Genomic DNA, 72,089 nt, shown 5'->3' on the forward strand with positions numbered 1-72,089 from the left:
GATCCATAGTAAATTCCCCGTCCTACATGTAAGTAAATACAAATAAAAAATATAGATGCTCCATTTGCGTGTAAGGTTCGGATAATTCAACCATTATTTACGTCTCGGCAGATGTGTACTACACTACTGAATGCTATTTCAATATTTGATGTATAATGTATAGCTAAAAATAGTCCAGTTACGATTTGAATTACCAAACATAACCCTAATAGGGATCCAAAATTTCATCAAAATGAAATATTTGTTGGGGCAGGTAAGTCAATTAAAGAGTTATTAATAATTTTAATTAAAGGATGTCTTAATCGTAAGGGTTTATTCATTAGTAATTATCTTATTTTACGAATAGGTCCCTGATTAATATTGGTGATTTTAACAACTGCTAGTAGTGCTAAAATTAAATAAATTATTATTATTATTGTAATAATGAATGTTGGTCTATTATATAATTTTTCTAAAGATATTGTTATTTCTTGATAATTGATTGAAGTATCAATATTTATAGTTTCAGTGTTTTTGAAAAAGACTATAAATATAGATATATCTAGAATAATTAATATTAATATGATAAATACTCACATTATTAATGTAATAATTATAGTGATTGATTTAGGCTGAAATATTTCGTTTGATGCAATTCTTGTAATGTAAATAAATAATACTAGAATACCACCAAGAAATGTTAAAAATAAAATATATGATAATCAATATCTTTCTATTATTGTTCCTGTTATTAATCCAACTAGGAAGGTTTGAAGGATAATAAAAAGCATTATTGATATTGGGTGTCTTAATTTAATAAAATTAATATTTATTAAGTTTGATAATGATATAATTATTATTTTGATCATTTCAGGGGTTAGTTTATTTAAAATACCGGTTTTGGGGACCGATGATGGAAGCTTTTCCACCTCTGAAGTTTTAAAAGTGGGGGCTGGACTTATTTCCGGTTTACAAGACCGGCGTTTTTTTTAAACTATTAAAACTAATGTTTATATTCTCTATTTTTACTTCTTTATTGATTTATTTTGCTGGTGTTTATGTTTTTTCTTCTAAACGTAAACATTTATTAATGGTTCTTTTGAGATTAGAATATATTGTTCTTTCTTTATTTATGTTAGTTATTGTTTTTCTTATTGAGTTTGATTATGATTATTTTTTTCCTGTTATTTTTTTAGTTTTTTCTGTTTGTGAGGGTGCTTTAGGTCTTTCTATTTTAGTTTCAATAATTCGTTCTCATGGTAATGATTTTTTTAATTCTTTTGGTTTATCTTTATGTTAAAGTATTTATTTATAACTATTTTTTTGATCCCTCTTTGTTTATTAAATAATTGTTGATGGTTGGTTCGTTCTTTAATGTTTCTGTCGGGTTTTTTTTTATAATTTGTGTTTATTCATATGCTGATTTGAATATAATTAGATATTATTTTGGTATTGAATATTTTTCTTTTAGTTTAATTTTACTTAGTTTTTCGATTTGTTCTTTAATAATCACTGCTAGAGGTTCAGTTTATTTAAGTTCATATCATTCTAATTTTTTTGTTTTTATGGTTTTGATTTTAATAATTATGCTTTATTGTTCATTTGCTAGATTAAGTCTTCTTTCTTTTTATATTTTTTTTTTGAGGCTAGATTAGTTCCTACTTTACTTTTAATTTTGGGTTGGGGTTATCAACCTGAGCGTTTGCAGGCTGGTGTTTATTTAATTTTTTATACTTTGGTTGCTAGATTACCTTTATTATTAGTTTTATTTAAGGTTTATGATTTTTCTAATACTTTATATTTTCCTTTATTGGTTGATTTTGGTTCTTATTATTTTATGTTTTATGTATTTATAATTTTGGCTTTTTTAGTTAAGATACCTATGTTTTTGGTTCATTTATGACTTCCTAAGGCTCATGTAGAGGCCCCTATTTCAGGTAGAATAATTCTTGCTGGTGTTTTATTAAAGTTAGGTGGTTATGGTATTTTTCGTGTTATAAAGGTTATTTCTTATTTGGGTTTAAAGTTTAATTATTTTTGATTGTCTTTAGGTTTATCTGGGAGTGTTATTGTAAGATTTATTTGTTTTCGTCAGGTTGATTAAAGTCTTTAATTGCATATTCTTCTGTTGCTCATATAAGAATGGTTATTGGTGGATTGATGACTATGAATTGATGAGGTTGTGTAGGTTCTCTTTCTCTAATGGTTGGTCATGGTTTATGTTCTTCTGGTTTATTTTGTTTGTCTAATATTATGTATTATCTATAGGAGCCGTATTTGCAATTATAGGAGGTGTCATTCAATGATATCCACTATTTACAGGATTAACTATAAATAATACATGATTAAAAATCCAATTTACAATTATATTCATTGGAGTAAATTTAACATTCTTTCCTCAACACTTCCTAGGATTAGCAGGAATACCTCGATGATACTCTGACTACCCAGACGCATATACATCATGAAACGTAGTATCAAGAATTGGGTCTACAATTTCTATTGTAGGAATCATTATATTCATTGTAATTATATGAGAAAGAATGATTACAAACCGAGCAATTATATTTAGAGCTAACATAAGAAGATCAACAGAATGACTACAAAATAACCCTCCTGCAGAACATAGTTACTCAGAATTACCATTAATCTCTAGATTCTAATATGGCAGATTAGTGCAGTAGATTTAAGCTCTACAAATAAAGGTTTGACCTTTTATTAGAAAATATTTATTAATGGCAACATGATCAAATTTATCTCTTCAAGATGGAGCTTCACCATTAATGGAGCAATTATCATTCTTTCATGATCATACTATGGTCGTATTATTATTAATTACAGTAATTGTAGGTTATGCCCTAAGTTATATATTATTTATTGCCTATACTAACCGTAATATACTTCATGGACATTTAATTGAAACAATCTGAACAGCTTTACCAGCAATTACATTAATTTTTATTGCCCTTCCATCATTACGACTATTATATTTACTTGATGATTCAGTAGATGCAATAATTACAATTAAAACCATTGGACGACAATGATATTGAAGATATGAATATTCAGACTTCATAGACGTAGAATTTGACACTTATATAACACCAGAACAAGACCTAGAAAATGATGGATTCCGACTACTAGATGTAGATAACCGAACAATCCTACCAATAAATACAGAAGTACGAGTATTAACAAGAGCATCAGATGTTCTACACTCATGAGCAGTTCCTGCATTAGGGGTTAAAATTGATGCAACGCCAGGTCGGTTAAATCAAGGAACATTCACAATAAATCGACCTGGATTATTCTTTGGACAATGCTCAGAAATCTGTGGAGCAAACCACAGATTTATACCAATTGTAATTGAAAGAACTTCAGTAAATTTATTTATTAAGTGATTATCTAAGATAATTTAAGGAGTTAGTTAAAATAAATAACATTAGAGTGTCAATCTAAAGTAACTAAAAAAAATTAGTACACCTTGAAATTCATCAGATGACTGAAAGTAAGTAATGGTCTCTTAAACCAAATAATAGTAAATTAACGACTACTTCTGATGGGGAAATTATATCCAAATCCCTCAAATATCCCCTCTTATATGATTCTCACTATTCATTATATTTTCAGCTACATTAATCTTGTTTAATCAAATAAACTTCTTCTCATTTAAACCTAACCTTATTAAAAGAGCAGAAAAGGGAACAATTGAAATAAAAAACTTAAATTGAAAATGATAACAAATCTATTCTCAACATTTGACCCATCAACTAACATCTTTAATTTATCATTAAATTGAACTAGAACATTTCTAGGACTATTATTAATCCCATCACTATTTTGACTTACACCATCACGAATTAACATTATCTGAAATAAACTAAATTTAACCTTACATAATGAATTTAAAACACTTCTTGGACCAAAATCATTTAATGGAACAACATTCATTTTCATCTCAATTTTTATTATAATATTATTTAACAATTTCATAGGATTATTCCCTTATATTTTTACTAGAACAAGACATTTAGCATTAACATTTGCAATTGCCCTACCTATATGGCTAAGATTTATATTATTTGGATGAATTAACCATACTAATCATATATTTACACACCTTGTACCACAAGGTACACCGCCTGCATTAATATCATTTATAGTACTAATTGAAACAATTAGTAATGTTATTCGACCAGGTACATTAGCAGTACGGTTGGCAGCAAATATAATTGCAGGACACTTATTATTAACCTTATTAGGAAACACAGGACCATCTATAGCAATAAACTTAATCTCATTACTAATTATTGGACAAATACTTCTATTAATTCTAGAATCAGCAGTAGCAATAATTCAAGCCTATGTTTTCTCAATTCTAAGAACTCTATATAGACCTTGACCATTAACAGGAGCAATTGGAGCAATAGTCCTAGTATCAGGACTAGCAAAATGATTCCACATATTTAATATTAACTTATTCATAATTGGATTTGGAATTACCCTACTAACTATAATTCAATGATGACGAGATGTAGTACGAGAAGGAACATATCAAGGATTACATACAGGATTTGTATCAATTGGATTACGATGAGGAATAATTTTATTTATTGCATCAGAGGTATTATTTTTCGTTTCTTTTTTTTGAGCATTCTTTAGAAGAAGATTAGCACCAACAATTGAACTAGGAATACTATGACCTCCAATAGGAATTCAACCCTTTAACCCTATACAAATTCCATTACTTAATACAGCTATTCTTTTAGCATCAGGAGTAACAGTAACATGAGCACATCATAGTTTAATGGAATCTAATCATACTCAAGCACTACAAGGATTATTCTTCACAGTGTTATTAGGACTATACTTTACAATACTTCAAGCATATGAATATTGAGAAGCACCTTTTACCATTGCAGATGCAGTTTATGGATCAACATTCTTTGTTGCAACAGGATTCCATGGTTTACACGTAATTATTGGAACAATCTTTTTATCAACATGTCTACTTCGACACTCAATAAATCAATTTTCACCAAGACATCACTTTGGATTTGAAGCAGCAGCATGATACTGACACTTCGTAGACGTAGTATGATTATTCTTATATATCTCTATTTATTGATGAGGTAGATAATTGTTTCTCTAGTATAAATAGTACATTTGACTTCCAATCAGAAAGCTTGATATAAATCAAGAAAAACAATTCTAATTCTATCAACAAGAGTTATCATTAGATTTATTATTCCAATAATTGTTATAATCCTGGCAACAACACTATCAAAAAAATTAATTAATGATCGAGAAAAAAGATCACCATTTGAATGTGGGCTTGATCCAAAAAGATCAGCACGAATACCATTCTCAATACGATTCTTCCTAATCGCAGTAATCTTTTTAATTTTTGATGTAGAAATTGCACTAATTCTACCAATTGTAATTATTTTTAAAACTTCAGACATTATAATCTGAACAGTATCAACAATATTTTTATTCTAGTTCTATTAGGAGGACTATACCATGAATGAAACCCAGGAGCATTACAATGAGCAGAATAAAGGGTTGTAGTTAAATATAACATTTGGGTTGCATTCAAAAAGTATTGATATTATCAATCAACCTTAAATAGAATAAGAAGCGAAATATTGCAGTCAGTTTCGACCTGGAAGATTGGTATGTACTACCCTTATTCTTATTAATTGAAGCCAAAAAGAGGCGTATTACTGTTAATAATATAATTGAACTATAATAGTTCCAATTAAGGAAATGTAAAGCCAATATGAAAGCTGCTAACTTTTTATATTAGCGGTTAAACTCCGTTAACATTTCTAAAATTTATATAGTTTAAATAAAATATTACATTTTCACTGTAAAAATAATATATCTATATTTATAAATACTTAAAAGTAAAAATACTTCCTTAACATCTTCAGTGTCATGCTCTAATTATAAGCTATTTAAGTAAACGAAAAACAATATTACCGAAATAAATATTCAAAAAATAAAAGTTAAAAGATAAATCTTGAAATTAGAATCATATCAACCTTGAATATAACCAATTAAATAAATAAATAATCTATATAAACCTTGACCACCAAGTAATTCACCTCAACCATAATCAAATGACTTAGATGAATAATAACCTATTTTTAAAGGAATATATCTAATAAACTTAGTTGAAAGAAAAGGTATAAATCATATAGAACCAGCAAATCTAACAAAAGAAAGTATACTTAAAGAAAATAAATTATGAGAAAAATCAAAATTAGAAATAAGATAACCTAAATAAGCACCTAAAATAACAACTGTAATAGTTAAAAACTTTAAATAATAAGGTAAAGCAATCACATGAGGAATAGGAAAAATTAATCAAGATAAAAGACTACCACCAAAAACAGCAACAAACAATAGACCAATTATTCCAAATGAAATATAATAACCCTTATCATCAAAAGAAAATCTAGAATAAAAATTATTATCACCAGATATTGAATAATAAAACAAACGAAAAGAATAAGAAGCAGTTAAACCAGTAGAAAAAAAATAAAGAAAAAAAATTAAACAATTAATTCATCTTAAACAAACCATCTCAAGAATTAAATCCTTTGAATAAAATCCCGCTAAAAAAGGTATTCCACACAAAGATAAACTAGAAACATTAAAACAAACTGAAGTTAAAGGTATGAAATTAACAATTGATCCTATAAAACGAATATCCTGAGAATCCTTCAAATTATGAATTATTGAACCTGCACATATAAATAATAATGCCTTAAATAAAGCATGAGCCAATAAATGAAAAAATGCAAGCTTTGGATAACCTATAGCCAAAATTCCTATTATTAAACCAAGTTGTCTTAAAGTAGAAAGAGCAATAATCTTCTTTAAATCAAACTCAAAATTAGCGCCCAATCCCGCCATAAATATAGTTATACAACCAATTAAAAGTAAAAATCAACCACAATTATAAGTATCCAATATTGGTCTAAAACGAATTAATAAATAAACACCAGCAGTAACAAGAGTAGAAGAATGAACTAAAGCAGAAACAGGAGTAGGAGCTGCTATAGCAGCAGGAAGTCATGAAGAGAAAGGAATCTGAGCTCTCTTAGTTATAGCTGCTAAAACAATTAATATAGTAATGAGCTTTATTTCAAAAGAATTAGAAATAAAATCATAATAATAAATATAATTTCAACCACCAAAATTTAACATTCATGCAATAGAAATTAAAATAGCAACATCACCAATACGATTAGAAAGTGCAGTTAATATACCAGCACTATAAGATTTTACATTTTGATAATAAATAACTAAACAATAAGAAACTAAACCTAAACCATCTCAACCTAATAAAATTCTAATTAAATTAGGACTAATAATTAAAAACCTATAGAAAGAATAAATATTAAAACAATAATAATAAAACGATTTATATTCTTTTCACCAGATATATAATCCTCTCTATACTAAATAACCAAAGAAGAAATATATATAACAAAAGATATAAAAATAAGAGATATTCAATCCAAAATTAAAGTTATAACAACTATAGAACCATTTAAATTGAAAAGCTCTCACTCAACAAAAACTCTATAATCAATTATTAAATAATAAATACCTAAAATAAAAATTATAGTTCTCGAAATAAACAAAGAAAAAAAACTCAAAGAACAAATAGAAAATAAATTCACGGCCTAAGATGAAAAACTTCATATCATTGATTCCACAAAACAATATTTTTAATTAAAATACTTAAGCAAACTAAACAAAGAAATATTCACCCTTTAAACAGAGAATATTTAATGGCAATCAATGTAAAAGTAAAAGATGATATTCACGAAAATAACCAAGAGAACAAGTATAAACACCAGAATAATAATTCCCATGCTGAGAATAAGAATATATATACAAAGTATAAACAGCTCTAAAAAAAGATAAAAAAATCAAAGCAAAGAATCTAAAAGAAGATCAAGATATAATTCTATTTAATAATCTAATTTCACCTACCAAATTTAAAGAAGGAGGAGCAGCCATATTTGATGATCTTAAAAGAAATCATCATAAAGCCATTCTTGGCATCAAATTAATTATACCCTTGTTAATTAATAATCTTCGTCTACCTAAACGTTCATAAATAATATTAGATAAACAAAATAAACCAGAAGAACATAAACCATGACCAACCATTAGAGAAAGAGAACCTACACAACCTCATCAATTCATAGTCATCAATTCACCAATAACCATTCTTATATGAGCAACAGTAGAATATGCAATTAAAGACTTTAAATCAACCTGACGAAAACAAATAAATCTTACAGTAACACCCCCAGATAAACCTAAAGACAATCAAAAATAATTAAACTTTAAACCCAAATAAGAAATAACCTTTATAACACGAAAAATACCATAACCACCTAACTTTAATAAAACACCAGCAAGAATTATTCTACCTGAAATAGGGGCCTCTACATGAGCCTTAGGAAGTCATAAATGAACCAAAAACATAGGTATCTTAACTAAAAAAGCCAAAATTATAAATACATAAAACATAAAATAATAAGAACCAAAATCAACCAATAAAGGAAAATATAAAGTATTAGAAAAATCATAAACCTTAAATAAAACTAATAATAAAGGTAATCTAGCAACCAAAGTATAAAAAATTAAATAAACACCAGCCTGCAAACGCTCAGGTTGATAACCCCAACCCAAAATTAAAAGTAAAGTAGGAACTAATCTAGCCTCAAAAAAAATATAAAAAGAAAGAAGACTTAATCTAGCAAATGAACAATAAAGCTTAATTATTAAAATCAAAACCATAAAAACAAAAAATTAGAATGATATGAACTTAAATAAACTGAACCTCTAGCAGTGATTATTAAAGAACAAATCCAAAAACTAAGTAAAATTAAACTAAAAGAAAAATAATCAATACCAAAATAATATCTAATTATATTCAAATCAGCATATGAATAAACACAAATTATAAAAACAAAACCCGACAGAAACATTAAAGAATGAACCAACCATCAACAATTATTTAATAAACAAAGAGGGATCAAAAAATTAGTTATAAATAAATACTTTAACATAAAGATAAACCAAAAGAATTAAAAAAATCATTACCATGAGAATGAATTATTGAAACTAAAATAGAAAGACCTAAAGCACCCTCACAAACAGAAAAAACTAAAAAAATAACAGGAAAAAATAATCATAATCAAACTCAATAAGAAAAACAATAACTAACATAAATAAAGAAAGAACAATATATTCTAATCTCAAAAGAACCATTAATAAATGTTTACATTTAGAAGAAAAAACATAAACACCAGCAAAATAAATCAATAAAGAAGTAAAAATAGAGAATATAAACATTAGTTTTAATAGTTTAAAAAAAACGCCGGTCTTGTAAACCGGAAATAAGTCCAGCCCCCACTTTTAAAACTTCAGAGGTGGAAAAGCTTCCATCATCGGTCCCCAAAACCGGCATTTTAAATAAACTAACCCCTGAAATGATCAAAATAATAATTATATTATTATCAAATGTAATAAATATTAATTTTATTAAATTAAGACACCCAATATCAATAATGCTTTTTATTATCCTTCAAACCTTCCTAGTTGGATTAATAACAGGAACAATAATAGAAAGATATTGATTATCATATATTTTATTTTTAACATTTCTTGGTGGTATACTAGTATTATTTATTTACATTACAAGAATTGCATCAAACGAAATATTTCAGCCTAAATCAATCACTATAATTATTACATTAATAATGTGAGTATTTATCATATTAATATTAATTATTCTAGATATATCTATATTTATAGACTTTTTCAAAAACACCGAAACTATAAATATTGATAATTCAATCAATTATCAAGAAATAACAATATCTTTAGAAAAATTATATAATAGACCAACATTCATTATTACAATAATAATAATAATTTATTTATTTTTAGCACTACTAGCAGCTGTTAAAATCACCAATATTAATCAGGGACCTATTCGTAAAATAAGATAATTACTAATGAATAAACCCTTACGATTAAGACATCCTTTAATTAAAATTATTAATAACTCTTTAATTGACTTACCTGCCCCAACAAATATTTCATTTTGATGAAATTTTGGATCCCTATTAGGGTTATGTTTGGTAATTCAAATCGTAACTGGACTATTTTTAGCTATACATTATACATCAAACATTGAAATAGCATTCAGTAGTGTAGTACACATCTGCCGAGACGTAAATAATGGTTGAATTATCCGAACCTTACACGCAAATGGAGCATCTATATTTTTTATTTGTATTTACTTACATGTAGGACGGGGAATTTACTATGGATCTTATATATATATATATATACATACCTGAATAATTGGTAGAGTGATTTTATTTTTAGTTATAGCAACTGCATTTATAGGATATGTCTTACTCTGAGGCCAAATATCTTTTTGAGGTACAACAGTAATTACTAATTTATTATCAGCAATCCCATACTTAGGAACAGATTTAGTCCAATGAGTATGAGGAGGATTCGCTGTTGATAATGCAACATTAAATCGATTCTTCACATTCCATTTTGTATTACCATTTATTATTGCTGCTATAGCAGCAATTCATTTATTTTTTCTTCACCAAACAGGATCTAATAATCCTCTTGGACTAAATGGAGATATTGAAAAAATTCCATTCCATCCATACTTTACCTTTAAGGATTCTATTACATTTGTAATAATAACATCATTATTAATTATACTATGTTTAATTAATCCTTACCTATTAGGAGATCCAGATAACTTTGTACCTGCCAACCCATTAGTAACACCAGTTCACATTCAACCAGAATGATATTTCCTATTTGCATATGCAATTCTACGATCTATCCCTAATAAGTTAGGAGGTGTTATTGCATTATTTTTATCAATTAGAATCTTAATAATTTTACCATTTTATAATAAAACACCATTCCGAGGCATTCAATTTTACCCTATTAATCAAATTTTATTCTGAATTATAGTAGTTGTTGTATGCTTACTAACGTGAATTGGTAAACGACCTGTTGAAGAACCTTATATTATAACAGGTCAAATCTTAACAATTATTTACTTCACATATTTCTTAATTAATGTCCATGTCGCAAACGCATGAGATAAATTAATTAAGGAATAAAGTTAATTAGCTTAGGAAAAGCATATGTTTTGAAAACATAAAATTAGAAGTTTAACTCTTCTATTAACTTTTCTCAAAAATTTCACTAAACAAATGAGATAAATAAAATCTTTAAACCAACAAAGAAAATAAAAAAATTCAAAGATAAAGGTAAAAAACTTTTTCAAGCTAAGTACATTAATTTATCATAACGGAACCGTGGTAATGTTCCACGAACCCAAATAAAACCAAAAGATATAATAGCAAGCTTAATAAAAAATATAAAAGAATAAAAATCACCGCCCAAAAAAATTAAAGCCAGTAACATTCTTATGAAGACAATTCTAGTATATTCAGCTAAAAAATTAAAGTAAAACCATCCGCACCATACTCAATATTAAATTCTGAAACTAACTCAGATTCCCCTTCAGCAAAATCAAAAGGAGTACGATTAGTTTCAGCTAAGCAAGAAGCAAAACAAGCTAAAGCTAAAGGAAAAGAAATAATAATAAATCAACAATAAAGCTGATAGTTTATAAAATCAAACATATTAAAACTACCAATTAAAATAATTGAAGACAATAAAATTAAAGCTAAACTAACTTCATAAGAAATTGTTTGAGCAACAGAACGAAGAGAACCTAATAATGAATGATTTGAATTAGAAGATCAACCAGCAATTATAACAGTATAAACACCTAATCTAGTACAACATAAAAAAAATAAAAATCCATAAGAAAAAGAACACATATAAGTTAAATAAGGAAAAATTACTCAAACGGCTAAAGAAATCATTAAATTAAAAACAGGGGAAAAATAATAAAGTAGGTAATTAGATATAATAGGAATTGGCTGCTCCTTACAAATTAACTTAATAGCATCTCTAAATGGCTGAGGAATTCCAACAAAACCTACCTTATTTGGACCCTTTCGAATCTGAATATAACCTAAAACCTTACGCTCTAATAAAGTTAAAAAGGCAACACTAATTAAAACACAAATAACCAATAAAAGAAAATTCAAAATAAATATAAATAAATCATAAAGTATCAATACTATTTGTAGATAAAATCTACATAAATGAATTCTAAATTCAACACATTAATCTGTCAAAATAGTAAATAAATTAATATTAATCAATATAACAAAAAATATTTTAACCATATGGTCCTTTCGTACTAATATGGATTAACAATCTTAGGATAGAAACCGACCTGGCTCACGCTGGTCTGAACTCAGATCATGTAAGAATTTAAAGGTCGAACAGACCTAATCATTGGGCTCCTGCACCCAAAATTTTTCTTAATCCAACATCGAGGTCGCAATCTGCTTTGTCGATATGAGCTCTCAAAAACAATTACGCTGTTATCCCTAAGGTAACTTAATCTTATGATCATAAATTATGGATCAAAATAACAAACATAAATAAATGATATAATAATGAAGAGTTTATCTATTCTTCATGTCACCCCAACAAAACATCATCATTAAATATAGAAAGACAAACAAAAAACTATATAAAAGTAAAATGTCAAGCTCTATAGGGACTTCTCGTCCTAAAGAAGAATTTAAGCCTTTTGACTCAAAAGTTAAATTCAAAAATTTATTAAGAGACAGTTGATTTCTCGTCAAGCCATTCATTCCAGCCACTAATTAAGAGACTAATGATTATGCTACCTTTGCACGGTCAAATTACCGCGGCTCTTTAAAAATACGCTCAGTGAGCAGGCCAGACCTCAAAATATAAACAAGAGGACATGTTTTTGATAAACAGGCGGAAATCAATTTTGCCTAGTTCCTTATAATAAGTTCACAAGGTAAAAATTTCATACAAATAAATATACTAATTCTATCATTATTACAAAAATTTTAAAATTAAATTAATAATCTTAATAAAAAACCTAAAATATTTATAAAATCAAAATAAAAAATAATGAACTAAAACGTAATCTTAAAGATAGCTGGTTTAAAGCTTACTATTATATTTCTATAAAATAAATTATAGGTTATTAACTACAAAGCTTATCCCTTAAAGAATAAATAAGTTAATATTTTTACTTAAAAAATTAAATAAAAACAAATAACTTTAAAAAATTAAATTTTTTCTTAAGAAACTAGATAACTTGGGAAACGATTAACATCTCATTTCTATAAATAATTTAATAATAATTATGATACATTAACTATAAATTATTTATAAATCAACCCAAATCGAGACAAGTAAAATAAATACTAAAATTTTGATAAACCCTGATACAAAAGGTACAATAAATAAAATCTACTTAAAAAAATTTAAAATAATATTTCATAAAACACTTACATTACCAATAAACTATAATTTAAAAAATCAATTCTATAAAATATACTGAGACAAAAATACAATAAAATTATTTATATTAAATAATTAAATTTACAAAAAATAAATATAATAAAATAAATAATCAAGATATCCTGATTTGCACAGAAAAATTTTCAGTGTAAATGAAACACTTTACTAATAAGTTATATCTTGAAACTCTTCCTAGATACACTTTCCAGTACATCTACTATGTTACGACTTATCTCATCTAAATTGAAGCTACTTTAAAATAAAATAGAATAATCAATAATGAGAGCGACGGGCGATGTGTACACATCTCAGAGCCAATATCAGTTAAATTAAATAAATTAAATTACTATCAAATCCACCTTCATTAACAGTATTTCACTATCAAATCCGTTATAAACAAAAATCTATTGTAACCCACCTCCTCTTAACTATAAGCTGCACCTTGACCTGAAATATTTTATAATTATAAATCTTGAGAATTATAACTCTAAAAAGATTCTCTGATAACGGAGATATACAAACAAATAAATTAAGTAGAGTAAATCGTGTATTATCAATCATGGGGTAGGTTCCTCTGAATGGAATGAGATACCGCCAAATTCTTTGGGTTTAAAGACCTTAACTAATAGTACCCTGGTAAATATAATTAACATTTAAAATAATAGGGTATCTAATCCTAGTTTATTATTTAAATTTCACAGATTCATAAAAAGGGCCACAAATAAATTTTAACATTTCACCTTACAAATTTATATTTCAACCCTAATAATATAAACAACTGTTTTAACCAATAATATTCACTTGTATCAATCGTATAACCGCAGCTGCTGGCACGAATTATGCCGATACTAAATCAATTGCTAAATCCAAAATCACTTGATAATTAAATCAAATTACTGCAAAAAGAACATTTAGTCTAACAAAACTTACATATAATACAAAGAAAAAGTGAATAAACAAGCAAGAATAAAACTTTTAAAAATTAAAAATAAGAAAATTTTAAATCTATTAATTCAGGAAAAAATAAAAGATTCAAATATTTAAAGAAAAAAAAAGAAAAAAACCACAAACATTAACAAAAAAAAAGAAACGCCCCTATGTATGACCACAACAACTTCTCTATTATATATAATTAAAGATTATATGGAACATGTATAGCAATAAATGTATTATATTCTTTCTTATTTAATCTTTCTTTTCACTAATAAATAAAGAAAGATTAAATAATATAATAAATATATTTTATACAATTATGTAATTTAATATAATATGTTATTAATATGAATTCTTTTTTTTATATTACGTTAACTTTCATATATATTAGTTAAATAATCTAATTATATATAATTAACATAATTATATTATTATAATTAATATAATTATTTATATTAATTATAATATTGTATATTTAAATTAATAATTTTATTTATTATATCCAATTATAATAATATTAAATATTAAATTACATATTATTATATATATTATATTATAATAACCTATTTTAAGCTAAAAACATAAGTAGCTATAATCCTAGGTAAATAATTGCATTAAAATAATCAATTGATAATGGTAAGATGAACTTATAATACTTTAATTTCAATTAAATGTAATATATTAATATAAATTATTTATTATATATATATATATATAAAAAATAAAATGAGCAGGATAAATTAATCCTAATTAAACAAAATAATACATAAAAGAATTTCAAAAAAAAACTTTCGATTTATATATTAAATAAATGAAGTGCCTGATTAAAGGGTTACCTTGATAGGGTAAATAAAGTAAATAAAATTACCTTCATTAAAATTACATAAGATAGAATTAAACTACCTCCTTTAGTATCAAAAACTAACGTGCATCATACACCTTAATGTAAAAAGGTAAGCTAAACAAGCTAATGGGTTCATACCCCATTTATAGAGGTATCAATCCTCTCCTTTTTAATGACCAACAACTCTACAAAACTTCTCTTCCTATCAACATAATGATAGGAATGATCCTGTCCATTTCATCAAATTCCTGATTTGGGGTTTGAATAGGACTTGAGATCAACTTACTTTCATTTATTCCGCTCCTAACAAGAAATAAAAATATAATAATAAATGAATCATCAATTAAATATTTTATTGTCCAAGCAATAGCATCGACAATATTATTATTTTCAATTTTGCTGATTCAAATAAAATATCCCATGGGATGGGAAACAGAATTTATCCCATCAATAATAATTAGATCTAGACTATTATTAAAGATTGGAGCTGCACCTTTCCATTTCTGATTTCCAGAAGTTATAGGAGCATCAAGATGAAATAATTGTTTAACATTAATAACATGACAAAAAATCGCCCCAATAATGGTCTTATCTTATTGTATTCAATTAAGAACTTTTATTTGAACAATTATTATCTTAAGAATTATTATTGGAGCAATAGGAGGTTTAAATCAAACATCCTTACGACAACTTTTAGCATATTCATCAATCAGACATCTAGATTGAATAATTAGATCATTAACAGTCAGAGAAAACATCTGAGAACTATACTTCATTATTTACTCACTATTAAGATTAATTATAGTTTTATTATTTAAGCAAATAAATTTATTTTTCATAAATCAAATTTATTCAGCCAGAAATATAAAAACCGAAATTAAATTCATAATATTCTTATCTTTATTATCTTTAGGTGGACTACCACCATTCCTTGGATTCTTACCAAAATGAATTGTAATACAATCATTAATAGAAAACAATATAACAACTATTATAACTATTATAGTTGTATTAACTACAATTACACTCTACTACTATATACGTATTAGATTCTCAGCTCTAATTATATCATACACAGAAAATTCGTGATCTATAAAGATAAAGTCCCAAAAATCAAGAATCATTCTTCCTATAACAGTAATAATTTCAACAATAGGATTGATTTCAACATCAACCTTAATTTCATTATACTAAGGACTTAAGTTAATCAAACTAATAACCTTCAAAGTTATAATTAAAAGAATAATCTTTTAGGCCTTAGTAAAATTTTACACCTCTAGAATTGCAGTCTAGAATCATAATTGAATATAAGACCTAAATATGATAAGAGAGAAAACATCTCATAAGTAGATTTACAGTCTACCACCTAAAATTCAGCCATCTTACCGCAAAAATGATTATTCTCAACAAACCATAAGGACATTGGTACTTTATACTTCATATTTGGAGCATGAGCAGGAATAGTAGGAACATCAATAAGAATACTTATTCGTGCTGAACTTGGCCAACCCGGATCTCTAATTGGGGATGACCAGATTTATAATGTTATTATTACAGCTCACGCATTCGTAATAATTTTCTTTATAGTAATACCTATTATAATTGGTGGATTTGGTAATTGACTTGTTCCACTAATAATTGGTGCACCAGATATAGCATTTCCACGAATAAATAATATAAGTTTTTGATTACTACCACCTTCACTAACCCTTCTTCTTACATCTTCTATAGTAGATAATGGTGCTGGTACAGGATGAACAGTTTACCCTCCTCTAGCAGGAGCTATTGCACACGGGGGTGCATCTGTAGATCTAGCTATTTTTTCACTGCACTTAGCAGGTGTATCATCTATTCTTGGTGCAGTGAATTTCATTACAACAGCAATTAATATACGATCAGAAAGTATAACTTTAGATCAAACACCTTTAATTGTATGATCTGTAGCTATTACAGCATTACTTCTCCTTCTTTCACTTCCAGTTTTAGCAGGAGCTATTACTATATTATTAACAGATCGAAATTTAAATACATCATTCTTTGACCCTGCAGGAGGGGGTGACCCAATTCTATATCAACATCTATTTTGATTCTTTGGACACCCAGAAGTTTATATTTTAATTCTACCGGGGTTCGGAATTATTTCACATATTGTATGTCAAGAAAGAGGAAAAATTGAATCATTTGGAACATTAGGTATAATTTATGCTATACTATCAATTGGACTAATAGGATTTATTGTATGAGCACATCATATATTTACAGTAGGAATGGATGTTGACACACAAGCATATTTTACATCAGCAACAATAATTATTGCTGTACCTACAGGAATTAAGGTATTTAGATGATTAGCTACATTATATGGAACTAAATTCAAGTTCAATCCACCATTATTATGAGCTCTAGGATTTATTTTCCTATTTACAATTGGTGGATTAACAGGATTAGTATTAGCAAATTCATCACTTGTTATTGTATTACATGATACATATTATGTAGTAGCCCACTTTCATTATGTATTATCTATAGGAGCAGTATTTGCAATTATAGGAGGTGTCATTCAATGATATCCACTATTTACAGGATTAACTATAAATAATACATGATTAAAAATCCAATTTACAATTATATTCATTGGAGTAAATTTAACATTCTTTCCCCAACACTTCCTAGGATTAGCAGGAATACCTCGACGATACTCTGACTACCCAGACGCATATACATCATGAAACGTAGTATCAAGAATTGGGTCTACAATTTCTATTGTAGGAATCATTATATTCATTGTAATTATATGAGAAAGAATGATTACAAACCGAGCAATTATATTTAGAGCTAACATAAGAAGATCAACAGAATGACTACAAAATAACCCTCCTGCAGAACATAGTTACTCAGAATTACCATTAATCTCTAGATTCTAATATGGCAGATTAGTGCAGTAGATTTAAGCTCTACAAATAAAGGTTTGACCTTTTATTAGAAAATATTTATTAATGGCAACATGATCAAATTTATCTCTTCAAGATGGAGCTTCACCATTAATGGAGCAATTATCATTCTTTCATGATCATACTATGGTCGTATTATTATTAATTACAGTAATTGTAGGTTATGCCCTAAGTTATATATTATATATTGCCTATACTAACCGTAATATACTTCATGGACATTTAATTGAAACAATCTGAACAGCTTTACCAGCAATTACATTAATTTTTATTGCCCTTCCATCATTACGACTATTATATTTACTTGATGATTCAGTAGATGCAATAATTACAATTAAAACCATTGGACCACAATGATATTGAATATATGAATATTCAGACTTCATAGACGTAGAATTTGACACTTATATAACACCAGAACATGCCCTAGAAAATGATGGATTCCGACTACTAGATGTAGATAACCGAACAATCCTACCAATAAATACAGAAGTACGAGTATTAACAAGAGCATCAGATGTTCTACACTCATGAGCAGTTCCTGCATTAGGGGTTAAAATTGATGCAACGCCAGGTCGGTTAAATCAAGGAACATTCACAATAAATCGACCTGGATTATTCTTTGGACAATGCTCAGAAATCTGTGGAGCAAACCACAGATTTATACCAATTGTAATTGAAAGAACTTCAGTAAATTTATTTATTAAGTGATTATCTAAGATAATTTAAGGAGTTAGTTAAAATAAATAACATTAGAGTGTCAATCTAAAGTAACTAAAAAAAATTAGTACACCTTGAAATTCATCAGATGACTGAAAGTAAGTAATGGTCACTTAAACCAAATAATAGTAAATTAATGACTACTTCTGATGGGGAAATTATATCCAAATCCCTCAAATATCCCCTCTTATATGATTCTCACTATTCATTATATTTTCAGCTACATTAATCTTGTTTAATCAAATAAACTTCTTCTCATTTAAACCTAACCTTATTAAAAGAGCAGAAAAAGGAACAATTGAAATAAAAAACTTAAATTGAAAATGATAACAAATCTATTCTCAACATTTGATCCATCAACTAACATCTTTAATTTATCATTAAATTGAACTAGAACATTTCTAGGACTATTATTAATCCCATCACTATTTTGACTTACACCATCACGAATTAACATTATCTGAAATAAACTAAATTTAACCTTACATAATGAATTTAAAACACTTCTTGGACCAAAATCATTTAATGGAACAACATTCATTTTCATCTCAATTTTTATTATAATATTATTTAACAATTTCATAGGATTATTCCCTTATATTTTTACTAGAACAAGACATTTAGCATTAACATTTGCAATTGCCCTACCTATATGGCTAAGATTTATATTATTTGGATGAATTAACCATACTAATCATATATTTACACACCTTGTACCACAAGGTACACCGCCTGCATTAATATCATTTATAGTACTAATTGAAACAATTAGTAATGTTATTCGACCAGGTACATTAGCAGTACGGTTGGCAGCAAATATAATTGCAGGACACTTATTATTAACCTTATTAGGAAACACAGGACCATCTATAGCAATAAACTTAATCTCATTACTAATTATTGGACAAATACTTCTATTAATTCTAGAATCAGCAGTAGCAATAATTCAAGCCTATGTTTTCTCAATTCTAAGAACTCTATATTCTAGAGAAGTATATTAAACCTATGTTAACAACTCACTCAAACCACCCATTCCACTTAGTAGACTATAGACCTTGACCATTAACAGGAGCAATTGGAGCAATAGTCCTAGTATCAGGACTAGCAAAATGATTCCACCTATTTAATATTAACTTATTCATAATTGGATTTGGAATTACCCTACTAACTATAATTCAATGATGACGAGATGTAGTACGAGAAGGAACATATCAAGGATTACATACAGGATTTGTATCAATTGGATTACGATGAGGAATAATTTTATTTATTGCATCAGAGGTATTATTTTTCGTTTCTTTTTTTTGAGCATTCTTTAGAAGAAGATTAGCACCAACAATTGAACTAGGAATACTATGACCTCCAATAGGAATTCAACCCTTTAACCCTACACAAATTCCATTACTTAATACAGCTATTCTTTTAGCATCAGGAGTAACAGTAACATGAGCACATCATAGTTTAATGGAATCTAATCATACTCAAGCACTACAAGGATTATTCTTCACAGTGTTATTAGGACTATACTTTACAATACTTCAAGCATATGAATATTGAGAAGCACCTTTTACCATTGCAGATGCAGTTTATGGATCAACATTCTTTGTTGCAACAGGATTCCATGGTTTACACGTAATTATTGGAACAATCTTTTTATCAACATGTCTACTTCGACACTCAATAAATCAATTTTCACCAAGACATCACTTTGGATTTGAAGCAGCAGCATGATACTGACACTTCGTAGATGTAGTATGATTATTCTTATATATCTCTATTTATTGATGAGGTAGATAATTGTTTTTCTAGTATAAATAGTACATTTGACTTCCAATCAGAAAGCTTGATATAAATCAAGAAAAACAATTCTAATTCTATCAACAAGAGTTTTCATTAGATTTATTATTCCAATAATTGTTATAATCCTGGCAACAACACTATCAAAAAAATTAATTAATGATCGAGAAAAAAGATCACCATTTGAATGTGGGTTTGATCCAAAAAGATCAGCACGAATACCATTCTCAATACGATTCTTCCTAATCGCAGTAATCTTTTTAATTTTTGATGTAGAAATTGCACTAATTCTACCAATTGTAATTATTTTTAAAACTTCAGACATTATAATCTGAACAGTATCAACAATATTTTTTATTCTAGTTCTATTAGGAGGACTATACCATGAATGAAACCAAGGAGCATTACAATGAGCAGAATAAAGGGTTGTAGTTAAATATAACATTTGGGTTGCATTCAAAAAGTATTGATATTATCAATCAACCTTAAATAGAATAAGAAGCGAAATATTGCAGTCAGTTTCGACCTGGAAGATTGGTATGTACTACCCTTATTCTTATTAATTGAAGCCAAAAAGAGGCGTATTACTGTTAATAATATAATTGAACTATAATAGTTCCAATTAAGGAAATGTAAAGCCAATATGAAAGCTGCTAACTTTTTATATTAGCGGTTAAACTCCGTTAACATTTCTAGAATTTATATAGTTTAAATAAAACATTACATTTTCACTGTAAAAATAATATATCTATATTTATAAATACTTAAAAGTAAAAATACTTCCTTAACATCTTCAGTGTCACGCTCTAATTATAAGCTATTTAAGTAAACGAAAAACAATATTACCAAAATAAATATTCAAAAAATAAAAGTTAAAAGATAAATCTTGAAATTAGAATCATATCAACCTTGAATATAACCAATTAAATAAATAAATAATCTATATAAACCTTGACCACCAAGTAATTCACCTCAACCATAATCAAATGACTTAGATGAATATTAACCTATTTTTAAAGGAATATATCTAATAAACTTAGTTGAAAGGAAAGGTATAAATCATATAGAACCAGCAAATCTAACAAAAGAAAGTATACTTAAAGAAAATAAATTATGAGAAAAATCAAAATTAGAAATAAGATAACCTAAATAAGCACCTAAAATAACAACTGTAATAGTTAAAAACTTTAAATAATAAGGTAAAGCAATCACATGAGGAATAGGAAAAATTAATCAAGATAAAAGACTACCACCAAAAACAGCAACAAACAATAGACCAATTATTCCAAATGAAATATAATAACCCTTATCATCAAAAGAAAATCTAGAATAAAAATTATTATCACCAGATATTGAATAATAAAACAAACGAAAAGAATAAGAAGCAGTTAAACCGGTAGAAAAAAAATAAAGAAAAAAAATTAAACAATTAAATCATCTTAAACAAACCATCTCAAGAATTAAATCCTTTGAATAAAATCCCGCTAAAAAAGGTATTCCACACAAAGATAAACTAGAAACATTAAAACAAACTGAAGTTAAAGGTATGAGATTAACAATTGATCCTATAAAACGAATATCCTGAGAATCCTTCAAATTATGAATTATTGAACCTGCACATATAAATAATAATGCCTTAAATAAAGCATGAGCCAATAAATGAAAAAATGCAAGCTTTGGATAACCTATAGCCAAAATTCTTATTATTAAACCAAGTTGTCTTAAAGTAGAAAGAGCAATAATCTTCTTTAAAACAAACTCAAAATTAGCGCCCAATCCAGCCATAAATATAGTTATACAACCAATTAAAAGTAAAAATCAACCACAATTATAAGTATCCAATATTGGTCTAAAACGAATTAATAAATAAACACCAGCAGTAACAAGAGTAGAAGAATGAACTAAAGCAGAAACAGGAGTAGGAGCTGCTATAGCAGCAGGAAGTCATGAAGAGAAAGGAATCTGATCTCTCTTAGTTATAGCTGCTAAAACAATTAATATAGTAATGAGCTTTATTTCAAAAGAATTAGAAATAAAATCATAATAATAAATATAATTTCAACCACCAAAATTTAACATTCATGCAATAGAAATTAATATAGCAACATCACCAATACGATTAGAAAGTGCAGTTAATATACCAGCACTATAAGATTTTACATTTTGATAATAAATAACTAAACAATAAGAAACTAAACCTAAACCATCTCAACCTAATAAAATTCTAATTAAATTAGGACTAATAATTAAAAAACCTATAGAAAGAATAAATATTAATACAATAGTAATAAAACGATTTATATTCTTTTCACCAGATATATAATCCTCTCTATAATAAATAACCAAAGAAGAAATATATATAACAAAAGATATAAAAATAAGAGATATTCAATCCAAAATTAAAGTTATAACAACTATAGAACCATTTAAATTGAAAAGCTCTCACTCAACAAAAACTCTATAATCAATTATTAAATAATAAATACCTAAAATAAAAATTATAGTTCTCGACATAAACAAAGAAAAAAAACTCAAAGAACAAATAGAAAATAAATTCACGGCCTAAGATGAAAAACTTCATATCATTGATTCCACAAAACAATATTTTTAATTAAAATACTTAAGCAAACTAAACAAAGAAATATTCACCCTTTAAACAGAGAATATTTAAAGGCAATCAATGTAAAAGTAAAAGATGATATTCACGAAAATAACCAAGAGAACAAGTATAAACACCAGAATAATAATTCCCATGCTGAGAATAAGAATATATATACAAAGTATAAACAGCTCTAAAAAAAGATAAAAAAATCAAAGCAAAGAATCTAAAAGAAGATCAAGATATAATTCTATTTAATAATCTAATTTCACCTACCAAATTTAAAGAAGGAGGAGCAGCCATATTTGATGATCTTAAAAGAAATCATCATAAAGCCATTCTTGGCATCAAATTAATTATACCCTTGTTAATTAATAATCTTCGTCTACCTAAACGTTCATAAATAATATTAGATAAACAAAATAAACCAGAAGAACATAAACCATGACCAACCATTAGAGAAAGGGAACCTACACAACCTCATCAATTCATAGTCATCAATCCACCAATAACCATTCTTATATGAGCAACAGAAGAATATGCAATTAAAGACTTTAAATCAACCTGACGAAAACAAATAAATCTTACAATAACACCCCCAGATAAACCTAATGACAATCAAAAATAATTAAACTTTAAACCCAAATAAGAAATAACCTTTATAACACGAAAAATACCATAACCACCTAACTTTAATAAAACACCAGCAAGAATTATTCTACCTGAAATAGGGGCCTCTACATGAGCCTTAGGAAGTCATAAATGAACCAAAAACATAGGTATCTTAACTAAAACAGCCAAAATTATAAATACATAAAACATAAAATAATAAGAACCAAAATCAACCAATAAAGGAAAATATAAAGTATTAGAAAAATCATAAACCTTAAATAAAACTAATAATAAAGGTAATCTAGCAAACAAAGTATAAAAAATTAAATAAACACCAGCCTGCAAACGCTCAGGTTGATAACCCCAACCCAAAATTAAAAGTAAAGTAGGAACTAATCTAGCCTCAAAAAAAATATAAAAAGAAAGAAGACTTAATGTAGCAAATGAACAATAAAGCATAATTATTAAAATCAAAACCATAAAAACAAAAAAATTAGAATGATATGAACTTAAATAAACTGAACCTCTAGCAGTGATTATTAAAGAACAAATCCAAAAACTAAGTAAAATTAAACTAAAAGAAAAATAATCAATACCAAAATAATATCTAATTATATTCAAATCAGCATATGAATAAACACAAATTATAAAAACAAAACCCGACAGAAACATTAAAGAATGAACCAACCATCAACAATTATTTAATAAACAAAGAGGGATCAAAAAAATAGTTATAAATAAATACTTTAACATAAAGATAAACCAAAAGAATTAAAAAAATCATTACCATGAGAACGAATTATTGAAACTAAAATAGAAAGACCTAAAGCACCCTCACAAACAGAAAAAACTAAAAAAATAACAGGAAAAAAATAATCATAATCAAACTCAATAAGAAAAACAATAACTAACATAAATAAAGAAAGAACAATATTTTCTAATCTCAAAAGAACCATTAATAAATGTTTACGTTTAGAAGAAAAAACATAAACACCAGCAAAATAAATCAATAAAGAAGTAAAAATAGAGAATATAAACATTACTTTTAATAGTTTAAAAAAAACGCCGGTCTTGTAAACCGGAAATAAGTCCAGCCCCCACTTTTAAAACTTCAGAGGTGGAAAAGCTTCCATCATCGGTATCCAAAACCGGTATTTTAAATAAACTAACCCCTGAAATGATCAAAATAATAATTATATCATTATCAAATGTAATAAATATTAATTTTATTAAATTAAGACACCCAATATCAATAATGCTTTTTATTATCCTTCAAACCTTCCTAGTTGGATTAATAACAGGAACAATAATAGAAAGATATTGATTATCATATATTTTATTTTTAACATTTCTTGGTGGTATACTAGTATTATTTATTTACATTACAAGAATTGCATCAAACGAAATATTTCAGCCTAAATTAATCACTATAATTATTACATTAATAATGTGAGTATTTATCATATTAATATTAATTATTCTAGATATATCTATATTTATAGACTTTTTCAAAAACACCGAAACTATAAATATTGATAATTCAATCAATTATCAAGAAATAACAATATCTTTAGAAAAATTATATAATAGACCAACATTCATTATTACAATAATAATAATAATTTATTTATTTTTAGCACTACTAGCAGTTGTTAAAATCACCAATATTAATCAGGGACCTATTCGTAAAATAAGATAATTACTAATGAATAAACCCTTACGATTAAGACATCCTTTAATTAAAATTATTAATAACTCTTTAATTGACTTACCTGCCCCAACAAATATTTCATTTTGATGAAATTTTGGATACCTATTAGGGTTATGTTTGGTAATTCAAATCGTAACTGGACTATTTTTAGCTATACATTATACATCAAATATTGAAATAGCATTCAGTAGTGTAGTACACATCTGCCGAGACGTAAATAATGGTTGAATTATTCGAACCTTACACGCAAATGGAGCATCTATATTTTTTATTTGTATTTACTTACATGTAGGACGGGGAATTTACTATGGATCTTATATATATATATATACATACCTGAATAATTGGTACAGTGATTGATTCTTCACATTCCATTTTGTATTACCATTTATTATTGCTGCTATAGCAGCAATTCATTTATTTTTTCTTCACCAAACAGGATCTAATAATCCTCTTGGACTAAATGGAGATATTGAAAAAATTCCATTCCATCCATACTTTACCTTTAAGGATTCTATTACATTTGTAATAATAACATCATTATTAATTATACTATGTTTAATTAATCCTTACCTATTAGGAGATCCAGATAACTTTGTACCTGCCAACCCATTAGTAACACCAGTTCACATTCAACCAGAATGATATTTCCTATTTGCATATGCAATTCTACGATCTATCCCTAATAAGTTAGGAGGTGTTATTGCATTATTTTTATCAATTAGAATTTTAATAATTTTACCATTTTATAATAAAACACCATTCCGAGGCATTCAATATTACCCTATTAATCAAATTTTATTCTGAATTATAGTAGTTGTTGTATGCTTACTAACGTGAATTGGTAAACGACCTGTTGAAGAACCTTATATTATAACAGGTCAAATCTTAACAATTATTTACTTCACATATTTCTTAATTAATGTCCATGTCGCAAACGCATGAGATAAATTAATTAAGGAATAAAGTTAATTAGCTTAGGAAAAGCATATGTTTTGAAAACATAAAATTAGAAGTTTAACTCTTCTATTAACTTTTCTCAAAAAATTTCACTAAACAAATGAGATAAATAAAATCTTTAAACCAACAAAGAAAATAAAAAAATTCAAAGATAAAGGTAAAAAACTTTTTCAAGCTAAGTACATTAATTTATCATAACGGAACCGTGGTAATGTTCCACGAACCCAAATAAAACCAAAAGATATAATAGCAAGCTTAATAAAAAATATAAAAGAATAAAAATCACCGCCCAAAAAAATTAAAGCCAATAACATTCTTATGAAGACAATTCTAGTATATTCAGCTAAAAAAATTAAAGTAAAACCACCCGCACCATACTCAATATTAAATCCTGAAACTAACTCAGATTCCCCTTCAGCAAAATCAAAAGGAGTACGATTAGTTTCAGCTAAGCAAGAAGCAAAACAAGCTAAAGCTAAAGGAAAAGAAATAATAATAAATCAACAATAAAGCTGATAGTTTATAAAATCAAACATATTAAAACTACCAATTAAAATAATTAAAGACAATAAAATTAAAGCTAAACTAACTTCATAAGAAATTGTTTGAGCCACAGAACGAAGAGAACCTAATAATGAATAATTTGAATTAGAAGATCAACCAGCAATTATAACAGTATAAACACCTAATCTAGTACAACATAAAAAAAATAAAAATCCATAAGAAAAAGAACACAGTTAAATAAGGAAAAATTACTCAAACGGCTAAAGAAATCATTAAATTAAAAACAGGGGAAAAATAATAAAGTAGGTAATTAGATATAATAGGAATTGGCTGCTCCTTACAAATTAACTTAATAGCATCTCTAAATGGCTGAGGAATTCCAACAAAACCTACCTTATTTGGACCCTTTCGAATCTGAATATAACCTAAAACCTTACGCTCTAATAAAGTTAAAAAGGCAACACTAATGAAAACACAAATAACCAATAAAAGAAAATTCAAAATAAATATAAATAAATCATAAAGTATCAATACTATTTGTAGAAAAAATCTACATAAATGAATTCTAAATTCAACACATTAATCTGTCAAAATAGTAAATAAATTAATATTAATCAATATAACAAAAAATATTTTAACCATATGGTCCTTTCGTACTAATATGGATTAACAATCTTAGGATAGAAACCGACCTGGCTCACGCCGGTCTGAACTCAGATCATGTAAGAATTTAAAGGTCGAACAGACCTAATCATTGGGCTCCTGCACCCAAAATTTTTCTTAATCCAACATCGAGGTCGCAATCTGCTTTGTCGATATGAGCTCTCAAAAACAATTACGCTGTTATCCCTAAGGTAACTTAATCTTATGATCATAAATTATGGATCAAAATAACAAACATAAATAAATGATATAATAATGAGGAGTTTATCTATTCTTCATGTCACCCCAACAAAACATCATCATTAAATATAGAAAGACAAACAAAAAACTATATAAAAGTAAAATGTCAAGCTCTATAGGGTCTTCTCGTCCTAAAGAAAAATTTATTAAGAGACAGTTGATTTCTCGTCAAGCCATTCATTCCAGCCACTAATTAAGAGACTAATGATTATGCTACCTTTGCACGGTCAAAATACCGCGGCTCTTTAAAAATACGCTCAGTGAGCAGGCCAGACCTCAAAATATAAACAAGAGGACATGTTTTTGATAAACAGGTGGAAATCAATTTTGCCTAGTTCCTTATAATAAGTTCACAAGGTAAAAATTTCATACAAATAAATATACTAATTCTATCATTATTACAAAAATTTTAAAATTAAATTAATAATCATAATAAAAAACCTAAAATATTTATAAAATCAAAATAAAAAATAATGAACTAAAACGTAATCTTAAAGATAGCTGGTTTAAAGCTTACTATTATATTTTTATAAAATAAATTATAGGTTATTAACTTCAAAGCTTATCCCTTAAAAAATAAATAAGTTAATATTTTTACTTAAAATTAAATAAAAACAAATAACTTTAACAAATTAAATTTTTTCTTAAGAAACTAGATTTCTTGGGAAACGATTAACATCTCATTTCTATAAATAATTTAATAATAATTATGATACATTAACTATAAATTATTTATAAATCAACCCAAATCGAGACAAGTAAAATAAATACTAAAATTTTGATAAACCCTGATACAAAAGGTACAATAAATAAAATCTACTTAAAAAAATTTAAAATAATATTTCATAAAAAACTTACATTACCAATAAACTATAATTTAAAAAATCAATTCTACAAAATATACTAAGACAAAAATACAATAAAATTATTTATATTAAATAATTAAATAAACAAAAAATAAATATAATAAAATAAATAATCAAGATATCCTGATTTGCAGAGAAAAATTTTCAGTGTAAATGAAACACTTTACTAATAAGTTATATCTTGAAACTCTTCCTAGATACACTTTCCAGTACATCTACTATGTTACGACTTATCTCATCTAAATTGAAGCTACTTTAAAATAAAATAGAATAATCAATAATGAGAGCGACGGGCGATGTGTACACATCTCAGAGCCAATATCAGTTAAATTAAATAAATTAAATTACTATCAAATCCACCTTCATTAACAGTATTTCACTATCAAATTCGTTATAAACAAAAATCTATTGTAACCCACCTCCTCTTAACTATAAGCTGCACCTTGACCTGAAATATTTTATAATTATAAATCTTGAGAATTATAACTCTAAAAAGATTCTCTGATAACGGAGATATACAAACAAATAAATTAAGTAGAGTAAATCGTGTATTATCAATCATGGGGTAGGTTCCTCTGAATGGAATGAGATACCGCCAAATTCTTTGGGTTTAAAGACCTTAACTAATAGTACCCTGGTAAATATAATTAACATTTAAAATAATAGGGTATCTAATCCTAGTTTATTATTTAAATTTCACAGATTCATAAAAAGGGCCACAAATAAATTTTAACATTTCACCTTACAAATTTATATTTCAACCCTAATAATATAAACAACTGTTTTAACCAATAATATTCACTTGTATCAATCGTATAACTGCGGCTGCTGGCACGAATTAATAATTTTATTTATTATATCCAATTATAATAATATTAAATATTAAATTACATATTATTATATATATTATATTATAATAACCTATTTTTAGCTAAAAACATAAGTAGCTATAATCCTAGGTAAATAATTGCATTAAAATAATCAATTGATAATGGTAAGATGAACTTATAATACTTTAATTTCAATTAAATGTAATATATTAATATAAATTATTTATTATATATATATATAAAAAAAATTAAATGAGCAGGATAAATTAATCCTAATTAAACAAAATAATACATAAAAGAATTTCAAAAAAAAACTTTCGATTTATATATTAAATAAATGAAGTGCCTGATTAAAGGGTTACCTTGATAGGGTAAATAAAGTAAATAAAATTACCTTCATTAAAATTACATAAGATAGAATTAAACTACCTCCTTTAGTATCAAAAACTAACGTGCATCATACACCTTAATGTAAAAAGGTAAGCTAAACAAGCTAATGGGTTCATACCCCATTTATAGAGGTATCAATCCATTCCTTTTTAATGACCAACAACTCTACAAAACTTCTCTTCCTATCAACATTAATGATAGGAACGATCCTGTCCATTTCATCAAATTCCTGATTTGGAGTTTGAATAGGACTTGAGATCAACTTACTTTCATTTATTCCACTCCTAACAAGAAATAAAAATATAATAATAAATGAATCATCAATTAAATATTTTATTGTCCAAGCAATAGCATCGACAATATTATTATTTTCAATTGTGCTGATTCAAATAAAATATCCCATGGGATGGGAAACAGAATTTATCCCATCAATAATAATTAGATCTAGACTATTATTAAAGATTGGAGCTGCACCTTTCCATTTCTGATTTCCAGAAGTTATAGGAGCATCAAGATGAATTAATTGTTTAACATTAATAACATGACAAAAAATCGCCCCAATAATGGTCTTATCTTATTGTATTCAATTAAGAACTTTTATTTGAACAATTATTATCTTAAGAATTATTATTATTTAAGCAAATAAATTTATTTTTCATAAATCAAATTTATTCAGCCAGAAATATAAAAACCGAAATTAAATTCATAATATTCTTATCTTTATTATCTTTAGGTGGACTACCACCATTCCTTGGATTCTTACCAAAATGAATTGTAATACAATCATTAATAGAAAACAATACAACAACTATTATAACTATTATAGTTGTATTAACTACAATTACACTCTACTACTATATACGTATTAGATTCTCAGCTCTAATTATATCATACATAGAAAATTCGTGATCTATAAAGATAAAGTCCCAAAAATCAAGAATCATTCTTCCTATAACAGTAATAATTTCAACAATAGGATTGATTTCAACATCAACCTTAATTTCATTATACTAAGGACTTAAGTTAATCAAACTAATAACCTTCAAAGTTATAATTAAAAGAATAATCTTTTAGGCCTTAGTAAAATTTTACACCTCTAGAATTGCAGTCTAGAATCATAATTGAATATAAGACCTAAATATGATAAGAGAGAAAACATCTCATAAGTAGATTTACAGTCTACCACCTAAAATTCAGCCATCTTACCGCAAAAATGATTGTTCTCAACAAACCATAAGGACATTGGTACTTTATACTTCATATTTGGAGCATGAGCAGGAATAGTAGGAACATCAATAAGAATACTTATTCGTGCTGAACTTGGCCAACCCGGATCTCTAATTGGGGATGACCAGATTTATAATGTTATTATTACAGCTCACGCATTCGTAATAATTTTCTTTATAGTAATACCTATTATAATTGGTGGATTTGGTAATTGACTTGTTCCACTAATAATTGGTGCACCAGATATAGCATTTCCACGAATAAATAATATAAGTTTTTGATTACTACCACCTTCACTAACCCTTCTTCTTACATCTTCTATAGTAGATAATGGTGCTGGTACAGGATGAACAGTTTACCCTCCTCTAGCAGGAGCTATTGCACACGGGGGTGCATCTGTAGATCTAGCTATTTTTTCACTGCACTTAGCAGGTGTATCATCTATTCTTGGTGCAGTGAATTTCATTACAACAGCAATTAATATACGATCAGAAAGTATAACTTTAGATCAAACACCTTTATTTGTATGATCTGTAGCTATTACAGCATTACTTCTCCTTCTTTCACTTCCAGTTTTAGCAGGAGCTATTACTAAATTATTAACAGATCGAAATTTAAATACATCATTCTTTGACCCTCTAGCTATTTTTTCACTGCACTTAGCAGGTGTATCATCTATTCTTGGTGCAGTGAATTTCATTACAACAGCATTTAATATACGATCAGAAAGTATAACTTTAGATCAAACACCTTTATTTGTATGATCTGTAGCTATTACAGCATTACTTCTCCTTCTTTCACTTCCAGTTTTAGCAGGAGCTATTACTATATTATTAACAGATCGAAATTTAAATACATCATTCTTTGACCCTGCAGGAGGGGGTGACCCAATTCTATATCAACATCTATTTTGATTCTTTGGACACCCAGAAGTTTATATTTTAATTCTACCGGGGTTCGGAATTATTTCACATATTGTATGTCAAGAAAGAGGAAAAATTGAATCATTTGGAACATTAGGTATAATTTATGCTATACTATCAATTGGACTAATAGGATTTATTGTATGAGCACATCATATATTTACAGTAGGAATGGATGTTGACACACGAGCATATTTTACATCAGCAACAATAATTATTGCTGTACCTACAGGAATTAAGGTATTTAGATGATTAGCTACATTATATGGAACTAAATTCAAGTTCAATCCACCATTATTATGAGCTCTAGGATTTATTTTCCTATTTACAATTGGTGGATTAACAGGATTAGTATTAGCAAATTCATCACTTGATATTGTATTACATGATACATATTATGTAGTAGCCCACTTTCATTATGTATTATCTATAGGAGCAGTATTTGCAATTATAGGAGGTGTCATTCAATGATATTCACTATTTACAGGATTAACTATAAATAATACATGATTAAAAATCCAATTTACAATTATATTCATTGGAGTAAATTTAACATTCTTTCCTCAACACTTCCTAGGATTAGCAGGAATACCTCGACGATACTCTGACTACCCAGACGCATACACATCATGAAACGTAGTATCAAGAATTGGGTCTACAATTTCTATTGTAGGAATCATTATATTCATTGTAATTATATGAGAAAGAATGATTACAAACCGAGCAATTATATTTAGAGCTAACATAAGAAGATCAACAGAATGACTACAAAATAACCCTCCTGCAGAACATAGTTACTCAGAATTACCATTAATCTCTAGATTCTAATATGGCAGATTAGTGCAGTAGATTTAAGCTCTACAAATAAAGGTTTGACCTTTTATTAGAAAATATTTATTAATGGCAACATGATCAAATTTATCTCTTCAAGATGGAGCTTCACCATTAATGGAGCAATTATCATTCTTTCATGATCATACTATGGTCGTATTATTATTATTTACAGTAATTGTAGGTTATGCCCTAAGTTATATATTATTTATTGCCTATACTAACCGTAATATACTTCATGGACATTTAATTGAAACAATCTGAACAGCTTTACCAGCAATTACATTAATTTTTATTGCCCTTCCATCATTACGACTATTATATTTACTTGATGATTCAGTAGATGCAATAATTACAATTAAAACCATTGGACGACAATGATATTGAAGATATGAATATTCAGACTTCATAGACGTAGAATTTGACACTTATATAACACCAGAACAAGACCTAGAAAATGATGGATTCCGACTACTAGATGTAGATAACCGAACAATCCTACCAATAAATACAGAAGTACGAGTATTAACAAGAGCATCAGATGTTCTACACTCATGAGCAGTTCCTGCATTAGGGGTTAAAATTGATGCAACGCCAGGTCGGTTAAATCAAGGAACATTCACAATAAATCGACCTGGATTATTCTTTGGACAATGCTCAGAAATCTGTGGAGCAAACCACAGATTTATACCAATTGTAATTGAAAGAACTTCAGTAAATTTATTTATTAAGTGATTATCTAAGATAATTTAAGGAGTTAGTTAAAATAAATAACATTAGAGTGTCAATCTAAAGTAACTAAAAAAAATTAGTACACCTTGAAATTCATCAGATGACTGAAAGTAAGTAATGGTCTCTTAAACCAAATAATAGTAAATTAACGACTACTTCTGATGGGGAAATTATATCCAAATCCCTCAAATATCCCCTCTTATATGATTCTCACTATTCATTATATTTTCAGCTACATTAATCTTGTTTAATCAAATAAACTTCTTCTCATTTAAACCTAACCTTATTAAAAGAGCAGAAAAAGGAACAATTGAAATAAAAAACTTAAATTGAAAATGATAACAAATCTATTCTCAACATTTGACCCATCAACTAACATCTTTAATTTATCATTAAATTGAACTAGAACATTTCTAGGACTATTATTAATCCCATCACTATTTTGACTTACACCATCACGAATTAACATTATCTGAAATAAACTAAATTTAACCTTACATAATGAATTTAAAACACTTCTTGGACCAAAATCATTTAATGGAACAACATTCATTTTCATCTCAATTTTTATTATAATATTATTTAACAATTTCATAGGATTATTCCCTTATATTTTTACTAGAACAAGACATTTAGCATTAACATTTGCAATTGCCCTACCTATATGGCTAAGATTTATATTATTTGGATGAATTAACCATACTAATCATATATTTACACACCTTGTACCACAAGGTACACCGCCTGCATTAATATCATTTATAGTACTAATTGAAACAATTAGTAATGTTATTCGACCAGGTACATTAGCAGTACGGTTGGCAGCAAATATAATTGCAGGACACTTATTATTAACCTTATTAGGAAACACAGGACCATCTATAGCAATAAACTTAATCTCATTACTAATTATTGGACAAATACTTCTATTAATTCTAGAATCAGCAGTAGCAATAATTCAAGCCTATGTTTTCTCAATTCTAAGAACTCTATATTCTAGAGAAGTATATTAAACCTATGTTAACAACTCACTCAAACCACCCATTCCACTTAGTAGACTATAGACCTTGACCATTAACAGGAGCAATTGGAGCAATAGTCCTAGTATCAGGACTAGCAAAATGATTCCACATATTTAATATTAACTTATTCATAATTGGATTTGGAATTACCCTACTAACTATAATTCAATGATGACGAGATGTAGTACGAGAAGGAACATATCAAGGATTACATACAGGATTTGTATCAATTGGATTACGATGAGGAATAATTTTATTTATTGCATCAGAGGTATTATTTTTCGTTTCTTTTTTTTGAGCATTATTTAGAAGAAGATTAGCACCAACAATTGAACTAGGAATACTATGACCTCCAATAGGAATTCAACCCTTTAACCCTATACAAATTCCATTACTTAATACAGCTATTCTTTTAGCATCAGGAGTAACAGTAACATGAGCACATCATAGTTTAATGGAATCTAATCATACTCAAGCACTACAAGGATTATTCTTCACAGTGTTATTAGGACTATACTTTACAATACTTCAAGCATATGAATATTGAGAAGCACCTTTTACCATTGCAGATGCAGTTTATGGATCAACATTCTTTGTTGCAACAGGATTCCATGGTTTACACGTAATTATTGGAACAATCTTTTTATCAACATGTCTACTTCGACACTCAATAAATCAATTTTCACCAAGACATCACTTTGGATTTGAAGCAGCAGCATGATACTGACACTTCGTAGACGTAGTATGATTATTCTTATATATCTCTATTTATTGATGAGGTAGATAATTGTTTTTCTAGTATAAATAGTACATTTGACTTCCAATCAGAAAGCTTGATATAAATCAAGAAAAACAATTCTAATTCTATCAACAAGAGTTTTCATTAGATTTATTATTCCAATAATTGTTATAATCCTGGCAACAACACTATCAAAAAAATTAATTAATGATCGAGAAAAAAGATCACCATTTGAATGTGGGTTTGATCCAAAAAGATCAGCACGAATACCATTCTCAATACGATTCTTCCTAATCGCAGTAATCTTTTTAATTTTTGATGTAGAAATTGCACTAATTCTACCAATTGTAATTATTTTTAAAACTTCAGACATTATAATCTGAACAGTATCAACAATATTTTTTATTCTAGTTCTATTAGGAGGACTATACCATGAATGAAACCAAGGAGCATTACAATGAGCAGAATAAAGGGTTGTAGTTAAATATAACATTTGGGTTGCATTCAAAAAGTATTGATATTATCAATCAACCTTAAATAGAATAAGAAGCGAAATATTGCAGTCAGTTTCGACCTGGAAGATTGGTATGTACTACCCTTATTCTTATTAATTGAAGCCAAAAAGAGGCGTATTACTGTTAATAATATAATTGAACTATAATAGTTCCAATTAAGGAAATGTAAAGCCAATATGAAAGCTGCTAACTTTTTATATTAGCGGTTAAACTCCGTTAACATTTCTAAAATTTATATAGTTTAAATAAAACATTACATTTTCACTGTAAAAATAATATATCTATATTTATAAATACTTAAAAGTAAAAATACTTCCTTAACATCTTCAGTGTCACGCTCTAATTATAAGCTATTTAAGTAAATGAAAAACAATATTACCAAAATAAATATTCAAAAAATAAAAGTTAAAAGATAAATCTTGAAATTAGAATCATATCAACCTTGAATATAACCAATTAGATAAATAAATAATCTATATAAACCTTGACCACCAAGTAATTCACCTCAACCATAATCAAATGACTTAGATGAATAATAACCTATTTTTAAAGGAATATATCTAATAAACTTAGTTGAAAGAAAAGGTATAAATCATATAGAACCAGCAAATCTAACAAAAGAAAGTATACTTAAAGAAAATAAATTATGAGAAAAATCAAAATTAGAAATAAGATAACCTAAATAAGCACCTAAAATAACAACTGTAATAGTTAAAAACTTTAAATAATAAGGTAAAGCAATCACATGAGGAATAGGAAAAATTAATCAAGATAAAAGACTACCACCAAAAACAGCAACAAACAATAGACCAATTATTCCAAATGAAATATAATTACCCTTATCATCAAAAGAAAATCTAGAATAAAAATTATTATCACCAGATATTGAATAATAAAACAAACGAAAAGAATAAGAAGCAGTTAAACCAGTAGAAAAAAAATAAAGAAAAAAAATTAAACAATTAATTCATCTTAAACAAACCATCTCAAGAATTAAATCCTTTGAATAAAATCCCGCTAAAAAAGGTATTCCACACAAAGATAAACTAGAAACATTAAAACAAACTGAAGTTAAAGGTATGAAATTAACAATTGATCCTATAAAACGAATATCCTGAGAATCCTTCAAATTATGAATTATTGAACCTGCACATATAAATAATAATGCCTTAAATAAAGCATGAGCCAATAAATGAAAAAATGCAAGCTTTGGATAACCTATAGCCAAAATTCTTATTATTAAACCAAGTTGTCTTAAAGTAGAAAGAGCAATAATCTTCTTTAAAACAAACTCAAAATTAGCGCCCAATCCAGCCATAAATATAGTTATACAACCAATTAAAAGTAAAAATCAACCACAATTATAAGTATCCAATATTGGTCTAAAACGAATTAATAAATAAACACCAGCAGTAACAAGAGTAGAAGAATGAACTAAAGCAGAAACAGGAGTAGGAGCTGCTATAGCAGCAGGAAGTCATGAAGAGAAAGGAATCTGAGCTCTCTTAGTTATAGCTGCTAAAACAATTAATATAGTAATGAGCTTTATTTCAAAAGAATTAGAAATAAAATCATAATAATAAATATAATTTCAACCACCAAAATTTAACATTCATGCAATAGAAATTAAAATAGCAACATCACCAATACGATTAGAAAGTGCAGTTAATATACCAGCACTATAAGATTTTACATTTTGATAATAAATAACTAAACAATAAGAAACTAAACCTAAACCATCTCAACCTAATAAAATTCTAATTAAATTAGGACTAATAATTAAAAAACCTATAGAAAGAATAAATATTAAAACAATAATAATAAAACGATTTATATTCTTTTCACCAGATATATAATCCTCTCTATAATAAATAACCAAAGAAGAAATATATATAACAAAAGATATAAAAATAAGAGATATTCAATCCAAAATTAAAGTTATAACAACTATAGAACCATTTAAATTGAAAAGCTCTCACTCAACAAAAACTCTATAATCAATTATTAAATAATAAATACCTAAAATAAAAATTATAGTTCTCGACATAAACAAAGAAAAAAAACTCAAAGAACAAATAGAAAATAAATTCACGGCCTAAGATGAAAAACTTCATATCATTGATTCCACAAAACAATATTTTTAATTAAAATACTTAAGCAAACTAAACAAAGAAATATTCACCCTTTAAACAGAGAATATTTAAAGGCAATCAATGTAAAAGTAAAAGATGATATTCACGAAAATAACCAAGAGAACAAGTATAAACACCAGAATAATAATTCCCATGCTGAGAATAAGAATATATATACAAAGTATAAACAGCTCTAAAAAAAGATAAAAAAATCAAAGCAAAGAATCTAAAAGAAGATCAAGATATAATTCTATTTAATAATCTAATTTCACCTACCAAATTTAAAGAAGGAGGAGCAGCCATATTTGATGATCTTAAAAGAAATCATCATAAAGCCATTCTTGGCATCAAATTAATTATACCCTTGTTAATTAATAATCTTCGTCTACCTAAACGTTCATAAATAATATTAGATAAACAAAATAAACCAGAAGAACATAAACCATGACCAACCATTAGAGAAAGGGAACCTACACAACCTCATCAATTCATAGTCATCAATCCACCAATAACCATTCTTATATGAGCAACAGAAGAATATGCAATTAAAGACTTTAAATCAACCTGACGAAAACAAATAAATCTTACAATAACACCCCCAGATAAACCTAAAGACAATCAAAAATAATTAAACTTTAAACCCAAATAAGAAATAACCTTTATAACACGAAAAATACCATAACCACCTAACTTTAATAAAACACCAGCAAGAATTATTCTACCTGAAATAGGGGCCTCTACATGAGCCTTAGGAAGTCATAAATGAACCAAAAACATAGGTATCTTAACTAAAAAAGCCAAAATTATAAATACATAAAACATAAAATAATAAGAACCAAAATCAACCAATAAAGGAAAATATAAAGTATTAGAAAAATCATAAACCTTAAATAAAACTAATAATAAAGGTAATCTAGCAACCAAAGTATAAAAAATTAAATAAACACCAGCCTGCAAACGCTCAGGTTGATAACCCCAACCCAAAATTAAAAGTAAAGTAGGAACTAATCTAGCCTCAAAAAAAATATAAAAAGAAAGAAGACTTAATCTAGCAAATGAACAATAAAGCATAATTATTAAAATCAAAACCATAAAAACAAAAAAATTAGAATGATATGAACTTAAATAAACTGAACCTCTAGCAGTGATTATTAAAGAACAAATCCAAAAACTAAGTAAAATTAAACTAAAAGAAAAATAATCAATACCAAAATAAAATCTAATTATATTCAAATCAGCATATGAATAAACACAAATTATAAAAACAAAACCCGACAGAAACATTAAAGAATGAACCAACCATCAACAATTATTTAATAAACAAAGAGGGATCAAAAAAATAGTTATAAATAAATACTTTAACATAAAGATAAACCAAAAGAATTAAAAAAATCATTACCATGAGAACGAATTATTGAAACTAAAATAGAAAGACCTAAAGCACCCTCACAAACAGAAAAAACTAAAAAAATAACAGGAAAAAAATAATCATAATCAAACTCAATAAGAAAAACAATAACTAACATAAATAAAGAAAGAACAATATATTCTAATCTCAAAAGAACCATTAATAAATGTTTACGTTTAGAAGAAAAAATATAAACACCAGCAAAATAAATCAATAAAGAAGTAAAAATAGAGAATATAAACATTAGTTTTAATAATTTAAAAAAAACGCCGGTCTTGTAAAACGGAAATAAGTCCAGCCCCCACTTTTAAAACTTCAGAGGTGGAAAAGCTTCCATCATCGGTCCCCAAAACCGGTATTTTAAATAAACTAACCCCTGAAATGATCAAAATAATAATTATATCATTATCAAATGTAATAAATATTAATTTTATTAAATTAAGACACCCAATATCAATAATGCTTTTTATTATCCTTCAAACCTTCCTAGTTGGATTAATAACAGGAACAATAATAGAAAGATATTGATTATCATATATTTTATTTTTAACATTTCTTGGTGGTATACTAGTATTATTTATTTACATTACAAGAATTGCATCAAACGAAATATTTCAGCCTAAATCAATCACTATAATTATTACATTAATAATGTGAGTATTTATCATATTAATATTAATTATTCTAGATATATCTATATTTATAGACTTTTTCAAAAACACCGAAACTATAAATATTGATAATTCAATCAATTATCAAGAAATAACAATATCTTTAGAAAAATTATATAATAGACCAACATTCATTATAACAATACTAATAATAATTTATTTATTTTTAGCACTACTAGCAGTTGTTAAAATCACCAATATTAATCAGGGACCTATTCGTAAAATAAGATAATTACTAATGAATAAACCCTTACGATTAAGACATCCTTTAATTAAAATTATTAATAACTCTTTAATTGACTTACCTGCCCCAACAAATATTTCATTTTGATGAAATTTTGGATCCCTATTAGGGTTATGTTTGGTAATTCAAATCGTAACTGGACTATTTTTAGCTATACATTATACATCAAATATTGAAATAGCATTCAGTAGTGTAGTACACATCTGCCGAGACGTAAATAATGGTTGAATTATCCGAACCTTACACGCAAATGGAGCACCTATATTTTTTATTTGTATTTACTTACATGTAGGACGGGGAATTTACTATGGATCTTATATATATATATACATACCTGAATAATTGGTACAGTGATTTTATTTTTAGTTATAGCAACTGCATTTATAGGATATGTCTTACCCTGAGGCCAAATATCTTTTTGAGGTGCAACAGTAATTACTTATTTATTATCAGCAATCCCATACTTAGGAACAGATTTAGTCCAATGAGTATGAGGAGGATTCGCTGTTGATAATGCAACATTAAATCGATTCTTCACATTCCATTTTGTATTACCATTTATTATTGCTGCTATAGCAGCAATTCATTTATTTTTTCTTCACCAAACAGGATCTAATAATCCTCTTGGACTAAATGGAGATATTGAAAAATTTCATTCCATCCATACTTTACCTTTAAGGATTCTATTACATTTGTAATAATAACATCATTATTAATTATACTATGTTTAATTAATCCTTACCTATTAGGAGATCCAGATAACTTTGTACCAGCCAACCCATTAGTAACACCAGTTCACATTCAACCAGAATGATATTTCCTATTTGCATATGCAATTCTACGATCTATCCCTAATAAGTTAGGAGGTGTTATTGCATTATTTTTATCAATTAGAATCTTAATAATTTTACCATTTTATAATAAAACACCATTCCGAGGCATTCAATTTTACCCTATTAATCAAATTTTATTCTGAATTATAGTAGTTGTATGCTTACTAACGTGAATTGGTAAACGACCTGTTGATGAACCTTATATTATAACAGGTCAAATCTTAACAATTATTTACTTCACATATTTCTTAATTAATGTCCATGTCGCAAACGCATGAGAATAATTAATTAAGGAATAAAGTTAATTAGCTTAGGAAAAGCATATGTTTTGAAAACATAAAATTAGAAGTTTAACTCTTCTATTAACTTTTCTCAAAAAATTTCACTAAACAAATGAGATAAATAAAATCTTTAAACCAACAAAGAAAATAAAAAAATTCAAAGATAAAGGTAAAAAACTTTTTCAAGCTAAGTACATTAATTTATCATAACAGAACCGTGGTAATGTTCCACGAACCCAAATAAAAACAAAAGATATAATAGCAAGCTTAATAAAAAATATAAAAGAATAAAAATCACCGCCCAAAAAAATTAAAGCCAATAACATTCTTATGAAGACAATTCTAGTATATTCAGCTAAAAAAATTAAAGTAAAACCACCCGCACCATACTCAATATTAAATCCTGAAACTAACTCAGATTCCCCTTCAGCAAAATCAAAAGGAGTACGATTAGTTTCAGCTAAGCAAGAAGCAAAACAAGCTAAAGCTAAAGGAAAAGAAATAATAATAAATCAACAATAAAGCTGATAGTTTATAAAATCAAACATATTAAAACTACCAATTAAAATAATTAAAGACAATAAAATTAAAGCTAAACTAACTTCATAAGAAATTGTTTGAGCAACAGAACGAAGAGAACCTAATAATGAATAATTTGAATTAGAAGATCAACCAGCAATTATAACAGTATAAACACCTAATCTAGTACAACATAAAAAAAATAAAAATCCATAAGAAAAAGAACACATATTAGTTAAATAAGGAAAAATTACTCAAACGGCTAAAGAAATCATTAAATTAAAAACAGGGGAAAAATAATAAAGTAGGTAATTAGATATAATAGGAATTGGCTGCTCCTTACAAATTAACTTAATAGCATCTCTAAATGGCTGAGGAATTCCAACAAAACCTACCTTATCTGGACCCTTTCGAATCTGAATATAACCTAAAACCTTACGCTCTAATAAAGTTAAAAAGGCAACACTAATTAAAACACAAATAACCAATAAAAGAAAATTCAAAATAAATATAAATAAATCATAAAGTATCAATACTATTTGTAGAAAAAATCTACATAAATGAATTCTAAATTCAACACATTAATCTGTCAAAATAGTAAATAAATTAATATTAATCAATATAACAAAACATATTTTAACCATATGGTCCTTTCGTACTAATATGGATTAACAATCTTAGGATAGAAACCGACCTGGCTCACGCCGGTCTGAACTCAGATCATGTAAGAATTTAAAGGTCGAACAGACCTAATCATTGGGCTCCTGCACCCAAAATTTTTCTTAATCCAACATCGAGGTCGCAATCTGCTTTGTCGATATGAGCTCTCAAAAACAATTACGCTGTTATCCCTAAGGTAACTTAATCTTATGATCATAAATTATGGATCAAAATAACAAACATAAATAAATGATATAATAATGAAGAGTTTATCTATTCTTCATGTCACCCCAACAAAACATCATCATTAAATATAGAAAGACAAACAAAAAACTATATAAAAGTAAAATGTCAAGCTCTATAGGGTCTTCTCGTCCTAAAGAAGAATTTAAGCCTTTTGACTCAAAAGTTAAATTCAAAAATTTATTAAGAGACAGTTGATTTCTCGTCAAGCCATTCATTCCAGCCACTAATTAAGAGACTAATGATTATGCTACCTTTGCACGGTCAAAATACCGCGGCTCTTTAAAAATACGCTCAGTGAGCAGGCCAGACCTCAAAATATAAACAAGAGGACATGTTTTCTATAAACAGGCGGAAATCAATTTTGCCTAGTTCCTTATAATAAGTTCACAAGGTAAAAATTTCATACAAATAAATATACTAATTCTATCATTATTACAAAAATTTTAAAATTAAATTAATAATCTTAATAAAAAACCTAAAATATTTATAAAATCAAAATAAAAAATAATGAACTAAAACGTAATCTTAAAGATAGCTGGTTTAAAGCTTACTATTATATTTCTATAAAATAAATTATAGGTTATTAACTTCAAAGCTTATCCCTTAAAGAATAAATAAGTTAATATTTTTACTTAAAAAATTAAATAAAAACAAATAACTTTAAAAAATTAAATTTTTTCTTAAGAAACTAGATAACTTGGGAAACGATTAACATCTCATTTCTATAAATAATTTAATAATAATTATGATACATTAACTATAAATTATTTATAAATCAACCCAAATCGAGACAAGTAAAATAAATACTAAAATTTTGATAAACCCTGATACAAAAGGTACAATAAATAAAATCTACTTAAAAAAATTTAAAATAATATTTCATAAAACACTTACATTACCAATAAACTATAATTTAAAAAATCAATTCTATAAAATATACTAAGACAAAAATACAATAAAATTATTTATATTAAATAATTAAATAAACAACAAATAAATATAATAAAATAAATAATCAAGATATCCTGATTTGCACAGAAAAATTTTCAGTGTAAATGAAACACTTTACTAATAAGTTATATCTTGAAACTCTTCCTAGATACACTTTCCAGTACATCTACTATGTTACGACTTATCTCATCTAAATTGAAGCTACTTTAAAATAAAATAGAATAATCAATAATGAGAGCGACGGGCGATGTGTACACATCTCAGAGCCAATATCAGTTAAATTAAATAAATTAAATTACTATCAAATCCACCTTCATTAACAGTATTTCACTATCAAATCCGTTATAAACAAAAATCTATTGTAACCCACCTCCTCTTAACTATAAGCTGCACCTTGACCTGAAATATTTTATAATTATAAATCTTGAGAAATATAACTCTAAAAAGATTCTCTGATAACGGAGATATACAAACAAATAAATTAAGTAGAGTAAATCGTGTATTATCAATCATGGGGTAGGTTCCTCTGAATGGAATGAGATACCGCCAAATTCTTTGGGTTTAAAGACCTTAACTAATAGTACCCTGGTAAATATAATTAACATTTAAAATAATAGGGTATCTAATCCTAGTTTATTATTTAAATTTCACAGATTCATAAAAAGGGCCACAAATAAATTTTAACATTTCCCCTTACAAATTTATATTTCAACCCTAATAATATAAACAACTGTTTTAACCAATAATATTCACTTGTATCAATCGTATAACCGCGGCTGCTGGCACGAATTATGCCGATACTAAATCAATTGCTAAATCCAAAATCACTTGATAATTAAATCAAATTACTGCAAAAAGAACATTTAGTCTAACAAAACTTACATATAATACAAAGAAAAAGTGAATAAACAAGCAAGAATAAAACTTTTAAAAATAAAAAATAAGAAAATTTTAAATCTATTAATTCAGGAAAAAATAAAAGATTCAAATATTTAAAGAAAAAAAAAGAAAAAAACCACAAACATTAACAAAAAAAAAGAAACGCCCCTATGTATGACCACAACAACTTCTCTATTATATATAATTAAAGATTAATATGGAACATGTATAGCAATAAATGTATTATATTCTTTCTTATTTAATCTTTCTTTTCACTAATAAATAAAGAAAGATTAAATAATATAATAAATATATTTTATACAATTATGTAATTTAATATAATATGTTATTAATATGAATTCTTTTTTTTATATTAAGTTAACTTTCATATATATTAGTTAAATAATCTAATTATAGATAATTAACATAATTATATTATTATAATTAATATAATTATTTATATTAATTATAATATTTTATATTTAAATTAATAATTTTATTTATTATATCCAATTATAATAATATTAAATATTAAATTACATATTATTATATATATTATATTATAATAACCTGTTTTAATCTAAAAACATAAGTAGCTATAATCCTAGGTAAATAATTGCATTAAAATAATCAATTGATAATGGTAAGATGAACTTATAATACTTTAATTTCAATTAAATGTAATATATTAATATAAATTATTTTTTATATATATATATATATAAAAAAATAAAATGAGCAGGATAAATTAATCCTAATTAAACAAAATAATACATAAAAGAATTTCAAAAAAAAAACTTTCGATTTATATATTAAATAAATGAAGTGCCTGATTAAAGGGTTACCTTGATAGGGTAAATAAAGTAAATAAAATTACCTTCATTAAAATTACATAAGATAGAATTAAACTACCTCCTTTAGTATCAAAAACTAACGTGCATCATACACCTTAATGTAAAAAGGTAAGCTAAACAAGCTAATGGGTTCATACCCCATTTATAGAGGTATCAATCCTCTCCTTTTTAATGACCAACAACTCTACAAAACTTCTCTTCCTATCAACATTAATGATAGGAACGATCCTGTCCATTTCATCAAATTCCTGATTTGGGGTTTGAATAGGACTTGAGATCAACTTACTTTCATTTATTCCGCTCCTAACAAGAAATAAAAATATAATAATAAATGAATCATCAATTAAATATTTTATTGTCCAAGCAATAGCATCGACAATATTATTATTTTCAATTTTGCTGATTCAAATAAAATATCCCATGGGATGGAAACAGAATTTATCCCATCAATAATAATTAGATCTAGACTATTATTAAAGATTGGAGCTGCACCTTTCCATTTCTGATTTCCAGAAGTTATAGGAGCATCAAGATGAAATAATTGTTTAACATTAATAACATGACAAAAAATCGCCCCAATAATGGTCTTATCTTATTGTATTCAATTAAGAACTTTTATTTGAACAATTATTATCTTAAGAATTATTATTGGGGCAATAGGAGGTTTAAATCAAACATCCTTACGACAACTTTTAGCATATTCATCAATCAGACATCTAGGTTGAATAATTGATCATTAACAGTCAGAGAAAACATCTGAGAACTATACTTCATTATTTACTCACTATTAAGATTAATTATAGTTTTATTATTTAAGCAAATAAATTTATTTTTCATAAATCAAATTTATTCAGCCAGAAATATAAAAACCGAAATTCAATTCATAATATTCTTATCTTTATTATCTTTAGGTGGACTACCACCATTCCTTGGATTCTTACCAAAATGAATTGTAATACAATCATTAATAGAAAACAATATAACAACTATTATAACTATTATAGTTGTATTAACTACAATTACACTCTACTACTATATACGTATTAGATTCTCAGCTCTAATTATATCATACACAGAAAATTCGTGATATATAAAGATAAAGTCCCAAAAATCAAGAATCATTCTTCCTATAAGAGTAATAATATCAACAATAGGATTGATTTCAACATCAACCTTAATTTCATTATACTAAGGACTTAAGTTAATCAAACTAATAACCTTCAAAGTTATAATTAAAAGAATAATCTTTTAGGCCTTAGTAAAATTTTACACCTCTAGAATTGCAGTCTAGAATCATAATTGAATATAAGACCTAAATATGATAAGAGAGAAAACATCTCATAAGTAGATTTACAGTCTACCACCTAAAATTCAGCCATCTTACCGCAAAAATGATTATTCTCAACAAACCATAAGGACATTGGTACTTTATACTTCATATTTGGAGCATGAGCAGGAATAGTAGGAACATCAATAAGAATACTTATTCGTGCTGAACTTGGCCAACCCGGATCTCTAATTGGGGATGACCAGATTTATAATGTTATTATTACAGCTCACGCATTCGTAATAATTTTCTTTATAGTAATACCTATTATAATTGGTGGATTTGGTAATTGACTTGTTCCACTAATAATTGGTGCACCAGATATAGCATTTCCACGAATAAATAATATAAGTTTTTGATTACTACCACCTTCACTAACCCTTCTTCTTACATCTTCTATAGTAGATAATGGTGCTGGTACAGGATGAACAGTTTACCCTCCTCTAGCAGGAGCTATTGCACACGGGGGTGCATCTGTAGATCTAGCTATTTTTTCACTGCACTTAGCAGGTGTATCATCTATTCTTGGTGCAGTGAATTTCATTACAACAGCAATTAATATACGATCAGAAAGTATAACTTTAGATCAAACACCTTTATTTGTATGATCTGTAGCTATTACAGCATTACTTCTCCTTCTTTCACTTCCAGTTTTAGCAGGAGCTATTACTATATTATTAACAGATCGAAATTTAAATACATCATTCTTTGACCCTGCAGGAGGGGGTGACCCAATTCTATATCAACATCTATTTTGATTCTTTGGACACCCAGAAGTTTATATTTTAATTCTACCGGGGTTCGGAATTATTTCACATATTGTATGTCAAGAAAGAGGAAAAATTGAATCATTTGGAACATTAGGTATAATTTATGCTATACTATCAATTGGACTAATAGGATTTATTGTATGAGCACATCATATATTTACAGTAGGAATGGATGTTGACACACGAGCATATTTTACATCAGCAACAATAATTATTGCTGTACCTACAGGAATTAAGGTATTTAGATGATTAGCTACATTATATGGAACTAAATTCAAGTTCAATCCACCATTATTATGAGCTCTAGGATTTATTTTCCTATTTACAATTGGTGGATTAACAGGATTAGTATTAGCAAATTCATCACTTGATATTGTATTACATGATACATATTATGTAGTAGCCCACTTTCATTATGTATTATCTATAGGAGCAGTATTTGCAATTATAGGAGGTGTCATTCAATGATATCCACTATTTACAGGATTAACTATAAATAATACATGATTAAAAATCCAATTTACAATTATATTCATTGGAGTAAATTTAACATTCTTTCCTCAACCCTTCCTAGGATTAGCAGGAATACCTCGACGATACTCTGACTACCCAGACGCATATACATCATGAAACGTAGTATCAAGAATTGGGTCTACAATTTCTATTGTAGGAATCATTATATTCATTGTAATTATATGAGAAAGAATGATTACAAACCGAGCAATTATATTTAGAGCTAACATAAGAAGATCAACAGAATGACTACAAAATAACCCTCCTGCAGAACATAGTTACTCAGAATTACCATTAATCTCTAGATTCTAATATGGCAGATTAGTGCAGTAGATTTAAGCTCTACAAATAAAGGTTTGACCTTTTATTAGAAAATATTTATTAATGGCAACATGATCAAATTTATCTCTTCAAGATGGAGCTTCACCATTAATGGAGCAATTATCATTCTTTCATGATCATACTATGGTCGTATTATTATTAATTACAGTAATTGTAGGTTATGCCCTAAGTTATATATTATTTATTGCCTATACTAACCGTAATATACTTCATGGACATTTAATTGAAACAATCTGAACAGCTTTACCAGCAATTACATTAATTTTTATTGCCCTTCCATCATTACGACTATTATATTTACTTGATGATTCAGTAGATGCAATAATTACAATTAAAACCATTGGACGACAATGATATTGAAGATATGAATATTCAGACTTCATAGACGTAGAATTTGACACTTATATAACACCAGAACAAGACCTAGAAAATGATGGATTCCGACTACTAGATGTAGATAACCGAACAATCCTACCAATAAATACAGAAGTACGAGTATTAACAAGAGCATCAGATGTTCTACACTCATGAGCAGTTCCTGCATTAGGGGTTAAAATTGATGCAACGCCAGGTCGGTTAAATCAAGGAACATTCACAATAAATCGACCTGGATTATTCTTTGGACAATGCTCAGAAATCTGTGGAGCAAACCACAGATTTATACCAATTGTAATTGAAAGAACTTCAGTAAATTTATTTATTAAGTGATTATCTAAGATAATTTAAGGAGTTAGTTAAAATAAATAACATTAGAGTGTCAATCTAAAGTAACTAAAAAAAATTAGTACACCTTGAAATTCATCAGATGACTGAAAGTAAGTAATGGTCTCTTAAACCAAATAATAGTAAATTAACGACTACTTCTGATGGGGAAATTATATCCAAATCCCTCAAATATCCCCTCTTATATGATTCTCACTATTCATTATATTTTCAGCTACATTAATCTTGTTTAATCAAATAAACTTCTTCTCATTTAAACCTAACCTTATTAAAAGAGCAGAAAAAGGAACAATTGAAATAAAAAACTTAAATTGAAAATGATAACAAATCTATTCTCAACATTTGACCCATCAACTAACATCTTTAATTTATCATTAAATTGAACTAGAACATTTCTAGGACTATTATTAATCCCATCACTATTTTGACTTACACCATCACGAATTAACATTATCTGAAATAAACTAAATTTAACCTTACATAATGAATTTAAAACACTTCTTGGACCAAAATCATTTAATGGAACAACATTCATTTTCATCTCAATTTTTATTATAATATTATTTAACAATTTCATAGGATTATTCCCTTATATTTTTACTAGAACAAGACATTTAGCATTAACATTTGCAATTGCCCTACCTATATGGCTAAGATTTATATTATTTGGATGAATTAACCATACTAATCATATATTTACACACCTTGTACCACAAGGTACACCGCCTGCATTAATATCATTTATAGTACTAATTGAAACAATTAGTAATGTTATTCGACCAGGTACATTAGCAGTACGGTTGGCAGCAAATATAATTGCAGGACACTTATTATTAACCTTATTAGGAAACACAGGACCATCTATAGCAATAAACTTAATCTCATTACTAATTATTGGACAAATACTTCTATTAATTCTAGAATCAGCAGTAGCAATAATTCAAGCCTATGTTTTCTCAATTCTAAGAACTCTATATTCTAGAGAAGTATATTAAACCTATGTTAACAACTCACTCAAACCACCCATTCCACTTAGTAGACTATAAACCTTGACCATTAACAGGAGCAATTGGAGCAATAGTCCTAGTATCAGGACTAGCAAAATGATTCCACCTATTTAATATTAACTTATTCATAACTGGATTTGGAATTACCCTACTAACTATAATTCAATGATGACGAGATGTAGTACGAGAAGGAACATATCAAGGATTACATACAGGATTTGTATCAATTGGATTACGATGAGGAATAATTTTATTTATTGCATCAGAGGTATTATTTTTCGTTTCTTTTTTTTGAGCATTCTTTAGAAGAAGATTAGCACCAACAATTGAACTAGGAATACTATGACCTCCAATAGGAATTCAACCCTTTAACCCTATACAAATTCCATTACTTAATACAGCTATTCTTTTAGCATCAGGAGTAACAGTAACATGAGCACATCATAGTTTAATGGAATCTAATCATACTCAAGCACTACAAGGATTATTCTTCACAGTGTTATTAGGACTATACTTTACAATACTTCAAGCATATGAATATTGAGAAGCACCTTTTACCATTGCAGATGCAGTTTATGGATCAACATTCTTTGTTGCAACAGGATTCCATGGTTTACACGTAATTATTGGAACAATCTTTTTATCAACATGTCTACTTCGACACTCAATAAATCAATTTTCACCAAGACATCACTTTGGATTTGAAGCAGCAGCATGATACTGACACTTCGTAGACGTAGTATGATTATTCTTATATATCTCTATTTATTGATGAGGTAGATAATTGTTTTTCTAGTATAAATAGTACATTTGACTTCCAATCAGAAAGCTTGATATAAATCAAGAAAAACAATTCTAATTCTATCAACAAGAGTTTTCATTAGATTTATTATTCCAATAATTGTTATAATCCTGGCAACAACACTATCAAAAAAATTAATTAATGATCGAGAAAAAAGATCACCATTTGAATGTGGGTTTGATCCAAATAGATCAGCACGAATACCATTCTCAATACGATTCTTCCTAATCGCAGTAATCTTTTTAATTTTTGATGTAGAAATTGCACTAATTCTACCAATTGTAATTATTTTTAAAACTTCAGACATTATAATCTGAACAGTATCAACAATATTTTTTATTCTAGTTCTATTAGGAGGACTATACCATGAATGAAACCAAGGAGCATTACAATGAGCAGAATAAAGGGTTGTAGTTAAATATAACATTTGGGTTGCATTCAAAAAGTATTGATATTATCAATCAACCTTAAATAGAATAAGAAGCGAAATATTGCAGTCAGTTTCGACCTGGAAGATTGGTATGTACTACCCTTATTCTTATTAATTGAAGCCAAAAAGAGGCGTATTACTGTTAATAATATAATTGAACTATAATAGTTCCAATTAAGGAAATGTAAAGCCAATATGAAAGCTGCTAACTTTTTATATTAGCGGTTAAACACCGTTAACATTTCTAAAATTTATATAGTTTAAATAAAACATTACATTTTCACTGTAAAAATAATATATCTATATTTATAAATACTTAAAAGTAAAAATACTTCCTTAACATCTTCAATGTCACGCTCTAATTATAAGCTATTTAAGTAAACGAAAAACCATATTACCAAAATAAATATTCAAAAAATAAAAGTTAAAAGATAAATCTTGAAATTAGAATCATATCAACCTTGAATATAACCAATTAAATAAATAAATAATCTATATAAACCTTGACCACCAAGTAATTCACCTCAACCATAATCAAATGACTTAGATGAATAATAACCTATATTTAAAGGAATATATATAATAAACTTAGTTGAAAGAAAAGGTATAAATCATATAGAACCAGCAAATCTAACAAAAGAAAGTATACTTAAAGAAAATAAATTATGAGAAAAATCAAAATTAGAAATAAGATAACCTAAATAAGCACCTAAAATAACAACTGTAATAGTTAAAAACTTTAAATAATAAGGTAAAGCAATCACATGAGGAATAGGAAAAATTAATCAAGATAAAAGACTACCACCAAAAACAGCAACAAACAATAGACCAATTATTCCAAATGAAATATAATAACCCTTATCATCAAAAGAAAATCTAGAATAAAAATTATTATCACCAGATATTGAATAATAAAACAAACGAAAAGAATAAGAAGCAGTTAAACCAGTAGAAAAAAAATAAAGAAAAAAATTAAACAATTAATTCATCTTAAACAAACCATCTCAAGAATTAAATCCTTTGAATAAAATCCCGCTAAAAAAGGTATTCCACACAAAGATAAACTAGAAACATTAAAACAAACTGAAGTTAAAGGTATGAAATTAACAATTGATCCTATAAAACGAATATCCTGAGAATCCTTCAAATTATGAATTATTGAACCTGCACATATAAATAATAATGCCTTAAATAAAGCATGAGCCAATAAATGAAAAAATGCAAGCTTTGGATAACCTATAGCCAAAATTCTTATTATTAAACCAAGTTGTCTTAAAGTAGAAAGAGCAATAATCTTCTTTAAATCAAACTCAAAATTAGCGCCCAATCCAGCCATAAATATAGTTATACAACCAATTAAAAGTAAAAATCAACCACAATTATAAGTATCCAATATTGGTCTAAAACGAATTAATAAATAAACACCAGCAGTAACAAGAGTAGAAGAATGAACTAAAGCAGAAACAGGAGTAGGAGCTGCTATAGCAGCAGGAAGTCATGAAGAGAAAGGAATCTGAGCTCTCTTAGTTATAGCTGCTAAAACAATTAATATAGTAATGAGCTTTATTTCAAAAGAATTAGAAATAAAATCATAATAATAAATATAATTTCAACCACCAAAATTTAACATTCATGCAATAGAAATTAAAATAGCAACATCACCAATACGATTAGAAAGTGCAGTTAATATACCAGCACTATAAGATTTTACATTTTGATAATAAATAACTAAACAATAAGAAACTAAACCTAAACCATCTCAACCTAATAAAATTCTAATTAAATTAGGACTAATAATTAAAAAACCTATAGAAAGAATAAATATTAAAACAATAATAATAAAACGATTTATATTCTTTTCACCAGATATATAATCCTCTCTATAATAAATAACCAAAGAAGAAATATATATAACAAAAGATATAAAAATAAGAGATATTCAATCCAAAATTAAAGTTATAACAACTATAGAACCATTTAAATTGAAAAGCTCTCACTCAACAAAAACTCTATAATCAATTATTAAATAATAAATACCTAAAATAAAAATTATAGTTCTCGAAATAAACAAAGAAAAAAAACTCAAAGAACAAATAGAAAATAAATTCACGGCCTAAGATGAAAAACTTCATATCATTGATTCCACAAAACAATATTTTTAATTAAAATACTTAAGCAAACTAAACAAAGAAATATTCACCCTTTAAACAGAGAATATTTAAAGGCAATCAATGTAAAAGTAAAAGATGATATTCACGAAAATAACCAAGAGAACAAGTATAAACACCGGAATAATAATTCCCATGCTGAGAATAAGAATATATATACAAAGTATAAACAGCTCTAAAAAAAGATAAAAAAATCAAAGCAAAGAATCTAAAAGAAGATCAAGATATAATTCTATTTAATAATCTAATTTCACCTACCAAATTTAAAGAAGGAGGAGCAGCCATATTTGATGATCTTAAAAGAAATCATCATAAAGCCATTCTTGGCATCAAATTAATTATACCCTTGTTAATTAATAATCTTCATCTACCTAAACGTTCATAAATAATATTAGATAAACAAAATAAACCAGAAGAACATAAACCATGACCAACCATTAGAGAAAGAGAACCTACACAACCTCATCAATTCATAGTCATCAATCAACCAATAACCATTCTTATATGAGCAACAGAAGAATATGCAATTAAAGACTTTAAATCAACCTGACCAAAACAAATAAATCTTACAATAACACCCCCAGATAAACCTAAAGACAATCAAAAATAATTAAACTTTAAACCCAAATAAGAAATAACCTTTATAACACGAAAAATACCATAACCACCTAACTTTAATAAAACACCAGCAAGAATTATTCTACCTGAAATAGGGGCCTCTACATGAGCCTTAGGAAGTCATAAATGAACCAAAAACATAGGTATCTTAACTAAAAAAGCCAAAATTATAAATACATAAAACATAAAATAATAAGAACCAAAATCAACCAATAAAGGAAAATATAAAGTATTAGAAAAATCATAAACCTTAAATAAAACTAATAATAAAGGTAATCTAGCAACCAAAGTATAAAAAATTAAATAAACACCAGCCTGCAAACGCTCAGGTTGATAACCCCAACCCAAAATTAAAAGTAAAGTAGGAACTAATCTAGCCTCAAAAAAAATATAAAAAGAAAGAAGACTTAATCTAGCAAATGAACAATAAAGCATAATTATTAAAATCAAAACCATAAAAACAAAAAAATTAGAATGATATGAACTTAAATAAACTGAACCTCTAGCAGTGATTATTAAACAACAAATCCAAAAACTAAGTAAAATTAAACTAAAAGAAAAATAATCAATACCAAAATAATATCTAATTATATTCAAATCAGCATATGAATAAACACAAATTATAAAAACAAAACCCGACAGAAACATTAAAGAATGAACCAACCATCAAGAATTATTTAATAAACAAAGAGGGATCAAAAAAATAGTTATAAATAAATACTTTAACATAAAGATAAACCAAAAGAATTAAAAAAATCATTACCATGAGAACGAATTATTGAAACTAAAATAGAAAGACCTAAAGCACCCTCACAAACAGAAAAAACTAAAAAAATAACAGGAAAAAAATAATCATAATCAAACTCAATAAGAAAAACAATAACTAACATAAATAAAGAAAGAACAATATATTCTAATCTCAAAAGAACCATTAATAAATGTTTACGTTTAGAAGAAAAAACATAAACACCAGCAAAATAAATCAATAAAGAAGTAAAAATAGAGAATATAAACATTAGTTTTAATAGTTTAAAAAAACGCCGGTCTTGTAAACCGGAAATAAGTCCAGCCCCCACTTTTAAAACTTCAGAGGTGGAAAAGCTTCCATCATCGGTCCCCAAAACCGGTATTTTAAATAAACTAACCCCTGAAATGATCAAAATAATAATTATATCATTATCAAATGTAATAAATATTAAATTTATTAAATTAAGACACCCAATATCAATAATGCTTTTTATTATCCTTCAAACCTTCCTAGTTGGATTAATAACAGGAACAATAATAGAAAGATATTGATTATCATATATTTTATTTTTAACATTTCTTGGTGGTATACTAGTATTATTTATTTACATTACAAGAATTGCATCAAACGAAATATTTCAGCCTAAATCAATCACTATAATTATTACATTAATAATGTGAGTATTTATCATATTAATATTAATTATTCTAGATATATCTATATTTATAGACTTTTTCAAAAACACTGAAACTATAAATATTGATAATTCAATCAATTATCAAGAAATAACAATATCTTTAGAAAAATTATATAATAGACCAACATTCATTATTACAATAATAATAATAATTCATTTATTTTTAGCACTACTAGCAGTTGTTAAAATCACCAATATTAATCAGGGACCTATTCGTAAAATAAGATAATTACTAATGAATAAACCCTTACGATTAAGACATCCTTTAATTAAAATTATTAATAACTCTTTAATTGACTTACCTGCCCCAACAAATATTTCATTTTGATGAAATTTTGGATCCCTATTAGGGTTATGTTTGGTAATTCAAATCGTAACTGGACTATTTTTAGCTATACATTATACATCAAATATTGAAATAGCATTCAGTAGTGTAGTACACATCTGCCGAGACGTAAATAATGGTTGAATTATCCGAACCTTACACGCAAATGGAGCATCTATATTTTTTATTTGTATTTACTTACATGTAGGACGGGGAATTTACTATGGATCTTATATATATATATACATACCTGAATAATTGGTACAGCGATTTTATTTTTAGTTATAGCAACTGCATTTATAGGATATGTCTTACCCTGAGGCCAAATATCTTTTTGAGGTGCAACAGTAATTACTAATTTATTATCAGCAATCCCATACTTAGGAACAGATTTAGTCCAATGAGTATGAGGAGGATTCGCTGTTGATAATGCAACATTAAATCGATTCTTCACATTCCATTTTGTATTACCATTTATTATTGCTGCTATAGCAGCAATTCATTTATTTTTTCTTCACCAAACAGGATCTAATAATCCTCTTGGACTAAATGGAGATATTGAAAAAATTCCATTCCATCCATACTTTAGCTTTAAGGATTCTATTACATTTGTAATAATAACATCATTATTAATTATACTATGTTTAATTAATCCTTACCTATTAGGAGATCCAGATAACTTTGTACCTGCCAACCCATTAGTAACACCAGTTCACATTCAACCAGAATGATATTTCCTATTTGCATATGCAATTCTACGATCTATCCCTAATAAGTTAGGAGGTGTTATTGCATTATTTTTATCAATTAGAATCTTAATAATTTTACCATTTTATAATAAAACACCATTCTGAGGCATTCAATTTTACCCTATTAATCAAATTTTATTCTGAATTATAGTAGTTGTTGTATGCTTACTAACGTGAATTGGTAAACGACCTGTTGAAGAACCTTATATTATAACAGGTCAAATCTTAACAATTATTTACTTCACATATTTCTTAATTAATGTCCATGTCGCAAACGCATGAGATAAATTAATTAAGGAATAAAGTTAATTAGCTTAGGAAAAACATATGTTTTGAAAACATAAAATTAGAAGTTTAACTCTTCTATTAACTTTTCTCAAAAAATTTCACTAAACAAATGAGATAAATAAAATCTTTAAACCAACAAAGAAAATAAAAAAATTCAAAGATAAAGGTAAAAAACTTTTTCAAGCTAACTACATTAATTTATCATAACGGAACCGTGGTAATGTTCCACGAACCCAAATAAAACCAAAAGATATAATAGCAAGCTTAATAAAAAATATAAAAGAATAAAAATCACCGCCCAAAAAAATTAAAGCCAATAACATTCTTATGAAGACAATTCTAGTATATTCAGCTAAAAAAATTAAAGTAAAACCACCCGCACCATACTCAATATTAAATCCTGAAACTAACTCAGATTCCCCTTCAGCAAAATCAAAAGGAGTACGATTAGTTTCAGCTAAGCAAGAAGCAAAACAAGCTAAAGCTAAAGGAAAAGAAATAATAATAAATCAACAATAAAGCTGATAGTTTATAAAATCAAACATATTAAAACTACCAATGAAAATAATTAAAGACAATAAAATTAAAGCTAAACTAACTTCATAAGAAATTGTTTGAGCAACAGAACGAAGAGAACCTAATAATGAATAATTTGAATTAGAAGATCAACCAGCAATTATAACAGTATAAACACCTAATCTAGTACAACATAAAAAAATAAAAATCCATAAGAAAAAGAACACATATAAGTTAAATAAGGAAAAATTACTCAAACGGCTAAAGAAATCATTAAATTAAAAACAGGGGAAAAATAATAAAGTAGGTAATTAGATATAATAGGAATTGGCTGCTCCTTACAAATTAACTTAATAGCATCTCTAAATGGCTGAGGAATTCCAACAAAACCTACCTTATTTGGACCCTTTCGAATCTGAATATAACCTAAAACCTTACGCTCTAATAAAGTTAAAAAGGCAACACTAATTAAAACACAAATAACCAATAAAAGAAAATTCAAAATAAATATAAATAAATCATAAAGTATCAATACTATTTGTAGAAAAAATCTACATAAATGAATTCTAAATTCAACACATTAATCTGTCAAAATAGTAAATAAATTAATATTAAACAATATAACAAAAAATATTTTAACCATATGGTCCTTTCGTATTAATATGGATTAACAATCTTAGGATAGAAACCGACCTGGCTCACGCCGGTCTGAACTCAGATCATGTAAGAATTTAAAGGTCGAACAGACCTAATCATTGGGCTCCTGCACCCAAAATTTTTCTTAATCCAACATCGAGGTCGCAATCTGCTTTGTCGATATGAGCTCTCAAAAACAATTACGCTGTTATCCCTAAGGTAACTTAATCTTATGATCATAAATTATGGATCAAAATAACAAACATAAATAAATGATATAATAATGAAGAGTTTATCTATTCTTCATGTCACCCCAACAAAACATCATCATTAAATATAGAAAGACAAACAAAAAACTATATAAAAGTAAAATGTCAAGCTCTATAGGGTCTTCTCGTCCTAAAGAGGAATTTAAGCCTTTTGACTCAAAAGTTAAATTCAAAAATTTATTAAGAGACAGTTGATATCTCGTCAAGCCATTCATTCCAGCCACTAATTAAGAGACTAATGATTATGCTACCTTTGCACGGTCAAAATACCGCGGCTCTTTAAAAATACGCTCAGTGAGCAGGCCAGACCTCAAAATATAAACAAGAGGACATGTTTTTTATAAACAGGCGGAAATCAATTTTGCCTAGTTCCTTATAATAAGTTCACAAGGTAAAAATTTCATACAAATAAATATACTAATTCTATCATTATTACAAAAATTTTAAAATTAAATTAATAATCTTAATAAAAAACCTAAAATATTTATAAAATCAAAATAAAAAATAATGAACTAAAACGTAATCTTAAAGATAGCTGGTTTAAAGCTTACTATTATATTTCTATAAAATAAATTATAGGTTATTAACTTCAAAGCTTATCCCTTAAAGAATAAATAAGTTAATATTTTTACTTAAAAAATTAAATAAAAACAAATAACTTTAAAAAATTAAATTTTTTCTTAAGAAACTAGATATCTTGGGAAACGATTAATATCTCATTTCTATAAATAATTTAATAATAATTATGATACATTAACTATAAATTATTTATAAATCAACCCAAATCGAGACAAGTAAAATAAATACTAAAATTTTGATAAACCCTGATACAAAAGGTACAATAAATAAAATCTACTTAAAAAAATTTAAAATAATATTTCATAAAACACTTACATTACCAATAAACTATAATTTAAAAAATCAATTCTATAAAATATACTAAGACAAAAATACAATAAAATTATTTATATTAAATAATTGAATAAACAAAAAATAAATATAATAAAATAAATAATCAAGATATCCTGATTTGCACAGAAAAATTTTCAGTGTAAATGAAACACTTTACTAATAAGTTATATCTTGAAACTCTTCCTAGATACACCTTCCAGTACATCTACTATGTTACGACTTATCTCATCTAAATTGAAGCTACTTTAAAATAAAATAGAATAATCAATAATGAGAGCGACGGGCGATGTGTACACATCTCAGAGCCAATATCAGTTAAATTAAATAAATTAAATTACTATCAAATCCACCTTCATTAACAGTATTTCACTATCAAATCCGTTATAAACAAAAATCTATTGTAACCCACCTCCTCTTAACTATAAGCTGCACCTTGACCTGAAATATTTTATAATTATAAATCTTGAGAATTATAACTCTAAAAAGATTCTCTGATAACGGAGATATACAAACAAATAAATTAAGTAGAGTAAATCGTGTATTATCAATCATGGGGTAGGTTCCTCTGAATGGAATGAGATACCGCCAAATTCTTTGGGTTTAAAGACCTTAACTAATAGTACCCTGGTAAATATAATTAACATTTAAAATAATAGGGTATCTAATCCTAGTTTATTATTTAAATTTCACAGATTCATAAAAAGGGCCACAAATAAATTTTAACATTTCACCTTACAAATTTATATTTCAACCCTAATAATATAAACAACTGTTTTAACCAATAATATTCACTTGTATCAATCGTATAACCGCGGCTGCTGGCACGAATTATGCCGATACTAAATCAATTGCTAAATCCAAAATCACTTGATAATTAAATCAAATTACTGCAAAAAGAACATTTAGTCTAACAAAACTTACATATAATACAAAGAAAAAGTGAATAAATAAGCAAGAATAAAACTTTTAAAAATAAAAAATAAGAAAATTTTAAATCTATTAATTCAGGAAAAAATAAAAGATTCAAATATTTAAAGAAAAAAAAAGAAGAAAACCACAAACATTAACAAAAAAAAAAGAAACGCCCCTATGTATGACCACAACAACTTCTCTATTATATATAATTAAAGATTAATACAGTTATAATAGATGTTATATTGTTTTCTATTAATGATTGTATTACAATTCATTTTGGTAAGAATCCAAGGAATGGTGGTAGTCCACCTAAAGATAATAAAGATAAGAATATTATGAATTTAATTTCGGTTTTTATATTTCTGGCTGAATAAATTTGGTTTATGAAAAATAAATTTATTTGCTTAAATAATAAAACTATAATTAATCTTAATAGTGAGTAAATAATGAAGTATAGTTCTCAGATGTTTTCTCTGACTGTTAATGATCTAATTATTCAACCTAGATGTCTGATTGATGAATATGCTAAAAGTTGTCGTAAGGATGTTTGATTTAAACCTCCTATTGCCCCAATAATAATTCTTAAGATAATAATTGTTCAAATAAAAGTTCTTAATTGAATACAATAAGATAAGACCATTATTGGGGCGATTTTTTGTCATGTTATTAATGTTAAACAATTATTTCATCTTGATGCTCCTATAACTTCTGGAAATCAGAAATGGAAAGGTGCAGCTTCAATCTTTAATAATAGTCTAGATCTAATTATTATTGATGGGATAAATTCTGTTTCCCATCCCATGGGATATTTTATTTGAATCAGCAAAATTGAAAATAATAATATTGTCGATGCTATTGCTTGGACAATAAAATATTTAATTGATGATTCATTTATTATTATATTTTTATTTCTTGTTAGGAGCGGAATAAATGAAAGTAAGTTGATCTCAGACCTATTCAAACCCCAAATCAGGAATTTGATGAAATGGACAGGATCGTTCCTATCATTAATGTTGATAGGAAGAGAAGTTTTGTAGAGTTGTTGGTCATTAAAAAGGAGAGGATTGATACCTCTATAAATGGGGTATGAACCCATTAGCTTGTTTAGCTTACCTTTTTACATTAAGGTGTATGATGCACGTTAGTTTTTGATACTAAAGGAGGTAGTTTAATTCTATCTTATGTAATTTTAATGAAGGTAATTTTATTTACTTTATTTACCCTATCAAGGTAACCCTTTAATCAGGCACTTAATTTATTTAATATATAAATCGAAAGTTTTTTTTTAAATTCTTTTATGTATTATTTTGTTTAATTAGGATTAATTTATCCTGCTCATTTTATTTTTTATATATATATATATAATAAATAATTTATATTAATATATTACATTTAATTGAAATTAAAGTATTATAAGTTCATCTTACCATTATCAATTGATTATTTTATTGCAATTACTTACCTAGGATTATAGCTACTTATGTTTTTAGCTTAAAATAGGTTAATATAATATAATATATATAATAATATGTAATTTGATATTTAATATTATTATAATTGGATATAATAAATAAAATTATTAATTTAAATATAAAATATTATAATTAATATAAATAATTATACTAATTATAATAATATAATTATGTAAATTATCTATAATTAGTTTATTTAACTAATATATATGAAAGTTAACTTAATATAAAAAAAAGAATTCATATTAATAACATATTATATTAAATTTCATAAATTTTTTTGTTAATGTTTGTGGTTTTTTTCTTCTTTTTTCTTTAAATATTTGAATCTTTTATTTTTTTCTGAATTAGTAGATTTAAAATTTTCTTATTTTTTATTTTTAAAAGTTTTATTCTTGCTTGTTTATTCACTTTTTCTTTGTATTATATGTAAGTTTTGTTAGACTAAATGTTCTTTTTGCAGTAATTTGATTTAATTATCAAGTTATTTTGGATTTAGCAATTGATTTAGTATCGGCATAATTCGTGCCAGCAGCCGCGGTTATACGATTGATACAAGTGAATATTATTGGTTAAAACAGTTGTTTATATTATTAGGGTTGAAATATAAATTTGTAAGGTGAAATGTTAAAATTTATTTGTGGCCCTTTTTATGAATCTGTGAAATTTAAATAATAAACTAGGATTAGATACCCTATTATTTTAAATGTTAATTATATTTACCAGGGTACTATTAGTTACGGTCTTTAAACCCAAAGAATTTGGCGGTATCTCATTCCATTCTGAGGAACCTACCCCATGATTGATAATTCACGATTTATAGTTAATGTATCATAATTATTATTAAATTATTTATAGAAATGAGATGTTAATCGTTTCCCAAGATATCTAGTTTCTTAAGAAAAAATTTAATTTTTTAAAGTTATTTGTTTTTATTTAATTTTTTAAGTAAAAATAATAACTTATTTATTCTTTAAGGGATAAGCTTTGAAGTTAATAACCTATAATTTATTTTATAGTAATATAAAAGTAAGCTTTAAACCAGCTATCTTTAAGATTACGTTTTAGTTCATTATTTTTTATTTTGATTTTATAAATATTTTAGGTTTTTTATTAAGATTATTAATTTAATTTTAAAATTTTTGTAATAATGATTGAATTAGTATATTTATTTGTATGAAATTTTTACCTTGTGAACTTATTATAAGGAACTAGGCAAAATTGATTTCCGCCTGTTTATCAAAAACATGTCCTCTTGTTTATATTTTGAGGTCTGGCCTGCTCACTGAGCGTATTTTTAAAGAGCCGCGGTATTTTGACCGTGCAAAGGTAGCATAATCATTAGTCTCTTAATTAGTGGCTGGAATGAATGGCTTGACGAGAAATCAACTGTCTCTTAATAAATTTTTGAATTTAACTTTTGAGTCAAAAGGCTTAAATTCTTCTTTAGGACGAGAAGACCCTATAGAGCTTGACATTTTACTTTTATATAGTTTTTTGTTTGTCTTTCTATATTTAATGATGATGTTTTGTTGGGGTGACATGAAGAATAGATAAACTCTTCATTATTATATCATTTATTTATGTTTGTTATTTTGATCCATAATTTATGATCATAAGATTAAGTTACCTTAGGGATAACAGCGTAATTGTTTTTGAGAGCTCATATCGACATAGCAGATTGCGACCTCGATGTTGGATTAAGAAAAATTTTGGGTGCAGGAGCCCAATGATTAGGTCTGTTCGACCTTTAAATTCTTACATGATCTGAGTTCAGACCGGCGTGAGCCAGGTCGGTTTCTATCCTAAGATTGTTAATCCATATTAGTACGAAAGGACCATATGGTTAAAATATTTTTTGTTATATTGTTTAATATTAATTTATTTACTATTTTGACAGATTAATGTGTTGAATTTAGAATTCATTTATGTAGATTTTTTCTACAAATAGTATTGATACTTTATGATTTATTTATATTTATTTTGAATTTTCTTTTATTGGTTATTTGTGTTTTAATTAGCGTTGCCTTTTTAAGTTTATTAGAGCGTAAGGTTTTAGGTTATATTCAGATTCGAAAGGGTCCAAATAAGGTAGGTTTTGTTGGAATTCCTCAGCCATTTAGAGATGCTATTAAGTTAATTTGTAAGGAGCAGCCAATTCCTATTATATCTAATTACCTACTTTATTATTTTTCCCCTGTTTTTAATTTAATGATTTCTTTAGCCGTTTGAGTAATTTTTCCTTATTTAACTTATATGTGTTCTTTTTCTTATGGATTTTTATTTTTTTTATGTTGTACTAGATTAGGTGTTTATACTGTTATAATTGCTGGTTGATCTTCTAATTCAAATTATTCATTATTAGGTTCTCTTCGTTCTGTTGCTCAAACAATTTCTTATGAAGTTAGTTTAGCTTTAATTTTATTGTCTTTAATTATTTTAATTGGTAGTTTTAATATGTTTGATTTTATAAACTATCAGCTTTATTGTTGATTTATTATTATTTCTTTTCCTTTAGCTTTAGCTTGTTTTGCTTCTTGCTTAGCTGAAATTAATCGTACTCCTTTTGATTTTGCTGAAGGGGAATCTGAGTTAGTTTCAGGATTTAATATTGAGTATGGTGCGGGTGGTTTTACTTTAATTTTTTTAGCTGAATATACTAGAATTGTCTTCATAAGAATGTTATTGGCTTTAATTTTTTTGGGCGGTGATTTTTATTCTTTTATATTTTTTATTAAGCTTGCTATTATATCTTTTGGATTTATTTGTGTTCGTGGAACATTACCACGGTTCCGTTATGATAAATTAATGTACTTAGCTTGAAAAAGTTTTTTACCTTTATCTTTGAATTTTTTTATTTTCTTTGTTGGTTTAAAGATTTTATTTATCTCATTTGTTTAGTGAAATTTTTTGAGAAAAGTTAATAGAAGAGTTAAACTTCTAATTTTATGTTTTCAAAACATATGCTTTTCCTAAGCTAATTAACTTTATTCCTTAATTAATTTATCTCATGCGTTTGCGACATGGACATTAATTAAGAAATATGTGAAGTAAATAATTGTTAAGATTTGACCTGTTATAATATAAGGTTCTTCAACAGGTCGTTTACCAATTCACGTTAGTAAGCATACAACAACTACTATAATTCAGAATAAAATTTGATTAATAGGGTAAAATTGAATGCCTCGGAATGGTGTTTTATTATAAAATGGTAAAATTATTAAGATTCTAATTGATAAAAATAATGCAATAACACCTCCTAACTTATTAGGGATAGATCGTAGAATTGCATATGCAAATAGGAAATATCATTCTGGTTGAATGTGAACTGGTGTTACTAATGGGTTGGCAGGTACAAAGTTATCTGGATCTCCTAATAGGTAAGGATTAATTAAACATAGTATAATTAATAATGATGTTATTATTACAAATGTAATAGAATCCTTAAAGGTAAAGTATGGATGGAATGGAATTTTTTCAATATCTCCATTTAGTCCAAGAGGATTATTAGATCCTGTTTGGTGAAGAAAAAATAAATGAATTGCTGCTATAGCAGCAATAATAAATGGTAATACAAAATGGAATGTGAAGAATCGATTTAATGTTGCATTATCAACAGCGAATCCTCCTCATACTCATTGGACTAAATCTGTTCCTAAGTATGGGATTGCTGATAATAAATTAGTAATTACTGTTGCACCTCAAAAAGATATTTGGCCTCAGGGTAAGACATATCCTATAAATGCAGTTGCTATAACTAAAAATAAAATCACTGTACCAATTATTCAGGTATGTATATATATATAAGATCCATAGTAAATTCCCCATCCTACATGTAAGTAAATACAAATAAAAAATATAGATGCTCCATTTGCGTGTAAGGTTCGGATAATTCAACCATTATTTACGTCTCGGCAGATGTGTACTACACTACTGAATGCTATTTCAATATTTGATGTATAATGTATAGCTAAAAATAGTCCAGTTACGATTTGAATTACCAAACATAACCCTAATAGGGATCCAAAATTTCATCAAAATGAAATATTTGTTGGGGCAGGTAAGTCAATTAAAGAGTTATTAATAATTTTAATTAAAGGATGTCTTAATCGTAAGGGTTTATTCATTAGTAATTATCTTATTTTACGAATAGGTCCCTGATTAATATTGGTGATTTTAACAACTGCTAGTAGTGCTAAAAATAAATAAATTATTATTAGTATTGTTATAATGAATGTTGGTCTATTATATAATTTTTCTAAAGATATTGTTATTTCTTGATAATTGATTGAATTATCAATATTTATAGTTTCGGTGTTTTTGAAAAAGTCTATAAATATAGATATATCTAGAATAATTAATATTAATATGATAAATACTCACATTATTAATGTAATAATTATAGTGATTGATTTAGGCTGAAATATTTCGTTTGATGCAATTCTTGTAATGTAAATAAATAATACTAGTATACCACCAAGAAATGTTAAAAATAAAATATATGATAATCAATATCTTTCTATTATTGTTCCTGTTATTAATCCAACTAGGAAGGTTTGAAGGATAATAAAAAGCATTATTGATATTGGGTGTCTTAATTTAATAAAATTAATATTTATTACATTTGATAATGATATAATTATTATTTTGATCATTTCAGGGGTTAGTTTATTTAAAATACCGGTTTTGGGGACCGATGATGGAAGCTTTTCCACCTCTGAAGTTTTAAAAGTGGGGGCTGGACTTATTTCCGTTTTACAAGACCGGCGTTTTTTTTAAACTATTAAAACTAATGTTTATATTCTCTATTTTTACTTCTTTATTGATTTATTTTGCTGGTGTTTATATTTTTTCTTCTAAACGTAAACATTTATTAATGGTTCTTTTGAGATTAGAATATATTGTTCTTTCTTTATTTATGTTAGTTATTGTTTTTCTTATTGAGTTTGATTATGATTATTTTTTTCCTGTTATTTTTTTAGTTTTTTCTGTTTGTGAGGGTGCTTTAGGTCTTTCTATTTTAGTTTCAATAATTCGTTCTCATGGTAATGATTTTTTTAATTCTTTTGGTTTATCTTTATGTTAAAGTATTTATTTATAACTATTTTTTTGATCCCTCTTTGTTTATTAAATAATTGTTGATGGTTGGTTCATTCTTTGATGTTTCTGTCGGGTTTTGTTTTTATAATTTGTGTTTATTCATATGCTGATTTGAATATAATTAGATATTATTTTGGTATTGATTATTTTTCTTTTAGTTTAATTTTACTTAGTTTTTGGATTTGTTCTTTAATAATCACTGCTAGAGGTTCAGTTTATTTAAGTTCATATCATTCTAATTTTTTTGTTTTTATGGTTTTGATTTTAATAATTATGTTTTATTGTTCATTTGCTAGATTAAGTCTTCTTTCTTTTTATATTTTTTTTGAGGCTAGATTAGTTCCTACTTTACTTTTAATTTTGGGTTGGGGTTATCAACCTGAGCGTTTGCAGGCTGGTGTTTATTTAATTTTTTATACTTTGGTTGCTAGATTACCTTTATTATTAGTTTTATTTAAGGTTTATGATTTTTCTAATACTTTATATTTTCCTTTATTGGTTGATTTTGGTTCTTATTATTTTATGTTTTATGTATTTATAATTTTGGCTTTTTTAGTTAAGATACCTATGTTTTTGGTTCATTTATGACTTCCTAAGGCTCATGTAGAGGCCCCTATTTCAGGTAGAATAATTCTTGCTGGTGTTTTATTAAAGTTAGGTGGTTATGGTATTTTTCGTGTTATAAAGGTTATTTCTTATTTGGGTTTAAAGTTTAATTATTTTTGATTGTCTTTAGGTTTATCTGGGGGTGTTATTGTAAGATTTATTTGTTTTCGTCAGGTTGATTTAAAGTCTTTAATTGCATATTCTTCTGTTGCTCATATAAGAATGGTTATTGGTGGATTGATGACAATGAATTGATGAGGTTGTGTAGGTTCTCTTTCTCTAATGGTTGGTCATGGTTTATGTTCTTCTGGTTTATTTTGTTTATCTAATATTATTTATGAACGTTTAGGTAGACGAAGATTATTAATTAACAAGGGTATAATTAATTTGATGCCAAGAATGGCTTTATGATGATTTCTTTTAAGATCATCAAATATGGCTGCTCCTCCTTCTTTAAATTTGGTAGGTGAAATTAGATTATTAAATAGAATTATATCTTGATCATCTTTTAGATTCTTTGCTTTGATTTTTTTATCTTTTTTAGAGCTGTTTATACTTTGTATATATATTCTTATTCTCAGCATGGGAATTATTATTCTGGTGTTTATACTTGTTCTCTTGGTTATTTTCGTGAATATCATCTTTTACTTTTACATTGATTGCCTTTAAATATTCTCTGTTTAAAGGGTGAATATTTCTTTGTTTAGTTTGCTTAAGTATTTTAATTAAAAATATTGTTTTGTGGAATCAATGATATGAAGTTTTTCATCTTAGGCCGTGAATTTATTTTCTATTTGTTCTTTGAGTTTTTTTTCTTTGTTTATTTCGAGAACTATAATTTTTATTTTAGGTATTTATTATTTAATAATTGATTATAGAGTTTTTGTTGAGTGAGAGCTTTTCAATTTAAATGGTTCTATAGTTGTTATAACTTTAATTTTGGATTGAATATCTCTTATTTTTATATCTTTTGTTATATATATTTCTTCTTTGGTTATTTATTATAGAGAGGATTATATATCTGGTGAAAAGAATATAAATCGTTTTATTATTATTGTTTTAATATTTATTCTTTCTATAGGTTTTTTAATTATTAGTCCTAATTTAATTAGAATTTTATTAGGTTGAGATGGTTTAGGTTTAGTTTCTTATTGTTTAGTTATTTATTATCAAAATGTAAAATCTTATAGTGCTGGTATATTAACTGCACTTTCTAATCGTATTGGTGATGTTGCTATTTTAATTTCTATTGCATGAATGTTAAATTTTGGTGGTTGAAATTATATTTATTATTATGATTTTATTTCTAATTCTTTTGAAATAAAGCTCATTACTATATTAATTGTTTTAGCAGCTATAACTAAGAGAGCTCAGATTCCTTTCTCTTCATGACTTCCTGCTGCTATAGCAGCTCCTACTCCTGTTTCTGCTTTAGTTCATTCTTCTACTCTTGTTACTGCTGGTGTTCATTTATTAATTCGTTTTAGACCAATATTGGATACTTATAATTGTGGTTGATTTTTACTTTTAATTGGTCGTATAACTATATTTATGGCTGGATTGGGCGCTAATTTTGAGTTTGATTTAAAGAAGATTATTGCTCTTTCTACTTTAAGACAACTTGGTTTAATAATAAGAATTTTGGCTATAGGTTATCCAAAGCTTGCATTTTTTCATTTATTGGCTCATGCTTTATTTAAGGCATTATTATTTATATGTGCAGGTTCAATAATTCATAATTTGAAGGATTCTCAGGATATTCGTTTTATAGGATCAATTGTTAATTTCATACCTTTAACTTCAATTTGTTTTAATGTTTCTAGTTTATCTTTGTGTGGAATACCTTTTTTAGCGGGATTTTATTCAAAGGATTTAATTCTTGAGATGGTTTGTTTAAGATGAATTAATTGTTTAATTTTTTTTCTTTATTTTTTTTCTACTGGTTTAACTGCTTCTTATTCTTTTCGTTTGTTTTATTATTCAATATCTGGTGATAATAATTTTTATTCTAGATTTTCTTTTGATGATAAGGGTTATTATATTTCATTTGGAATAATTGGTCTATTGTTTGTTGCTGTTTTTGGTGGTAGTCTTTTATCTTGATTAATTTTTCCTATTCCTCATGTGATTGCTTTACCTTATTATTTAAAGTTTTTAACTATTACAGTTGTTATTTTAGGTGCTTATTTAGGTTTTCTTATTTCTAATTTTGATTTTTCTCATAATTTATTTTCTTTAAGTATACTTTCTTTTGTTAGATTTGCTGGTTCTATATGATTTTGTACCTTTTCCTTCAACTAAGTTTATTAGATATATTCCTTTAAAAATAGGTTATTATTCATCTAAGTCATTTGATTATGGTTGAGGTGAATTACTTGGTGGTCAAGGTTTATATAGATTATTTATTTATTTAATTGGTTATATTCAAGGTTGATATGATTCTAATTTCAAGATTTATCTTTTAACTTTTATTTTTTGAATATTTATTTTGGTAATATTGTTTTTCGTTTACTTAAATAGCTTATAATTAGAGCGTGACACTGAAGATGTTAAGGAAGTATTTTTACTTTTAAGTATTTATAAATATAGATATATTATTTTTACAGTGAAAATGTAATGTTTTATTTAAACTATATAAATTTTAGAAATGTTAACGGAGTTTAACCGCTAATATAAAAAGTTAGCAGCTTTCATATTGGCTTTACATTTCCTTAATTGGAACTATTATAGTTCAATTATATTATTAACAGTAATACGCCTCTTTTTGGCTTCAATTAATAAGAATAAGGGTAGTACATACCAATCTTCCAGGTCGAAACTGACTGCAATATTTCGCTTCTTATTCTATTTAAGGTTGATTGATAATATCAATACTTTTTGAATGCAACCCAAATGTTATATTTAACTACAACCCTTTATTCTGCTCATTGTAATGCTCCTTGGTTTCATTCATGGTATAGTCCTCCTAATAGAACTAGAATAAAAAATATTGTTGATACTGTTCAGATTATAATGTCTGAAGTTTTAAAAATAATTACAATTGGTAGAATTAGTGCAATTTCTACATCAAAAATTAAAAAGATTACTGCGATTAGGAAGAATCGTATTGAGAATGGTATTCGTGCTGATCTTTTTGGATCAAACCCACATTCAAATGGTGATCTTTTTTCTCGATCATTAATTAATTTTTTTGATAGTGTTGTTGCCAGGATTATAACAATTATTGGAATAATAAATCTAATGAAAACTCTTGTTGATAGAATTAGAATTGTTTTTCTTGATTTATATCAAGCTTTCTGATTGGAAGTCAAATGTACTATTTATACTAGAAAAACAATTATCTACCTCATCAATAAATAGAGATATATAAGAATAATCATACTACGTCTACGAAGTGTCAGTATCATGCTGCTGCTTCAAATCCAAAGTGATGTCTTGGTGAAAATTGATTTATTGAGTGTCGAAGTAGACATGTTGATAAAAAGATTGTTCCAATAATTACGTGTAAACCATGGAATCCTGTTGCAACAAAGAATGTTGATCCATAAACTGCATCTGCAATGGTAAAAGGTGCTTCTCAATATTCATATGCTTGAAGTATTGTAAAGTATAGTCCTAATAAAACTGTGAAGAATAATCCTTGTAGTGCTTGAGTATGATTAGATTCCATTAAACTATGATGTGCTCATGTTACTGTTACTCCTGATGCTAAAAGAATAGCTGTATTAAGTAATGGAATTTGTATAGGGTTAAAGGGTTGAATTCCTATTGGAGGTCATAGTATTCCTAGTTCAATTGTTGGTGCTAATCTTCTTCTAAAGAATGCTCAAAAAAAAAGAAACGAAAAATAATACCTCTGATGCAATAAATAAAATTATTCCTCATCGTAATCCAATTGATACAAATCCTGTATGTAATCCTTGATATGTTCCTTCTCGTACTACATCTCGTCATCATTGAATTATAGTTAGTAGGGTAATTCCAAATCCAATTATGAATAAGTTAATATTAAATAGGTGGAATCATTTTGCTAGTCCTGATACTAGGACTATTGCTCCAATTGCTCCTGTTAATGGTCAAGGTCTATAGTCTACTAAGTGGAATGGGTGGTTTGAGTGAGTTGTTAACATAGGTTTAATATACTTCTCTAGAATATAGAGTTCTTAGAATTGAGAAAACAAAGGCTTGAATTATTGCTACTGCTGATTCTAGAATTAATAGAAGTATTTGTCCAATAATTAGTAATGAGATTAAGTTTATTGCTATAGATGGTCCTGTGTTTCCTAATAAGGTTAATAATAAGTGTCCTGCAATTATATTTGCTGCCAACCGTACTGCTAATGTACCTGGTCGAATAACATTACTAATTGTTTCAATTAGTACT

General features: G+C 26.7%; 1 protein-coding gene, 2 long non-coding RNA genes and 1 pseudogene across 3 annotated transcripts; 3 read left to right on the plus strand and 1 right to left on the minus strand.

The window, feature by feature from the left end:
* Positions 1–5,944: 5,944 nt before the first annotated feature.
* On the minus strand, positions 5,945–7,667 carry LOC126354503 (NADH-ubiquinone oxidoreductase chain 5-like). The gene has a single exon (XM_050004226.1). The coding sequence runs from the start codon at positions 6,901–6,903 to the stop codon at positions 6,553–6,555; it is 351 nt and encodes a 116-aa protein (XP_049860183.1). The 5' UTR covers positions 6,904–7,667; the 3' UTR covers positions 5,945–6,552.
* A 20,042-nt stretch (positions 7,668–27,709) lies between these two features.
* Positions 27,710–44,057, plus strand: LOC126354506 (uncharacterized). Its single transcript, XR_007565337.1, has 2 exons — positions 27,710–28,333; positions 43,437–44,057. It is a non-coding gene; the product is annotated as an uncharacterized LOC126354506 (long non-coding RNA).
* Positions 31,298–32,860, plus strand: LOC126354515 (uncharacterized). The gene is made up of 2 exons (XR_007565346.1): positions 31,298–31,764; positions 31,999–32,860. It is a non-coding gene; the product is annotated as an uncharacterized LOC126354515 (long non-coding RNA).
* A 24,830-nt stretch (positions 44,058–68,887) lies between the features above and the next one.
* On the plus strand, positions 68,888–69,960 carry LOC126354502 (NADH-ubiquinone oxidoreductase chain 5-like; annotated as a pseudogene).
* The last annotated feature ends 2,129 nt before the right edge of the window (positions 69,961–72,089 follow it).

The sequence above is a fragment of the Schistocerca gregaria genome, chromosome 3 (assembly GCF_023897955.1).
Source record: "Schistocerca gregaria isolate iqSchGreg1 chromosome 3, iqSchGreg1.2, whole genome shotgun sequence".
Taxonomy (NCBI): Eukaryota; Metazoa; Arthropoda; class Insecta; order Orthoptera; family Acrididae; genus Schistocerca; species Schistocerca gregaria.

Bases quoted from the DNA above. Each gene is read 5' to 3' on its own strand.
- LOC126354503 (XM_050004226.1), bottom strand. From the start codon at position 6,903: ATGGCGGGATTGGGCGCTAATTTTGAGTTTGATTTAAAGAAGATTATT.